The sequence below is a fragment of the Taudactylus pleione genome, unplaced genomic scaffold, assembly GCF_031769625.1.
Source record: "Taudactylus pleione unplaced genomic scaffold, aTauple2 ptg000051l, whole genome shotgun sequence".
NCBI classification, from domain to species: Eukaryota; Metazoa; Chordata; class Amphibia; order Anura; family Myobatrachidae; genus Taudactylus; species Taudactylus pleione.
In genome coordinates this window covers 6,952,724-7,024,812 of record NW_028284453.1, presented here as the reverse complement: position 1 = coordinate 7,024,812, position 72,089 = coordinate 6,952,724, and the positions used below count along the sequence as shown (strand labels likewise).

General features: G+C 45.1%; 2 protein-coding genes across 6 annotated transcripts; one reads left to right on the top strand and one right to left on the bottom strand.

The window, feature by feature from the left end:
- The first annotated feature begins 34,662 nt into the window (after positions 1-34,662).
- LOC148535500 (reticulocalbin-1-like) lies at positions 34,663-46,148 on the top strand. 5 transcript variants are annotated; one of them, XM_088462600.1, is made up of 7 exons: positions 34,663-34,780; positions 35,308-35,550; positions 38,924-39,117; positions 42,657-42,832; positions 43,606-43,666; positions 43,850-44,049; positions 45,187-46,148. In XM_088462600.1, the coding sequence occupies exons 2-7, from the start codon at positions 35,327-35,329 to the stop codon at positions 45,292-45,294; spliced, it is 963 nt and encodes a 320-aa protein (XP_088318726.1). In that variant the 5' UTR covers positions 34,663-34,780; positions 35,308-35,326; the 3' UTR covers positions 45,295-46,148. The 5 variants fall into 5 exon arrangements, with proteins under 5 accessions (XP_088318726.1, XP_088318725.1, XP_088318727.1 ...); XM_088462599.1 differs by having other exon boundaries at positions 34,663-34,784; XM_088462601.1 differs by lacking the exon at positions 34,663-34,780 and adding an exon at positions 34,795-35,226.
- An 8,869-nt stretch (positions 46,149-55,017) lies between these two features.
- Positions 55,018-71,359, bottom strand: LOC148535499 (uncharacterized). The gene is made up of 3 exons (XM_088462619.1): positions 71,334-71,359; positions 70,506-71,135; positions 55,018-55,228 (listed from the first exon to the last, which is right to left on the bottom strand). The coding sequence occupies exons 1-3, from the start codon at positions 71,357-71,359 to the stop codon at positions 55,018-55,020; spliced, it is 867 nt and encodes a 288-aa protein (XP_088318745.1).
- Positions 71,360-72,089: the final 730 nt, after the last annotated feature.

Genomic DNA, 72,089 nt, shown 5'->3' with positions numbered 1-72,089 from the left:
TTGGAGGAAGTGTGGGAGTATCTGCAGTTGGAGGATGTGTGGGAGTATCTGCAGTTGGAGGATGTGAAGGACATCTGCAGGAGTTGGAGGATGTGTGGAATATCTGCAGTTGGAGGAAGTGTGGGAATATCTGCAGTTGGAGGAAGTGTGGGAGCACCTGCATTTGGAGGATTTGTGGGATATCTGCAGCAGTTGAAGGATGTGTGGAATATCTGCAGTTGGAGGATGTGTGGGAACATCTGCAGTTGGAGGATGTGTGCGAGTATCTGCAGCTGGAGGAAGTGTGGGATATCTGCAGCAGTTGGAGGATGTGTGGGATATCTGCAGTTGGAGGAAGTGTGGGAATATCTGCAGTTGGAGAAAGTGTCAGAGTATCTGCAGATGGAGGATGTGTGGGAGCATCTGCAGTTGGAGGATGTGTGGGAGCATCTGCAGCTGGAGGAAGTGTGGGAGTATCTGCAGTTGGAGGATGTGGGAGTATCTGCAGTTGGAGGATATGTGGGAGTATCTGCAGTTGGAGGATGTGTAGGAATATCTGCAGTTGGAGGATGTGTGGAATATCTGCAGTTGGAGGAAGTGTGGGAATATCTGCAGTTGGAGGAAGTGTGGGAGCACCTGCATTTGGAGGATTTGTGGGATATCTGCAGCAGTTGAAGGATGTGTGGAATATCTGCAGTTGGAGGAAGTGTGGGAATATCTACAGTTGGAGGATGTGTGGGAGTATCTGCAGTTGGAGGATGTGTGGGAGTATCTGCAGTTGGAGGATGTGTAGGATATCTGCAGCAGTTGGAGAATGTGTGGGCTTATCTGCAGTTGGAGGAAGTGTGGGAGTATCTGCAGTTGGAGGATGTGTGCGAGTATCTGCAGTTGGAGGAAGTGTGGGATATCTTCCACAGTTGGAGGATGTGTGGGATATCTGCAGTTGGAGGAAGTGTGGGAATATCTGGATTTGGAGGAAGTGTGGGAGTATCTGCAGATGGAGGATGTGTGGGAGCATCTGCAGTTGGAGGATGTGTGGGAACATCTGCAGCTGGAGGAAGTGTGGGAATATCTGCAGTTGGAGGAAGTGTGGGATATCTGCAGCAGTTGGAGGATGTGTGGGATATCTGCAGTTGGAGGAAGTGTGGGAATATCTGGAGTTGGAGAAAGTGTCAGAGTATCTGCAGATGGAGGATGTGTGGGAGCATCTGCAGTTGGAGGATGTGTGGGAGCATCTGCAGCTGGAGGAAGTGTGGGAGTATCTGCAGTTGGAGGATATGTGGGAGTATCTGCAGTTGGAGGATGTGTAGGAATATCTGCAGTTGGAGGATGTGTAGGACATCTGCAGCAGTTGGAGGATGTGTGGAATATCTGCAGTTGGAGGATGTGTGGGAGTATCTGCAGTTGGAGGATGTGTAGGATATCTGCAGTTGGAGGATGTGTGGGAATATCTGCAGTTGGAGGAAGTGTGGGAATATCTGCAGTTGGAGGAAGTGTGGGAGCATCTGCAGTTGGAAGATGTGTGGGATATCTGCAGCAATTGGAGGATGTGTGGGATATCTGCAGTTGGAGGAAGTGTGGGAGTATCTGCAGTTGGAGGATGTGTGGGAGTATCTGCAGTTGGAGGATGTGTAGGAGTATCTGCAGTTGGAGGATGTGTAGGACATCTGCAGCAGTTGGAGGATGTGTGGAATATCTGCAGTTGGAGGAAGTGTGGGAATATCTGCAGTTGGAGGAAGTGTGGGAGCACCTGCATTTGGAGGATTTGTGGGATATCTGCAGCAGTTGAAGGATGTGTGGAATATCTGCAGTTGGAGGAAGTGTGGGAATATCTACAGTTGGAGGATGTGTGGGAGTATCTGCAGTTGGAGGATGTGTGGGAGTATCTGCAGTTGGAGGATGTGTAGGATATCTACAGCAGTTGGAGAATGTGTGGGCTTATCTGCAGTTGGAGGAAGTGTGGGAGTATCTGCAGTTGGAGGATGTGTGCGAGTATCTGCAGTTGGAGGAAGTGTGGGATATCTGCAGCAGTTGGATGATGTGTGGGATATCTGCAGTTGGAGGAAGTGTGGGAATATCTGGATTTGGAGGAAGTGTGGGAGTATCTGCAGTTGGAGGTTGTGTGGGAGTATCTGCAGTTGGAGGTTGTGTGGGAGTATCTGCAGTTGGAGGATGTGTGGGAGCATCTCCAGCTGGAGGAAGTGTGGGAGTATCTGCAGTTGGAGGATGTGTGGGAGTATCTGCAGTTGGAGGATGTGTGGGAGTATCTGCAGTTGGAGGATGTGTAGGAGGATGTGTGGGAATATCTGCAGTTGGAGGAAGTGTGGGAATATCTGCAGTTGGAGGAAGTGTGGGAGCATCTGCAGTTGGAGGAAGTGTGGGAGCATCTGCAGTTGGAGGAAGTGTGGGATATCTGAAGCAGTTGGAGGATGTGTGGGATATCTGCAGTTGGAGGAAGTGTGGGAATATCTGCAGTTGGAGGAAGTGTGGGAGCATCTGCAGTTGGAGGAAGTGTGGGATATCTGAAGCAGTTGGAGGATGTGTGGGATATCTGCAGCAGTTGGAGGATGTGTGGGATATCTGCAGTTGGAGGAAGTGTGGGAGCATCTGCAGTTGGAGGATGTGTGGGAATATCTGCAGTTGGAGGATGTGTGGGAATATCTGCAGTTGGAGGAAGTGTGGGAGCATCTGCAGTTGGAGGAAGTGTGGGATATCTGCAGCAGTTGGAGGATGTGTGGGATATCTGCAGTTGGAGGAAGTGTGGGAGCATCTGCAGCTGGAGGATGTGTGGGAATATCTGCAGTTGGAGGATGTGTGGGAATATCTGCAGTTGGAGGAAGTGTGGGAGTGTCTGCAGCTGGAGGATGTGTGGGAGTATCTGCAGTTGTAGGAATTGTGGAATATCTGCAGTTGGAGGATGTGTGGGAATATCTGCAGTTGGAGGAAGTGTGGGAGCATCTGCAGTTGTAGGAAGTGTGGGATATCTGCAGCAGTTGGAGGATGTGTGGGATATCTGCAGTTGGAGGAAGTGTGGGAGCATCTGCAGTTGGAGGATTTGTGGGATATCTGCTGCAGTTGGAGGATGTGTGGGATATCTGCAGCAGTTGGAGGATGTGTGGGACATCTGCAGTTGGAGGAAGTGTGGGAGCATCTGCAGCTGGAGGATGTGTGGGAATATCTGCAGTTGGAGGAAGTGTGGGAGTGTCTGCAGCTGGAGGATGTGTGGGAGTATCTGCAGTTGGAGGAATTGTGGAATATCTGCAGTTGGAGGAAGTGTGGGAGCATCTGCAGTTGGAGGCTATGTGGGAGTATCTGCTGTTGGAGGATGTGTGGAATATCTGCAGTTGGAGGATGTGTGGGATATCTGCAGCAGTTGGAGGATGTGTGGAATATCTGTAGTTGGGGATTGTGTGGGATATCTGCAGGTGGAGAAAGTGTGGGAGTGTGTGCAGTTTGAGGATGTGTGGGATATCTGCAGCAGCTGGAGGAAGTGTGGGATATCTGCAGTTGGAGGATGTGTGGGATATCTGCAGAATCTACCATACCAATCATTCTTATCCCTATCTATCTATAGTCATTTACCTATTCTAAGGGCCTATTTATCATTAATTGTGAAAAGGCCCCAAATAATTCCATTCCGAAAACCAGCTGTCCCGGTCGAGAAGTACCCTACAGGGTACAAAGTAGGGGTGTGCACCGGCCACTTTTCGTGTTTTGTGTTTTGGATCTGGATCTTTCTTCGTGTTTTGGATCTGGATTGGTTTTGCCAAAACCACCCTTCCATGTTTTGGGTTCTGGGTTTTGTGTTTTGGATCTGTATTTTTTTGAAAAAAAGCATAAAAACAGCTAAAATCACAGAATTTGTAGGTTTTTCTGCTCCTATGCTATTATTAAACTCAATAACCTTAATTTCCACTCATTTCCAGTCTATTCTGAACACCTCACAATAGTGTTTTTATGTCCAAAAGGTTGCACCGAGGTAGCTGGATGACTATGCTAAGCGACACGAGTGGGCGGCACAAACACGTGACCCATCTAGGCGTGATACTGCAGTGGCAGACAGGATGGCAGTTTGAAAAACGAGGCCCCAAACGGTACATAATGCAAAGAAAAAATAAAGGTGCGAGATGGAATTGTCCATGGGCCCTCCCACCCACCCTTATGTTGTATAAACAGGACATGCACACTTTAACAAACCAATCATTTCAGCGCCAGGGTCGGCCACACAACTGTGGCTGAAATGATTGGTTCGTTTGGGCCCCCACAAAACAAGCTGGCAATTAATGTGTCCCTGCACAAACTGGCTCTACGGAGGCAAGATGTCATCCTCATCCTCCTCATCCACCGATTCCTCACCCTCTTCAGTGTGTACATCCTCATCCTCACAAAGTATTAACTCGTCCCCACTTGAATCCACCACCACAGGTCCCTCTGTACGTTCTGGAGGCTGGTCTCCCTTGAAGAGCTGATAATTCATTTTGATGAACATCATCTTCTCCACATTCTGTGGAAGCAACCTCCTACGCCTTTCGCTGACAAGGTTCCCGGCTGCACTAAACACTCTTTCGGAGTACACACTGGAGGGGGGGCAACTCAGGTAAAATAGAGCCAGTTTGTACAGGGGCCTCCAAATTGCCTCTTTTTCCTGCCAGTACAGGTATGGACTGTCTGACATGCCTACTTGGATGCTGTCACCGATGTAATCCTCCACCATTCTGTCAATGGTGACAGTATCAAATGCATTGACAGTAGACATGTCAGAAATTGTTGCCAGGTCCTTCAGTCCGGACCAGATGTCCAAACTTGGTCCTGCCTGCCCTGCATCACCGCCAGCGGGTTGCTTAGGATACCTAAGTTTTTTCCTGGCAGCCCCAGTTGCGGGAGAAAATGAAGAAGGAGCTGTTGACGTGTCACATTCCGCTTCAGCTGACAGTGTATTCACCAGCAGGTCTTTGCACCTCTGCAGGCTTGTGTCGGCCGGAAAGAGAGACACCACATAGGCTTTAAACCTAGGATCGAGCACGGTGGCCAAAATGTAGTGGTCTGATTTCAACAGATTGACCACCCTGGAATCCTGGCAAAGCGAATGAAGGGCTTCATCCACAAGTCCCACATGCCGAGCGGAATCGCTCCATCTTATCTCCTCCTTCACTTTCTCCAGCTGCTTCTGCAAAAGCCTGATGAGGGGAATGACCTGACTCAAGCTGGCAGTGTCTGAACTGACTTCACGTGTGGCAAGTTCGAAGGGCTTGAGAACCTTGCACAACACGGAAATCATTCTCCACTGCGCTTGAGTCAGGTGCATACCCCCTCCTTTGCCTATGTCATAGGTGGATGTATAGGCTTGAATGGCCTTTTGCTGCTCCTCCATCCTCTGAAGCATATAGAGGGTTGAGTTCCACCGCGTCACAACCTCTTGCTTCAGGTGATGGCGGGGCAGGTTCAAGAGTGTTTGCTGGCGCTCCAGTCTTCAGCACGCAGTCGCTGAATGGCGAAAGTGGCCCGAAATTTTTCGGGCCACCCAAAGCGTCTCCTGCACGCCCCTGTCGCTTTTCAGAAAATTCTGCACCACCAAGTTTATTGTGTGAGCAATACATGGGATGTGCTGGAATTTGCCCAGATGTAATGCCCGCACAATATTGGTGGCGTTGTCAGATATCACAAATCCCCAGCAGGTCTTTGCACCTCTGCAGGCTTGTGTCGGCCGGAAAGAGAGACACCACATAGGCTTTAAACCTAGGATCGAGCACGGTGGCCACTTAAGTGGGGTAAGCCACTGGGCGATGATTTCCCTCAGTTTCTCTAAGAGGTTGTCGGCGGTGTGCCTCTTACTGAAACCGGTGATACACAGCGTAGCCTGCCTTGGAACGAGCTGGCATTTCTGAGATGCTGCGACTGGTGACGCTGCTGCTGTTGCTGCGTAAGGTGATACATCTACCCAGTGGGCTGTCACAGTCATATAGTCCTTAGTCTGCCCTGTTCCACTTGTCCACATGTCCGTGGTTAAGTGGACATTGGGTACAACCGCATTTTTCAGGACACTGAGGACACTTTTTCTGACGTTTCTGTACAGTCTCGGTATCGCCTGCCTAGTGAAGTGGAATCTAGACAGGATTTGGAACCGGGGACACACTACCTCCAGCAATTGTCTAAATCCCACTGCACTAATGGCGGATACCGGACGCACGTCTAACACCAACATAGCAGTCAAGGCCTCAGTTATACGTTTTGCTTCAGGATGACTGCTGTCGTACTTCATCCTCCTCGCTAAGGACTGTTGGAGGGTCAATTGTTTAGTAAAAGTAGTGGTGTTCCTACTTCCACTCTGGGATGATGAACGACTCCCAGCAGCAGCAACAGCAGCAGCGGCAGCAGGAGGCATAGCAATGCAGGATCCTCCGGAGGAATCCGGGATAGGAGAGTCAGTCATGCCAGTGACATGGCCTGCAGGACTACTTCCGATCCTGACTAAGGAGGAAATTGACGAGGAGGGAGTTGACGGTGTGGTTTGCAGGCGCTTGGATACAACAGGACAACGGGATTTAGGTGTCCCTGGACTGCTTACGGTCTTAGCCAAAGTTTCTGAACTTGACAGTAACTTATTATGAACGCGCTGCAGGTGCCGTATAAGGGAGGATGTTCCTAGGTGGTTAACGTCCCTACCCCTACTTATTCCACCTTTACATAAGGTACATATGGCAAGACAGTTGTTGTCCAGATTTGGATAGAAATATTGCCAGACCAAAGAGGTGGAATGTTTGGTCTTCTGCCCAGGCATGACCGTGATGGGCTTTTTCATCCCACGGACAACAACTGTCTCCCCCGGAGCCTGATTTAAACAAACCACATCACCATCAGAATCCTCCTCGCCAACTTCCTCCTCAGCGCCAGCTACACCAGTATCCTCATCCTGTTGTACTTCAACAGTGACATCTTCAATTTGCATATCAGCAAGTGGACTGTGTGTGCTCCTTTCAGCACTTGCAGGGGGCGTGCAAATGGTGGAAAGAGCCACCTCTTCCCATCCAGTGTTGGGAAGGTCAGGCATCGCAACCACCACCACACTTGGACTCTCCTTGGGGATTTGTGATATCTTCTTAGAAAGCACAGTTCTTCGCTGTGCTTTTGCCAGCTTAAATCTTTTGATTTTTTTAGTGGGAGGAGGGCTTCCATCGTCATGTGAAGCTGAACCACTAGTCATGAACATACTAGGGATCGACCTTAGCCGTTCCTTGCCACTCCGTGTCGTAAATGGCATATTGGCAAGTTTACGTTTCTCTTCAGCTGATTTAAATGTTTTTTTCAAGGTCATTTTCCTGAACTTTGTCATTTGGGATTGTATGTGCCCTCTATTATGACATTGGGCATCGCCCTTGGCAGACGACGTTGATGGCATGTTATCGTCTATGTCATGACTAGTGGCAGCAGCTTCAGCACTAGGAGGAAGTGGTTCTTGATCTTTCTCTATTTTATTTTTATCGGAGAAAGTTTGGTCCTCCATTTATGTTATATCGATTTGATATATATGTGCGGCTAAACACAGAAAATATTTTTTTATTTTTGCTGGAGAGTAGTGCACTTTGTGGGTTACACCAGCCTTTAAGAAATGAGCCAGCCGGCTCTTTACTTATGGGACACAGGCGCACGCTTGGCGCTGCTCCTTTGCTGATGCACGTGCGGCTACTGCGCACACAATTCACAAACACAGAAAATATATATTTTTTTGGATTGGAGTGTACTTTGGGGGTTACAGCACCCTTTAACGGTCAAGCCAGCCGGCCCTTTACTTATGACACAGACGCACGCTTGGCACTACTTTGTTGATGCACGTGCGGCTACTGCGCACACAATTCACAAACACAGAAAATAATTTTTTTTTTGGTTTGGACTGGAGTGTACTTTGGGGGTTACAGCACCCTATAAACGGTCAAGCCAGCCGGCCCTTTACTTATGACACAGGCGCACGCTTGGCACTACTTTGTTGATGCACGTGCGGCTACTGCGCACACAATTCACAAACACAGAAAATAATTATTTTTTTGGTTTGGACTGGAGTGTACTTTGGGGGTTACAGTACCCTTTAACGGTCAAGCCAGCCGGCCCTTTACTTATGACACAGGCGCACGCTTGGCACTACTTTGTTGATGCATGTGCGGCTACTGCGCACACAATTCACAAACACAGAAAATATTTTTTTTTTGGTTTGGACTGGAGTGTACTTTGGGCTTTACAGCACCCTTTAACGGTCAAGCCAGCCGGCCCTTTACTTATGACACAGGCGCACGCTTGGCACTACTTTATTGATGCACGTGCGGCTACTGAGCACACAATTCACAAACACAGAAAATAATTTTTTTTTTGGTTTGGACTGGAGTGTACTTTGGGGGTTACAGCACCCTTTAACGGTCAAGCCAGCCGGCCCTTTACTTATGACACAGGCGCACGCTTGGCACTACTTTGTTGATGCACGTGCGGCTACTGCGCACACAATTCACAAACACAGAAAATATTTTTTTTTTGGTTTGGACTGGAGTGTACTTTGGGCTTTACAGCACCCTTTAACGGTCAAGCCAGCCGGCCCTTTACTTATGACACAGGCGCACGCTTGGCACTACTTTGTTGATGCACGTGCGGCTACTGCGCACACAATTCACAAACACAGAAAATAATTTTTTTTTTGGTTTGGACTGGAGTGTACTTTGGGGGTTACAGCACCCTTTAATGGTCAAGCCAGCCGGCCCTTTACTTATGACACAGGCGCACGCTTGGCACTACTTTGTTGATGCACGTGCAGCTACTGCGCACACAATTCACAAACACAGAAAATTATTTTTTTTTTGGTTTGGACTGAAGTGTACTTTGGGGGTTACAGCACCCTTTAACGGTCAAGCCAGCCGGCCCTTTACTTATGACACAGGCGCACGCTTGGCACTACTTTGTTGATGCACGTGCGGCTACTGCGAACACAATTCACAAACACAGAAAATAATTTTTTTTTTGGTTTGGACTGGAGTGTACTTTGGGGGTTACAGAACCCTTTAACGGTCAAGCCAGCTGGCCCTTTACTTATGACACAGGCGCACGCTTGGCACTACTTTGTTGATGCACGTGCGGCTACTGCGCACACAATTCACAAACACAGAAAATAATTTTTTTTTTGGTTTGGACTGGAGTGTACTTTGGGGGTTACAGCACCCTTTAACGGTCAAGCCAGCCGGCCCTTTACTTATGACACAGGCGCACGCTTGGCACTACTTTGTTGATGCACGTGCGGCTACTGCGCACACAATTCACAAACACAGAAAATAATTTTTTTTTTGGTTTGGACTGGAGTGTACTTTGGGGGTTACAGCACCCTTTAATGGTCAAGCCAGCCGGCCCTTTACTTATGACACAGGCGCACGCTTGGCACTACTTTGTTGATGCACGTGCGGCTACTGCGCACACAAATCACAAACACAGAAAATAATTTTTTTTTTGGTTTGGACTGGAGTGTACTTTGGGGGTTACAGCACCCTTTAACGGTCAAGCCAGCCGGCCCTTTACTTATGACACAGGCGCACGCTTGGCACTACTTTGTTGATGCACGTGCGGCTACTGCGCACACAATTCACAAACACAGAAAATATTTTTTTTTTTGGTTTGGACTGGAGTGTACTTTGGGGGTTACAGCACCCTTTAACGGTCAAGCCAGCCGGCCCTTTACTTATGACACAGGCGCATGCTTGGCACTACTTTGTTGATGCACGTGCGGCTACTGCGCACACAATTCACAAACACAGAAAATAATTTTTTTTTTGGTTTGGACTGGAGTGTACTTTGGGGGTTACAGCACCCTTTAACGGTCAAGCCAGCCGGCCCTTTACTTATGACACAGGCACACACTTGGCACTACTTTGTTGATGCACGTGCGGCTACTGCGCACACAATTCACAAACACAGAAAATATATTATTTTTTTAGCACTTGGGGGGAGCACCCCTGATGGACAGAGCACCCCCTGGACAACACTACAGCACCCCTTTAGGACTGGGACACTGCACAGGACTTTGGAGTGGACACAGCCCTTATGGAGAACTGACTGCACAACACAGTCCAGCCAGCCCCTATGGATTTTGAAGTAGTGGACACAGCCCCTATTAACAACAGCAGCACAGCACAACACAGCCAGCCCCTATGGACTTTGAAGTACTGGACAACAGCAGCACTACACTACACTACACTACACAGCCCAGCCAGCCCTAACTCCCACCCTCCCTCTTCACTGTCCACAGCCGAGTGAGAAAATGGCGCCGACGCGGGTACCTTATATAGGATCCAAAACCCGCGAGACTCGGAAGGCGGGATGATGACGTTTTGCCTCGATTTCAGATCCGAGTCAGGCGGGAAAAGTCGAGCCTGACTCGGATCGGGGGGGCTCGGGGGGGTTCGGATTTCAGAAATCCGAACCCGCTCACCCCTAGTACAAAGTGTACTGCATCATTCATTTACAAATACAAGAATTCCCCGTTTTACCCTGAATGTGAGCATGTACCAATTCAAGTTCGATCATGTTTATCAGTGTAATGTAAAGTAATAGGGGATCCTTCTAGTGGGGAGTGTAGTGGGAACAGTAGGAAGCAGGGAAGCAAGAGAGGTGTTCATTCATAATCGAGGGGGGGCGACGATCTCACATTCTATGAAAAAGAACATTGTATAAAATAATGAATAAATTAACTCATACAGAGTAAAATAAAGAATATTTGACTTATAGAGTACTTAATTTACTATGTATGGAATTTGGAATGTTTTTACCATTGTTTTTCTACATCTGATTACAATGTTTGCCTGCATGGAGCAAAGTTTTATGCTATACACCAGTGGTTCTCAAACTCGGTCCTCAGGACCCCACACAGTTCACGTTTTCCAGGTCACCCAGCAGGTGTGCAGGTGTAATCATTACTCACTGACACATTTTAAAAGATCCACAGATGGAGCTAATTATGTCATTTGTGATTCTGAGGAGATATGATTGAAAACATGCACTTGTTTGGGGTCCTGAGTACAGAGTTTGAGAACCTGTGCTATACACAATAAAAAAGATGGTGATTGTCATGAAGTGGCCTGACAATTACCTCCATGCCGACGTCCTTGGGCTTAGGTGTTCAGTTGCTGGGAGTGGAGGTGAGTGGTGTCTGAGCATTCTCCCCGGGGTCTGCTAGTGCTTCTGTGTGTGCATCCTGGTTTCCGGGGTGCCGGGCATGGGTGCAGCCATGTTGGCCTATATCACCTGACTAGTCTCTCCCAATGGTAGTCCTGTGGTCACTCAGCTGATCCTCTGATCCAATTACCAGCTACCCAGGGGTATTTAAGTCTGACTCCAGGAACAGGAAACTGCTGTTCAACCTCGCTGTTCCAGTGATTGTTATGCGCTCCATTGTTTTCCACGAAGTATCTACAGCAGTGGTTCTCAAACTCAGTCCTCAGGACCCCACACAGGTCACCCAGCAGGTGCACAGGTGTACTTTATTACTCACAGACACATTTTAAAAGATCCACAGATGGAGCTTATATCTCACTTCTGATTCTGTGAGGAGACCTGGAAAACATGCACTGTTTGGGGTCCTGAGGACCGAGTTTGAGAACCTGTGATCTACAGTGTGTTGTTTCAGCCCTCACGCTGACCACCAGTGTTTCTTGTATTAGCTCCCATGCTAATTCCCAGTGTGTTACTTCAGCTCTCACAGAACTCCAGACTTTCTTGTAAATACCTGTGTTGTCTTTTAGTGTGCTGTTCAGCTTTCCTGTGGTGTCAGCTTTTATGCTAATTACCAGTTAGCTCTCAGCTGGTTCTCTAGTAATTCCCAATAAATGCCTCTGTCCACATTTCTCTGTTTCTCTGTGCAAGTCAGCACCTGGATCTCCTGTGCTCAAGTATTCAGTTAATTGCTGGTCTCCGGTATTCAAGTATTTAGTTCATTGCTGATCTCCTGTATTCAAGTATTCAGTTCATACCTTGATCTCCTGTGCTCAAGTATTTAGTTTTCACTTTGGCCTCTAGTGTTATTACATTCTTAGGGTTCCCAGTGCTAATCCATTCTAATATAGTTCCAGTCTTCCTGCCACTCCCAGGTACCTATCCAGAGGGCCGCGACCTGCTCACTTGGTGCAGCGAAAACCATATCCCAACTGGAGGGGTCACTGGTGAAGACCACCAAGTGAGTTAGACTCCGTGCCTCTGGGCAGGTCTAGCCAAACCTGGGTTTGGCTGCAATAGGGAGACCTAGCACTGTCAGTCACCCTAACCCCCTGGCTTTTTCTGATAATGTTACCGACAGTGATATTGTGAAAAAAATCTATAATCTAACTAGAATAGAAGAATATTTACATACATATGTTTATTTTTTGTCATTTTGCTTAACTTTATAATTATAAAAGTCATAATCCCTCCCCCCATATTTTTGTAGTGTAGTTTTCCCAGATGCACACAAAAATACAAATGTCACATATCAAATTAATCAGTACAGTCTCCTAGTTTGTTCTAGTTGCATCATATTGCAACTAAGACGCATTCTCAACAAAAAAAGACACAAAAAGATGCCTGGCGCTAGCAGAGTCTCACGGAACTTGGTGTGCCAAGAGTTTGGCGTGACTGCAGCAATGATGTATGAGGACACATCTGTGGTATTTTACTCACACATAACTAGTAAGGAGGAGAGGAGGCTGCACAGACTGAGATGAGGAGGCAGGGAGGAGGAGGGGCCAGCCAATCAGTGAATGTTTTTTTCAGGACACTACGGTGGTAACTCCAGTGCTGCTGGAGGCTGATCGGTCCCAGCAGACACACTGCATCCCGCCATGGAATGGCACCCTCATATGACCACTCTGCTCGAATGGTCCTTGAGCCAGCCTATGGAAAGTATATAAAGCATATTGCAAGTACTATGTAACCCTAACTGGTGTCCGGATTGTAGGTCTACATTAAGAAGTTAGACAGTCAATAGGTTAACAGTCAATAGGTTAAAAGGTTGACATTGACTTAGGTATGTAGCCCTTCCAGTCAATTAAATACTGAAGACGTCTATAGCGGCAACGTGGATCCACAATTCTTTTGACTTCAAATTCAATGCCACATTGAGACATGATCTTCGGAGATTTAGGAAGGACTGCTCAAAAGCAGTTTAGGATAAGGGGCTTCAGCAGAGAGGAGTTTGTTATCCGGAGAGAAGGAGGAAGCTCTAATTTATATGCTACTGGATTGATTATCCCTTCAATAGCAAAAGGACCAATGAAACGTGGTGCCCACTTCATGGATGGCACCCGAAGTTTGAGATTCTGAGTGGACAGCCCTACCTGATCTATGACTTTAAGCTTAAGGACAACTTGTCTCTTCCGGTCGGCGAACTTCTTGTAGCAAACTGAGGCTTTTTCCCATGCTGTATGTAAATTTTTTAGATACTAGCAAAGTATTGTACCGATGAATCTATAGCTGGCACATCAAAAACAGGCAGATTACGGAACTCTGGAATTCGGGGATGCAATCTGTAAATACTAAAAAATTTAGTTGTTCCAGTAGAAGAGTGATAAAGGTTGTTGTGTGCAAACCCTGCCCAAGGAAGAAGTTCCAACCAGTTGCCTGGAGATGAGGAAAGGTAGAGGTGCAAAATGGTCTCCAGATCTTAAATTTACCCTATCTGTCTGCCCATTTGTTTGCGGATGGTAAGCGGTGGAGAATTTCAAATCCACTTGAAGTGCTGAACATAATGCTCTACAAAAGTTTGCCGCTAACTGTAGATCAGAAATAATTCTTGGGGAACTCCATGGAGCCTGAAGATTTGTGAAATGAACACTTGGGCAAGTAAAGAGGGCAATTCCTTGAGCGGAATGAAATGAGCAATCTTTGAAAAACGGTCAACGACAACATAGACAATATTGTGACCACTGGAGGATGGAATTTCAGTAATAAAATCCATAGAAATATGGGTCCAGGGTTGCTTAGGAATGGCCAATAGTTGAAGAAATCAGACAGGAGTCCGTTGAGGAGTTTTGTGCTGAGCACACTTAAGACAAGAAATAGCAAATTCAAGAACGTCTGCTTTCATGGAAGGCCACCAGTGCAGCCTCTGTAGAAATTCCAGGGTTTTCTGTGAACCAGCATGACCCGGGAATCGCAAGGCATGGGCCCAATGGAGTAGTTTCTTCTGAAATTTAGGAGACACAAAAGTTTTCCCCACTGAAGGTAGCTGCAAACACTACAGGACTGCGCATTGGATGTTTCACAGATTCTTCGGGTTCAGAATAAAAGGATCTAGATAGAGCATTAGCTCTGCCATTCTGTGAACCAGGTCGAAAAACCAATTTGAAGTTAAATCAGGTGAAGATCATGGCCCAACGAGACTGCCTTGGGTTGAGGCATTGGGCATTTTTCAGGTAGAGCAAATTCTTGTGGTCAGTGTATATGGTTATAGGATGATTTTCTCTCTCAAGAAGGTAACACCACTCCTCTAGCACTAGCTTGATTGTCAGCAATTCCTGTTCTCCAATGGCGTAGTAATTATCTGCCGGTCGGAATTTCCTAGAGAAGTAACCGCAAGAATATATCTTGTTGTCCTCTAATCTTTGTAGGAGTACAGCTCCTACACCCTTGGAAGAGGCATCTACTTCAAGATAAAAAGGTTGAGAGATGTCAGGTTGTCTAAAGGCTGGAACAAAAGTAAAGGCTTGTTTCAGGGACTGAACGGCTGACCAGAACTCCAGGGACTAGTGAGATGGCATCCTTTCTAGTAAGAGCAGTGATAGGGGCGACTAGTGTGGAGAAGCCCTTAATAAACTTTCGATAATAATTGGCGAAGCCAAGAAAGCATTGACCTGCCCTTAATGTAGTTGGTTGGGTCCAATTGGTGATTGCTTGAACTTTCTCTGGATCCATCTGAAGTCCGGTTCCCGAAAGGATGTATCCCAAGAAGGCTATAGAGGGTACCTCAAAAATGCCTCAGTACCTCAGTCTGCAAAAGAGTTGATTCTCCCTCAGTCTCCATAACACCTCCTTCACCTGTTGACAGTGATCATCCAGGTTTTGAGAAAAAAAATACAAATTTCGTCAAGATAGACCACTACAGATCAATACAGCAGATCCCGGAAAATGTAATTTACGAAATGATGGAACACAACTGGAGCATTACTCAGGCTGAATGGAATAGCTACAGTAAATATTCATATTGGCCATCCCTGGTGTTGAATGCTGTTTTCCATTAGTCGCTGGACCGGATACAGATTAGATTGTAGGCACCTCTTAAATCAAGTGAAGTGAACACTGAAGCTCCCTTTACCTTATCGAATACTTCAGAGATTAAAGGCAATGGATACCTATTCTTAATGATGATGTCATTGAGACCTCTATAATCTATGCAGGGTCGAAGGCCTCCATTCTTTTTCTTGATGGAAAAAAAAACGGCGCCTGCCAGTAAGGTGGAATGCCAAATGAAGCCTTTCTCTAGGTTCTCTTTGATGTACTCTGACATCGCCTCAGTTTTAGGAACTGACAGAGGATAAGTCTTGCCATGGGAAGGATTCTTTACCAGGACCAGATCTATGGGACAGTCCCATTCGCGATGAAGCGGAAGTGTGTCGGCTCCTTGTTTACTGAACACACCAGAAAACTGATAGTAGTTTGGAGGTATCTTCAAGGAGTCATGGGTTCCAGAGGCATGCAGTGGAAATACCTGTTTTTAAACAGGGTTTGAGACAAGAAGAGGCCCAGTAAGTGACTTCTATAAAATTCCAATTGAACTGTGGATTGTGCTTACGCAACCATGGAAAACCTAGGACTATGGTGTGTGTGTTCTGAGGAATGACCAAGAACTTGATTTCTTCAGGATGAAGAACCCCCACTCCAAGCTTGTGAGTTGCGGTCTGGTGAGAGATGGAGGCATTGGGGATACGACTTCCATCAACCGCAGAAAGCGAAACAGCATGTGGCAGAGGTATTACAGAAATCTGGTACTTCTGAACAAAACTGGAATTGATAAAATTTCCTGCAGCTCCGATTCCAGAATCCGAAGTCAGATACTTATCAGACATTTCTAGATGAACAGACATAACTGGATCAGGACATGATGGAGAATGAGACCACTCCTAATCTAGCTTCTCCAGGACCGATTAGGAGTTTCACGGAAAACAGGACCGAGCAGCCATGAGATGAACTGCCTCTCCGCAGTACAAACAAAAATTCCCCCTGCATCTTCTTAAACATTCCTCAGGGGTCAACTTTGATCGATTGATTTGCATGAGCTCATCCACAGGGGTAGTGGGTGAAGAACCCAAACAAGATACAGGACTGAACCACATTTGCTCTTCCTTATTCTTCTCTGCTTCTTGCTCTCGGCAACGAAGATCCACCTTGTTACAGAGGAAGATTAGGTCTCCCAACCTGGGCGGAAGATCCCTGGTAACCATGTCATCCTTTAACTGATCTGAGTGGCCACACCAGAATGCAGTATTGCACCAGAGCTCAGATACTAGAATCTGGAACTGGATCAAATACAGTGCAACTAACCAGTTACCTTGGCAGAGACGAATTAGCTCTAAGGCCGCAGATTAAGTTCTTCCCAGCTCATTGAAGATCTTTCTAAAGGTGGAAATTAACTCGGAATAATTTGAGAGCAGTGGGTCAGATCTCTTCCATAAGGGTGACATCCAGTCAAGGGCTGAAACGGAGAGAAGGGAGACAATATATGCCACTTGGGTCTTGTCACTCGGAAAGCTGGTAGGTTGGATTGCGAAGTGGACATCACAAATTGATTCAGAAAACCCCTACATAACTTCGGAGTACCATCAAATTTATTAGGAGAAGAGAGTTGAACCCGGGCAGCTGGCATAAATGTAGGAGGAGACATTGAAGCAGGATTTACTTGTTCCTGACAAGGAAGTGAAGCTTAAAGCATATCCTGAAAGCATTGAGCCAGCTGTCTCTGTGAGGTTTCCAAATTTTCCAAGCGATTAGCAATACCCTGCAGGAGATCCGCACTGATGACTTGACCCATTGCCGAATCCATCATACCAGTGCCAACTGTCATGGATTGGGTGAAGGCGAAGGACCTGGATGTATGATCTCTGCATCCACAAGTCTTGGTCGTTGGCTAGACCTAGTCAATGGTGCGGAGTCTAACCCACAAGGAGGTGTTCGCCAGTGACCCCTCCAAGCGGGATATGGGCTTGTGCGGCTCCCTGTAAGCAGGTCGCGGTCCTTTGACTTGGTGACCAAGGCCTGCATGGAAAAGAGAATCAAAACACCCGTGGCCCAAGAGTGATGCCTGGAATAGGCACGTGGGGAGTGGGATAGAACTCCTGGCTGGAGAAAGGCACTTGAGGTGCTGGCTAGAGAGGTGTGGAGATTTATTGGTAGAAGCTTCTGGAAAAAACACACTGGAAGCACGGGAACCTGGAACGAGACTCCTCTAGTTACACTAGCGGCGACAATGATTGTTCAGGCAACTACCTGGAGCACAGAAGCCGGATATATACTCCAGGAAGCCTGCTGATAGGCCCACAGCGTCAGCTGACCAGCCGGGCCACTCAGGGAAGGAAGTACTGACATAGGAAAAGTGTAATGGCAGCACCCATGACAGAAACTGTGATCCCCGCTCACCGGGTCGCCTGACACCACAGCTACAGGGTGAATGCTCAGCTCCTCCCACATCACCGCGCCAGCCGCCCGACTGCCCGGGAAGTCAGAGGAAGCCGGCGGGACGGTAAGGGACGGACGATCCCCGGCTGAACTCTGACAGTACCCCCCCCTTTCAGAGTGGACACCGGACACCCACCAGGCTTGCCAGGAAATTTGATGTGGAAGGCTCGAATTAATTGGGGTGCATGAACATCTGTGGCTCTGATCCAGGCCCTCTCCTCAGGACCATAACCCTTCCAATCAATGAGGTATTGGAGAATGTTGGATCTAAACCGAGAATCCAGAATCTTTCCAACTTCGAATTCTGTACCTTGAGAAGTTTGTACTTGAGGTAATTTAGGAGGGGTGGTTTGGAACCGATTTAACACCAAAGGTCGCAATAGAGAAATATGAAAGGTATTAGATATCTTCAATTGAGGTGGGAGTTCCAATTTATACGCAACAGGGTTGTTCACTTTGTGAATGCGGTACGGACCAATGAAGCGTGGGCCAGCTTCATACTGGGAACTTTCAGTCGGATGTTCCTAGTAGATACCCAGACTTTATCTCCAACTCTCAGCAGAGGAAGCGCGACCCGTCGTCTGTCAGCGAATCTTTTATAATTCTTGGATGATTGTTTCAACGAGGCATGGATCTTCTTCCAAATGGTTGAAAAAGATTCTACAACGTCAGTAACTGCAGGGACCGACACCGAAGGTAAATGTTGGAAATCTGGAATCCGGGGATGTTTACCAAATACAGTATAAAAAGGTGTGGAATTGGAGGAAGTGTGGTACTTGAAGTTATGTGAAAACTCGGCCCAAGGTAGCAAGTCCACCCAATCATCCTGTGAAGAGGACACAAAAAGTCTTATAAAGGACTCCAGTTCCTGATTAACCCTCTTGGTTTGCCCGTTAGTTTGTGGGTGATAAGCTGATGAAAATTTTAATTTGGTTCCACAAGCGCTGCATAAGGCTCTCCAAAACTTGGCTATGAATTGGACTCCACGGTCGGAAACAATCTCTCTTGGAAGACCATGTAATCTAAAAATCTCTTTAACAAAAATTTTTGCCAAATGGGGAGCAGATGGCAGACCTACTAATGGTATAAAATGCGCCATTTTTGAAAAACGATCCACCACTACCCATATGGTGTTATGTCCTTTGGAGCGTGGAAGCTCAGAGATATATGGGTCCAAGGAATAGTAGGAACGGGTAATGGGCGTAGAAGACCTGCACTTTTTTTGCGAGAAACTTTATGCTGTGAGCATTTTACACATGACAAAATAAATTCTTGAACATCTTTTCTCATCGAGGGCCACCAATAAGAACGCTGAAGAAACTTGTATGTTTTGAAAATACCAGAATGCCCAGCAAATAGAGAACTATGAGCCCAGATTAACAACTTTTTCCGTAATTTGGGAGTCACAAAAATTTTCCCCGGAGGTGGAGTTAATATCTGAGTTGAAGCGAAGACCATAGGATCCAGGATTGGGTGAGATCTCAGATGATCTTCTTCCTGTGTGTCGAGTAGAAAAGACCGGGAGAGAGCATCTGCTTTTTTGTTCAAATTACTGGGGCAAAATTGAAGCTTAATGTTAAACCTTGAGAAAAACAAGGACCAGCGGGCCTGCCTGGCGTTTAAGCGATGAGCCGTCTGAAGGTAAATTTAGTTTTTATGGTCAGTAATAATGGTAACTGGAAACTTGGCCCCCTCCAAAAGATGACGCCACTCCATTAACGCCAGACGCATAGCTCGGAGTTCTTGATCTCCAATCGCATAGTTTTTCTCTGCAAAGGAAAATTTACGAGAGAAGTATCCACATGGATGTTTCTTCCCGTCACTGGAAATTTGGGATAATACCGCCCCTACACCTACCGAAGATGCATCCAATTCCACAAAAAATGGTTTATCCAGTTGGGGTTGGCAAAGGATAGGGGCAGTAGAGAATGCCTCTTTCAATCTCTGGAAGGCCTGTATGGCTGAGTCCAGCCACTGGGCTGGGTTAGCGCCCTTCCGTGTGAGACTAGTAATGGGAGACACCAGAGTGGAAAAATTCGGTATGAACCGCCTATAATAGTTTGAAAATCCCAAAAAACGTTGGGTAGCTTTTAAAGATTTTGGTAATGGCCATTCAGAGATCGCTTTCAGTTTCTCTGGATCCATCTGAATGGTTTTCCCAGAAATTATATGTCCTAGGAAAGGAACTGTGGTTTGTTCGAAGAGACACTTGGATAACTTTCCATAAAGGTGGTGTTTTCGAAGGTGAACTAGAACTTCTCGAACATGTTGGCAATGAGTTTGGAGATCCTTAGAAAAGATTAGAATATCATCTAAATAGACGATGAGAAAGCTGTAGAGAATGTACCGAAAGATTTCATTTACATAACCTTGGAATATAGCCGGCGCATTGCAGAGTCCAAAAGGCATTACCAGATATTTGAAATGACCATCTCTGGTATTGAAGGCGGTCTTCCACTCATCCCCAGCTTTGATTCGTATCAAATTTTATGCCCCACAAAGATCTAGTTTAGAGAACAATTTAGCTCCACGAACCTTGTCGAAAAGCTCAGGAATTAAAGGTAATGGATACCGATTTTTTACAGTAATTTGGTTGAGGCCACGGTAGTCTATACAGGGCCGGAGGCCTCCATCCTTCTTGCTCACAAAAAAGAACCCTGCCCCTGCAGGGGAGGAGGAAGGCCATATGAACCCTTTGGCTAGATATTCCTTAATGTAAGTTGCCATGGCGGCTGTTTCTGGAACCGACAAAGGATAGGTCCGGCCCCGAGGGGGAATCTTCCCCGGGAGAAGTTCTATTCCACAATCCCACGACCGATGAGGAGGGAGTTGATCAGCAGCCTGCTCGCAGAAGACATCGGCAAAATCTCGATATGCTTGTGGTAGACTGGAGACAGAAGGATCTTTTGGCTTGTCGGTTGGGGGGAACTTTGCACCTGTACTGGGGTGTACAGAGTGGGTACGTACAGGAAGTACCTGGGTTAGGCATCGATGGAAACAGTTTGGTCCCCATGATACAATTTGCATATTGGACCAATCAAAAGTAGGACTATGCTTCCTTAGCCACGGTAAACCCAGAACCAGCTCGTAAGCAGAGTTAGGAAGTATGAGGAATTCAATGGTCTCTTGGTGCAGGCAACCAACCCTGAGGGTCACGGGCTGGGATTTCAAGGATATGGATTCACCTAGCACGGTTTTACCATCTACACCAGAGAGCAGTCATTTGTCAGGTAAAGGTACCACCGAAATACCAAGGGACTGGATTAAAGATTTATAAATAAAATTTCCAGCAGCACCGGAATCTATAAGGGCTTTAACATCCCTTGTCCTGAACTGGTGGGAAAGAGATACAGGCAGTAAACTGTCAGTTAATTGGGAGTGCTTAAAAATGACCCCTAATTGAATGCTCCCGACATCAACTAGGGTCTCGCATTTCCCACAAGGGGACAATTCTTTAAGATGTGCTCAGGGGCAGCACAATAAAGACACAATTTATTTTGAAAGCGCCGATTGCGTTCGGCCGTGGTTAGCCTGGTTCTGTTGATCTGCATAGGTTCCTCACCCCTGGAGGTGGGGGAATGGGATTGACTTCCTGGGGCCGGACGATCTCGAGGGCGATCCCCATGACCTCTATTACCCCACTGCTCCCTATGGCATAAATCAATCTTTATGCAGAGGGAAATAGTCTCAGAAAAAGACGTAGGCAAATCCCTGGATGCTAATTCGTCTTTCATCCTTTCGGACAACCCATGGAGGAAGGCTGCTTTGAGTGCTTCTTCGTTCCATCTAAGTTCCGATGCAAGAGTCTGAAACTGCACCATGTACTGTCCCACCGAGCGAGAACCTTGGCGGACACGGAGTAAGTCGGAGGAAGCAGAAACCGATCTGCCGGGCTCATCAAAAATCCATTTGAAGGCTGTCACAAAGTCTTCGTATTTAGAAACTAACGGATCAGCCCATTCCCAAAGAGGGGAAACTCAGTCCAATGCAGCCCCAGTCAGTAATGAAATTACATAGGCGACCTTAGACCGGGAGGTAGGGAAATTCTGGGGGAGGCACTGAAACTGGATTTCACATTGGTTTATGAAACCACGACAACGTTGGGGAGTACCGTCAAACCTTTCAGGGGTGGCCAAGTGGAGACGAGACTTCTGTGGCGTAGCCCCTTGAGGTAACCCTGGAGAACCGGCATAAACGACACGTGGCGAGGCCGTGGACATAGATGCCAGTGTATTTTGTATGGTCATTAACTGTCCGGACAATTCTTGCAGGTACTGAGCCACATGTCGCTGTGCCGCCTCTTGGTTATCCATATGGCTTGTTAACTCTTGAAGAGTCCCAGTACCTTGGGCACCTGCGGCTTCCATTTGGCCTGAACAAACTGTCACGCTGGGCGGCGGGTTTTTGAAAGCCGAGGTCTGAGGCTGTGGGAGGAGGCGAAGGTGAGGGGCCTGGACGTATGATCTCCGCATCCACAAGTCTTGGTCGTTGGCTAGACCTAGTCAATGGTGCGGAGTCTAACCTACAAGGAGGTGTTCGCCAGTGACCCCTCCAAACGGGATATGGGCTTGTGCGGCTCCCTGTAAGCAGGTTGCGGTCCTTTGACTTGGTGACCAAGGCCTGCAGGGAAAAGAGAATCAAAACACCTGTGGTCCAAGGGTAATGCCTGGAATAGGCACATGGGGAGTGGGATAGAACTCCTGGCTGGAGAAAGGCACTTGAGGTGCTGGCTAGAGAGGTGTGGAGATTTATTGGTAGGCTGAGGTAACAGCTGGATATCCCACGAAGTATATACCGGATTGCCGGCCGGAGATCATGCACTAGGGTGCAATGAGACGAAGGGTTAACCTGCACACAGGCTGTGATGGTGAAAGCACTGCGATGAGATGAAGGGTTAACTTGCAAACAGGCTGTGATGGTAAAAGCACTGCGGTGAGATAAAGGGTTAACTTGCACACAGGCCGTGATGGTAAAAGCACTGTGATGAGATGAAGGGTTAACTTGCACACAGACTGTGATGGTAAAGCACTGCGATGAGATGAAGGGTTAACTTGCACACAGGCTGTGATGGTAAAGCACTGTGGTGAGATGGAGGGTTAACTTGCACACAGGCTGTTGCTTAGTAAAGGCACTGTGGAGAGATGGAGGTTAAACTTGCACACAGGCTGTAGATAGTAAAGGCACTGTGGTAAGATCGCTTAGAAGCTTCTGGAAAAAACACACTGGAAGCATGGGAACCTGGAGGTCGCCTGACACCACAGCTACAGGGTGAATGCTCAGCTCCTCCCACGTCGCCGCGCCAGCCGCCCGACTGCCCGGGAAGTCAGAGGAAGCCGGCAGGACGGCCGATCCCCGGCTGAACTCTGACATCATGTGTGTGACTGTAAAAGTAGTACTGAGTATTGGCGGAGACCCAGACCAGAGGCATGGAGTATAACCCGCCGGTGGTGTTTTCCGGGGACCCCCGCAAGGAAGTATGGACTTCGCTGCGTCTGACGGTCAGGTTGCGACCCTCTGGCTGGGTCACTCAGTACTAGCACTGGAACTAGGGAAATGGACAGGAGCTGTGGGTCTGTGTTTATCAGCTGAGACCGATGAGCTGCGGTTATCGGTAAGGGCCGATGAGCTGTGGTTATTGGCCGGAACTAATGCACTATAAATATCATCTGGAACCGATGGACTGCGGACATCAGCTGGAACTGATGGACTGTGGGTATCGGCAGCACCAAGAGAGTTACTGCTTTTTGCCTAATTGTCACCCTATTACAAATTACTGTTATATTTGCCATATCCCTTTTTTGTACTGCAATTTACAATCATATGTATGGTGATCATCAGTGACCCTCCCTGGACTCACGTCCTCTACCCCCCTACTTCATAATTCAATTTATAAAACCTGCCACGTTATGTAATTTCACTGTCTGTATGGGGCTAGCCTCTCTGCTACAGCCTGAGGTGGATAAGCTTCTAACATCGTTTCCAGAAAAGAAGGAGGATCCGCTAGAGCTGTCATATCAGCTGTAAGGTACCAGCTACACCTAACATATCTGTACCCACACCAACACCCGGGTACCAAATCTGCTTTAAACAGGTAAGTGTGTGCTCCTGCAGAAGACAGAATGATGGGGAGAACAAGTGGACTGCTGCATGTTATGCTTATATTATTATCTTAGGGCCTGATTCAGCAGAGGATGGAATTGCAAAGCTGTACACAAGTGGCTGTGCAATTCCGTCCTGCTAAAATGCAAATGGAGCAGGAGGTGGCTGACACCCTCTGGTGCATCTGCAATCCCAGCACTGCGACTGCCGCAGCCTGCGAGGCCAGAAAGTCTGCATCCATGGACACAGAACCTGGCCTCGCTACTCCCAGAAAATGGGGGAGACGCGCCCCTGTTTCCGGGAACCCAGGCTGTCCCTGCACCACCTCTACCAGTCAATCAGGAAAAGGCATAGCCGGAACTGCGTGCGATCTCGCAGACCCGTTCTGAACATGCGCAGAACGGGTACTGCGCATGTGCAGATTCCTGATGATCGGGAATCTGCGTTTGTAGAACCATTTGTGTCCTCACTTGAATCAGCCCCATAGTGTCATGCATGGCCCACAATATGGTCAGAAATATACACCTGACGCGGTGACGGGAGGTGGGTCTTCACACATGGAGATGGTCCATCTTATGGGCGTGTTATGGGAGTATTGTAGGCGTGACGCAGAAGTGGTTGCGAACTCAGGCGCTTAATCGCTCACACTAGAGGCCACACTGTGACGGAGAACCTGCTCCTAGCACGGGGCAGGTGCAAGTTCTGATGGTGAGACCGATGACAGCATTTAAAGACCCACCAAGCGAGATTGTTGCATCTGAACACACACTTGGTGGGCGACTCAGCCTTTGCACAGTCAAACTGGTCGCAGCAGACTTTGAAACAGCGCGTGTGTGTGTGTGGGGGGGGTGCCTATTTTACCACATCCGCCTCATGTCATAAGCTGTGAATGCCATTGCATATACTGCACATTGTAAGCTTGCAAGAGCTGCCCTCTTACCGCTCCGTCTGTTAACACCTAGGGGTAAATTTACTAAAGTGCGGGTTTTTAGAAGTGGAGATGTTGCCCATATCAATCAATCAATCAATCAGATTCTAGCTATTATTTGCTAAAAGGTGCTAGTTAAATGTTAAGTAGAATCTGATTGGTTGCTATGGGAAACATCTACACTTTTAAAAACTTTCACTTTAATAAATATACCCCCTAGTCTATTACTGTGTTTACAATTGTAAAGAGCAACGCAATATGCTGGACCTTTATAAATATATTATTAATAAATAAATATGGAATAAATTTAGTATAAAAAACTGTTTAAAAGTTTGAGCCACTAGATGTCACTGCAGCCTAAAATAAAGACAAAACAACCGTTCCCGTCCATCATCTGCTGAGTCAGATACATCATTTTATATCATTCTCACAACTTCCACCATGACCCATTAAACCAGAATGACATGGGTATGCTTCCTTTTTACACACTTATGTATTAATTGCATCAATGAAATAATTGATATTAAGCGCCTAATTCTGAGACGCAAGTAATTGCGAATGCAGCAGCGTGTATTGTCGGTGGACTGGCTGCGAGTTTATAAATAATGCTCCTCCTGTACTTCTGCAAGCTTTGTATTATATATACACAGCACTGCAGAATATGTAGGTGCTTTATAAGTACAAGGGAATAACGTATATACGATTCCTCCCAGCCTGCACTCGTTAATATCAAAGTATCGGTATGCAATCGGGAAGCCGACTGCCTAAATACCGGCAGCCGGCTTCCCGACTGTCATATCCCGGCAAGGGTGAAATGCCAGGCGTCTAGATGTAGACGCCCGGCATTTCCCTGACGCCGGGAGAGCGGCGCCCGGCATTCCGATCGTAGTGATGCCGGGCGCCGCGAACGGACAGCCGCGGGGGGGAGGGTTAGATTTAGGGCTCCCGGGGGGGACTTAGGGTTAGGCACCCCCCCCGGGAGGGTTAGGCTAGGGAGAGGGAGGGTTAGGCACCCTGGGGGGGAACTTAGGGTTAGGCACCCCCCGGGGGACTTAGGTTTAGGCAGCGGGGAAGGGGGTGGTTAGGGTTAGGCACTTAGAGGGGGATTAGGGTTAGACACTTGGGGGGGAGGTTAGGGTTAGGCACCCCTAAGGAGGGCTAGGGTTAGGGGGGTTAGGTTATACAATACTTACCTATCCACGATCGGGATTTCCAGCGCTGTCGGGCTTCCGCTGCCGGGATCTCTGCTGATGTCGGGCTGCCGGGAATCGGCCGGCGGTATTTCATATCAATTCCAAAGTATCACACTATCTCCTAGATTTCATTGAAGGTCACAAAGAAACTTTTTGGGTTATCATAAATTAAAGGAAAGAAGAAAAAAAAACTGAAACATGAGATAAGTGTAAAGGGGTCATTTAGCCTTTATTCTACATATTTAAAAAGTAATAAAACATAACACCTATAAAAAAAATTTTTTTTATATACTCTATATCAGAGTTTCCTAAACTCTGCCATTACAGTCCAGGTTTTAAGGATATCTATGCTTGAGCACAGGTAATTTAATTAGTACCTCAGTCAATTTGATTTAACTATGTGGACTTAAGCATGGATATCCTTGAAACCTGGACTGTAATGACGGCGCTTTGGAAAATCTGTACTAGATCCTAGCAGAGATCTGGTGGTGATAAAGCAGTCACTGTGGATTTATTGTTCTTTACATAGATGATCTTAAACTGGCCAAACAGGGCTATAACTAGGGGTGTGCGAGCGGTGCCGCCACACAGAGCTCTGTGGGTGGCCTTGTCGCTGCCCCACTGCCCTTGCTACTGTCTAGCGGGCAGCCACTATCGCTACATCAGTGCTGCCGGGAGAGTCTGTTGGGCACTCCTGGCACTAACAATGCCGTTTGTGCAGCCGATGGGAACGTCCTTAAGAAGCTCCCGGGCAGTGCTGCACTTCCTGGGGCTGGCACTGTTGCCATACACTGCACTACAATGCAGCCAACCAGCCGATAGGGAAGAAGGCTGGAGCCACTGCCCGATAATCGAATCGCATCCATATAACACACAATGGGTCTGATTCAGACGTCGACGCAATGCGGATGTTTGCGCAGTTGAGCGATTATTTGCTACTGCACATGCACAAGAAATAACGAAAACTCCTATGACACCTGCGTTCCACTGAGAGCACAGGAGCACTGGCATAAACATGGGCGTTCCTGAGTAGTGCCTGAGAAGTGGCCTGCAGGGAACGCAAAAAAGGAGGTCTCAGGGGCGTTATGGGAGTGTCGTGGGCGTGTCAGTTAATGCGGCTGTGTTTTCAGACGCAGAGCTGCAGAAGCCATGTTCCTAAGTATTTCAAAAGGAGACATTGCGCATGCCATAGGCTGCTGCAAGGGTCGACGGTGTGCCAATGGTGGAATGTTTAGAACCACCGGCGGAGTTGCACTACCCGCAAGTGGGCATCCGAAGGCTTGCACAGACCGGCACACAAGAGGGAGGGTGAAATTAGCATGTGCATATTATTGCCGCTGCAACTCGTCGCAATCAAGGTCGCAATAGCGGGCACCCCTAAATCAGGCTCAATGTATGGAGGTGATCTCTACTCACAGCCTGAAGTTGGCTGAATGACGGTCGGGTTCATTGGGCAGGTTTGCAAACCAAACCGATTGATCCAGACCATGTCTCAGACATTTCTAGATGGTGGACGATCATCATTCTGTACCATGCACTGACAATAATCATTCAAAGTAGTTGTTTGCAGTGTACGGCCCGATGTAATTTTAGAACATTCCCATGGTACCGAAGATTGTCTGTCAAACCTATAACACACAAGGCACATTAGAAGACACAAATTTGTTACACAGGTAATAATATTAAGCTTCACCTTCTTCAGTATTTCAGGGCAGGGGTGTGAATTACGTCACTGTGAACTCTCTGGTGTTAGGTGTGAATAACAAGGTGCGATGGAACACAGCCTCCTTATTTCTCGGCCTGGCAATGGGTGGAGCAAATCTGACTGGGGGTCCTTGAAAAAACGAGTGCTTAGCACATAAATTCAGAAGAGGATGATAATGCCACTGTGGTTTCAATTTTATGCGTAGTCACAATGGCGGTAATATGAAAATGCCAGTTTCTGACTTCCCTTTTGGCACTAGCATGCAACGGACAGTGCAAGCCCTGAGACGCCCACTTTCATTGCCCGTAGACAGTGCTAATCTGTAGGTGGTTCCTAAGCTCAACCATCAGTGCACCACCTCGTCCACCATCGACACATGCACCAGCCTATGTTGAGTGGCCATTTGATCAAACTTTTAAAATTTTTTATTTCAGTATGGCATCAATAGGGCGGGATACTTTTATGGAACCAAGGGCCTGATTCAGCAAGGAACGCACGCAAGCAGACACATGAGAATATGCTAATGAATGTATATGCACGGAGACCACAGCACAATATGCAGACGCCCAGCCCCATATTATGCCGCCCATCTCCCTTTACTCACAGCCTGATCAGCACGCAAGATAGCGTAATCATCGAGAACCATCGGACCCATTAGCATAATAGTGGTTGACCTGACCTGCTGCAGGAATTTGGCCGCTTCCTGTGTACAGCTTACGGTATGGCTGCGTATGCCGCCACCCTGCCTTAATTATGCACACCCCTATAACGGTGTTATAACGCCTGCGTTCACCTCACCACCCCCCATTACCACCCACAAATGGCACTGCCTGTCAATCAATTTTGGAAGGGTCTGCGTACACACTGCGTGTAGTCTGCGTACCATAATCTAATTGCACCGGCAAGTTCGCGCACGCGCTGTGCTATGCATACGCAATCGCAGAGCAAAAACAACGGCCACGTGCGTGCGTTCTCTCCTGTGCGTTCCTTGCTGAGTCAGACCCCAAGAGGCCAGCAGCCAGAAAGTTTATGAATCACTGATTTAAATCCATAGGGTGGCCAGCGCTCTGTATTAGGGAGTTATTAAAAGAAAAACACTAAGAGGTATATTTACTAAAGTGCAGGTTTTTAGAAGTGGAGATGTTGCCCATAGCGACCAATCAGATTCTAGCTATTATCTTCTAGAAGGTGCTATATAAATGTAGATGTTGCCCATAGCGACCAATCAGATTCTAGCTATTATCTTCTAGAAGGTAATATATAAATAATAAGTAGAATCTGATTGGTTTCTATGGGCAACAACTCCACTTCTATAAATCCGCACTTTAGTAAATATACCCCTAAGGGTAAATAGACAAGTATACAAACGGCAGATTTACTAAGTGTTGGTTTGCAAACCGATCAACAACCACTGGCCAACCCACCCAAGTAAGGATGGCGACTACCAATTATCGATGGTAAACCACTGATGGCCTATGATCCAATGGTTCTTCGCCATCGATGGCGCAGTTTTTTCCCTCTCCCTGGCAATGGGGCACGGATCATAGCTTTTCCCCCTGGCATGACCCATGAAGCCCTGCCCCCAGATCTAATTGGTCCACTGCACAACAGAGCACGGCTGACTAATAAAGCATAGCTGTCCATTGGTGGGCGAAACCATCGATGGTTTATGTCAATGGTTACACACCATCGAGGTTAACTACCAATGGTACCATCAATGGCAACCATCGAAGGTTAACCCACGGATGGCCATCCCTACTGACAAAACAGAAAAAAAAATGCACAGCAGACAATAAAATTAGGCAAAATTTTAACGAAAATAAGGCAACACACAAAAAGGCAAGACAACATTTTGAAATCGCTATATAACTCACCAAACTGCGATCTAATAAGGGGTTTGTGATGTAGAAATAACATATGGTATGTTTGGGCCAATACAAAAGCACCAGGAAGTTTTAGTCAGTTTTTCCTTTCTATTTGCTGTCGTTTTCCATCGGAAATGACAACAATCGACAGACTTCATTCCAGCAAAAGCCAACCAACATTGTCAATTGGCACTGGAAACCGATGCAAAACTAAGGGTTAGTAAATTTACCCCTAAGGGCCTGATGTAGAGCCGCAAGCAGGGCCTGATGGACAGTTGTGCGCTAATGCTGCAACTGCGTTCCTGAAAATATGCAAATTATAGTATAATCTGCGTAGGAGAGTGAGATGGACTCTGTGAAACATGAAACGCCAACTTTATTTATCTGTATAGATCTGTTGGTTGGTCCGGGCACTCTTCTACCACCCAAACATTCGACAAACATCAACCAAACAAGTCCTCAGTTGCGCAGATTGAACTGTGTGCCTGATTCAGCAAGCAACGCACAGGAGAGAATGCACGCACTTGGTCGATAGTTTTGTACTGCGTATGCATCGCACAGAGCGTGCGTGAACTAGCCAGTGCGGTCTGGTAAGCGTATGCAGACTACACGCAGCGTGCACGCAGACCCCTTCTGACATGGATTAACAGGAAGTGCCGTTTCTGGGTGGTGACATGGGGGTGAACGCAGGTGTGCCTGTGCGTTGGGACGCCATTTTAGGGGTGCGCATAACTTAGCGACTGCTGTGCCACATGCAGTGATGAGACCCCGTGCACACAGGAAGTTGCCAAGATCCTGCGCGAGGTCTGGTCAACCACTATTATGCAAATGTGGTTGATGGTTCTCGAGGTTTACGCTATCTTGTGTACTCATAAGGCTTTGAGTAAAGGGAGATGGGCGGCTTAATATAGGGCTGGGCATCTTATGCTGCTGTCTCCGTGCGTATGCATTGATTAGCATATCCTCGCAGCGGCCGGATACGTGGGTCTGCCTGCGTGTGTTCCTTGCTGAATCAGGCCCTGTGTCGCTTCCACAAAACATGGTCACTGTGGTACTGCGAGAGGGTAGTCAGCTGCATGCACATCCATGACGCTCCATTTACACACCCACAGCACAGCCTCTTTTTGCATTGAAATTTGGGTAATCCTAACCTCCACCCAGATTTGCGAGTCTTTCACAGTGATCTTCTCATAGGTTTGCGAATTAGTACGCAGTAAGGGTTTCCGAGGATATTCCTAATATACACAGAAGAAAAACATTGTCCATTTGCGAAAACATCGGCATAGCAAACAACTCTGAATCAGGCACACAATCCGCATGCAATTCTGATGTTCACAATCAATTTTTCTCCTACGGTGCATGCGCTGCACAGAGAGTACGCACTAAGGTGCTGTTGCGATCCAGTCAGACAGTAGGCTACTTCCGGTGACAGCCATCATTACCAGAAGCAACTATTGATGGGCCATTGGTGGTGGAGATCCGATGTTTTGCCACCATTGATGGCAGAGATCTGATGGTGAGCAGCAATGTTTTTTTCTTTTTCATCACACAGTGCTTAGACCATAGGTTCCCAAACGCGGTCCTCAAGGCTCCCCAACAGTTCAGGTTTTAGAGATATCCATGGTTGAGCACAGGTGGTTAAATCAAATTGACTGAGGTACTAATTAAGTCACCAGTGGTCAACCATGGATTTCTCTAAAACCTGAACTGTTGGAGAGCCTTGGGGACCGCGTTTGGGAACCTCTGGCTTAGACCAAACCCCACTTTGTGCCCTGCCCTCCGCTTCTGATTGACCGTCCGCGGTCATGAGTTCCACAGTAGTGATGCACTTCAATGGTTTTTTGACAGTGGTTTCCTGCCATCGATGTATGTACCAATGGCACCATCGATGATGAACCATTCGATGGCTATCCCTACCACTCAGGTGTACTGGAAATGCAGGGTTTATATTCAGTTCATATACAGATGATGTGGGTTTCTGGTCAATCTAACTACGGTTGATGTGCCGCCAAGCACTGCCGCGATTTTCAGCTGAGCACATACCAGATAGTTACAAGACTTCTGACATCCTGCATACCACTATGGATGGCATATCACCTAACATCTGGGAACAGGGACTCAGGGTCTCATTCAGACCCGCTCGCGAGCGCTGAGTGCTCGCAAGCGGGTCGATTTTTCCCAAATGCGCATGTCGGAGGCGCCTCCGTCGTGCGCATGTGCGAGACCCGAATAACGACGTGGTAGCCGTCGTTATGGGTCTCGCACCAAAGGGAGCGTGCTGTCGATGGTGATTGACAGCACGCCCCCTTTGGTGGGCGTGCCGGGGGCGTGGCTGCCCAGACGGAGGTGGTCCCATGGGAACGCCTACCGTCTGGGTCCGGCCCCACTGACATCACTAGTGATAGAGCCAAAATCACTCCAGGGCTTGCGGCAGACGAGACCCTACCGCAAGGGTCTCGTCACAAGCCCGATGGTCGCGATGGTCTTGACCATCATCATGGATGCTTGCATAAGCTGTGCGAGCGTCCACGAGGCCGCCTCGCAAAAAAAAAAAACACGCCCTGATTCAGAGCGGGCGCTCGTTCAGAGCGTCTGGCTCTGAATCAGGCCCTGATTCAGAGCTGGACGCTCTGACAGAGCGCACGCTCTGAATCAGGGCCGTCCCTCCTACTTTTTGGAGCGGCCTCCTGGCCGCTCGCATAGCTGTGGGTGACCACCCACAGCTATAGCGAGCGGCCAAAATGATGGTCAAGACCATCGGGCTTGCAACGAGAACCTTGCGGTAGGGTCTCGCTGCCACAAGCCCTGGAGTGCTTTTGGCTCTATCAGAGCCAAAAGCACTCTCACTGACATCACTAGTGATGTCAGTGGGGCCGGCCCCAGACGGTAGGCGTTGGGAACGCCTCCGTCTGGGCAGCCACGCCCCCGGCACACCCACCAAAGGGGGCGTGCTGTCACTCACCATCGACAGCACGCCCCCTTTGGCGCGAGACCCATAACGACGGCTTGGCCGTTGTTATTCGGGTCTCGCGCATGCGCACGACGGAGCTGCCTCCGTCGTGCGCATGCGCACTTGGGCAACATCGACCCGCTTGCGAGCGGGTCTGAATCAGGCCCTCAGAGCGAAAAGCAGGACTTTCCTTCCAAAATCTGGACGGTTGGGGTTTATGATGGAGTGCAAAGGAAAACTTGTGGATAGACTCAATGCACTGTTCTGGTAATTAAATTAAGGGCCTTATTCAGAGCCGGTCGCTATTTGCGGTCGTTCGCTCTGGAAAAAGGGGTGGCTATTCAAATGAACCGTTCGCTCTTTGCGGTCTGTTGACGCCTCTAAGTCTGAACGAGCAAGCAAAACTTGCGGTCGTAATTTTGAAAAAGACGCCCCCTGGCCGCTCGCATCATATGTCATGTCCGCTATTTATTAGATTAATCGAGTACATCGAACAGCGTATCAACTGCTCGCTATTCTTGTGGTTGGTTTTTCCTACCACTATATTGCGAGCAGTTCTGACTAAAAAAAACCCAAGTGACGTGGTCAATGACGCTGCTGTTTTAATTATGCACACCCTTAAAACGCCCGTTTTGACCTTTAAGCACGCCTGCGTTCTGAATTCCACTCCCCGTTTTCAAGCACCTTCCCCTGTTACCACCCACATACGCCTCCTCCTGTCACTCAGGCATTCGCTCAGGCAAACGATTTTCGGCCGCACTGACTGGTTCGCGCATGCGTATTACAATCCGTACGCATGTGCAGATGTGCGAACATCGGTCAGAACGAACGAGCGGCCGCTTACGAGCGGCTCTGAATCAGGCCCTAAGTGTACACCATACTTCAGCTAATGGAAGTGCCACTGCAGTCCACAGAAACTGCTGAGCTAAAAAAAAAAAAAGTCCCAATTAGGGAACCTCAAAAGGGGCTTGGCTTGCAAAAAAGAGTAGGGTTTACTTTGGTTTCATCCAAACAGGGAATTTGAGAGGAGGATGTGGATGGATTAGGGTCAGGGGGCCTGATTCATTACAGATCGCAACTGCGATTGTAATAGCGATTATGCACGCAGTCTCACTGCGATAGTATGCTAATCCATTGCCAACGCAGCACAATATAAGGACGCCCACTTTACCTTACACACATCCGTAATCTTTAGCAAGACTGCAATACCATCGGTAACATCGAGTACCATCGCAGCCTCACGCACAGTTGCACAAGCTCTGACCTCACTCCGGAATTGCTAACCTCGTCCCAAGCTATGAGGCCTCAAGCTGGAAAGGTATCGCAGTGGATGATTTATACTCGCCCTTGCAATGGCGTTCAAACGCCCTGGCACTCTGTGTAGTCACTGTGATCACAGTCCCAATCGCAGTGGCCAGTTCGCGCACTGCGATGCTAACACTTGCGCAGTACGCAAGAATTGGCCGATTGCGTGCGCATTAGCAGTTGCAATCCTTGCTGAATCAGGCACAGGGATGGGTGTCTCAGTCAGTGTAGTGTTAAGGTGCCCACATACTAGGCAATATTTTACACGATCAGCCTGAATCCAATGCATCGGGACGACAGATCGTGTAAAATATGTCCTAATCATGAGTCTCTACTCACGATTACGGTGCCGATGCGCATACCCGCTGGTCGTACATCGCATCTTCAACTCTTATCACGATGCACTGGAATAGTATAGGATGCACGATAGATCCTGGGTCAATTTGGATTGTTTTTAACACCAAATCGTGCCCACGACTGCAGGGAGAGAAATCGGACACGATATCGGATCGTAACCTGAACGCCTAGTGTGTGGGCACCTTTATACTACAATAACGTCAGTAATTAGAAGCATGTCCTTATGGAGTGTTCTCAGGACTCATTTTCAAGATGTGAGCAGATTTCATTTAAATAGTTAAAATCAGCCATAGTGGGACTACAAATCCCAGCATGTCCCGCCTCAGTCCATGCAATAATATATATATATATATATATATATATATATACACATAGGTGGAGTTGCTCTGCAACAATCACTGACACTGTTTAATGAGCTGCCCACTCAGCCCAGCACCATTTGCCATCACCCAGCCTGCTGCAGCTCCCGCGCAGCGCGCTCCCGTGGTCGCACGTGTCAACGTGGCGAGCGTCGACCAATCAGCAGCTGCAGGCCAGTCCAGAAACTTCTGTAGTCCCACAAACCGAATGCGAGAGAATGCCCTGATTGGTGGCGATACGCTTCTGATACGCCCATCCCAGGCAGGCATTCTAAAGAGGCGGGGCCGGCGTATAACAACTAGCAGCAGTGTGCCTGGTCTGTATCTGTAGTCTTGGAGGAGCTGGAGCATCATAATTGATATCACCAGAGGGCAGGCAGGTAGGGGAGGACAGTTATACTGCACCATTGCATGCTTAGGGTGAGGCTGTCATCTGTGGATTTAATGGCTTGTAATGCTTATTAGTCATCTCACAACTAGTTTGGACATTAGTGATTAAGGCATGGGTACCAAGGTTGCAATTGGATAAACTTGAATATTTCTGATATCTATCATATATACTAGCATGGTTGACTGTGCATTGTGGCATGATCTGAATGCTTTAAAGTGTAGGTGTGAAATGAGGCTTTGCAGCTTTGGGTACCACAAGTCCCAGCATGCTCCTACTAGGGCTTGTTGTTCTGCCATGGTTGGAGTATGTATAAGATTGCCTTTAAAAGATGGAGCTGTCAGCTGAATGTAACTAAAGTATGGTTCCAGCTGCAACTGATATACCCTTGGCAGTGATGCATCCTTAGCTCTATGGCTATAGAGATTGATTCAGTAAGTAAAGGTCAGGGGTCACATTGATTTGGTACCTGGTGTAGTCAGCGATCTGGTGATAATGAACTGCGGTCGTTTCAGGGTTGTAGCGAGCAGAAATATGAGGACGCTAACCGCCCTTCTAGTTGTGGCCGTTTGTACTCCATTGGTTGTGTGTAAACCGACTCAGGAGAAGAAGGGCCGTGTCCACCACAGCAAGGACCTGAGTGACCACCAGCATGATGACAACAAGGACTTCCAGTTTGACCATGAAGCATTTCTGGGCAAAGAGGAAGCAAAGACATTCGATCAGCTGACGCCAGAAGAGAGCAAGGAGAGGCTGGGGTAAGAGCATTGTGTGTAACCCTCAGGACATAAATAGTCTGGCTTATTCATATAACTTTACCACTGGTATTCAGTGTATATACAATGATTGTGTTTGTAGGACTAGTGCCCAGCTCACGAGTCCCTGGCATCACTGAAGGCTACTGTAACAGGATATACGCCTCACTAAAGGCTCACCTATTCTATTATACATTCATTATTGCACTGTTATGCTTTATGATTCCCTGTGTTGCTCTATGCTTCTGTATACAGATAGCATGTATATCATTAGATTCGGTGAAACAAGTTCATACGAGAACATCCAAAACTCTACTTACACCTCCAACTACCATGGATTGCTTGCATGACTTTCTCTTCGTGCTGCCATAGTAATGGCATATTGGTACAATAGGGATTTATGGATAGACAGGGACTGTTGTTGCTGAGCATTTCTTCACTGGGGCTTGAACTGACATGTTTGCTTCTTGGATAACTGACATGGATCAGTATGGATATATATATCGTATATATATATAGTATAGTATGGATCATACTATAGAAGAGATGATTACATGGTCAGAAAATCTTAATTCATTGATTTACTTATTCTTTAAAACAGGGATGGGGAACCTCAGGCCCGGGGGCCGTATAAGGCCCTCCAAATCATTTGGTCTGGCCCTCTGAGCTTTTTTTTGCTAGCCTCATCTGGCTAGCTGGGTGCCTACAATGGTACACTGCTGGAGCATCCTTAGGACGCTTCAGACGGTCACACCGCTGCCCTTACAGCTCCCAGGCATTGCTGTAGTTACCAGCGATTATGGCTCTGCGCCTGCGTGATGTCACGAGGAGGGGGTGTGGCCTGCATCGGGCCCGCAAATAATGTTCTATATATTAAAATGGCCCTCGGTAGAAAAAAGGTTCCCCACCCCTGCTTTAAAATGACAAAGTTAGAATCCATCACAATAGTGCATTAGAATGAATTGCAATAGTGGGAGATGCAAGTTGTTTGCAGCTCAGGTTTTTGCAGTCTATTCTGGCTCATGTTTATACCATGATAAAAGGATGCTTGCCACCTCACCATCTTTACTGCAGACACACGTGTGTGTGTGTGTGTGTGTGTGTGTGTGTGTGTGTGTGTCATTATCATTACTGCACAGACACTCTTTATGCATCACGCCGATATCCAATGCTGTAGATCGGAGGCATGCTGACTGGTGGGATTTGTAGTTCCACAACAGTGAAAGTGCCGCAAGTTACCAACAGCTTCTGCAGTTTCTACTATTTACTGATTAAATTGCCATACACAAAACCATTAGCCGCTTTGAAAAAGATACTGTAACTATGATTTCCTTTTTTATTTATTTATTTTTTTCTTTTAGCCCGATTTTAAATTTGGTTTTATATGATTAAATAAGAGCTCCTAAAATATTTGCAACATAGTATTGTGGACATGATGGGAATAGATGATACACGTGGCTTTGGAATTAGTGGCAGTAAAGTAAGTGACCTGTGTTTGTAACAGTGGTGTAGAATGAGGCTGAAGCTGGACTGTAGTGAGGCGCTCTCTGTAATATGTGGTACATGATTGCAGACTGTGGGTATTCTGTAACTCGCTCCATACAAGGGTGTGGAGAGCTGAACTATAACTGTGCAGCAGAGAAACGTGTAGCTCTGTCCCAAGGACTGCCTTCATGAAGGAGGGACAGTTATATACATTTCCCACCCTACAAAGAGCCTGGGGGTCGGGAACATTCCAGACTGTTATCGTGGCAGTATCCAGATTTTTTTTTTTTTGGTTTCCTTTTAAGTGTCAGATAAGAATAGGCTGGAATCTTGAGATTTACAATGAAAAGATCCCCCACCCTTTTAAGGATACAGGATACAAACTATTCTGCATATACAGTGTGAGACAGATGAGCCTGTTCTATGTTAACCTCTAGGCAGTGCTAACATTTTATGCAGTGCTTAATTTCTGTCACTAAGGGGACTATTTTATTTTTTTTTTAAAAGCCAAACCCATAGAGAAACATCGGTTTAAGTATCCTTCCAATGTAACATGCCTAAGGGCCTGATTCAGAGATGGACGCAAATGCCGTCACGAGTGCATTTTTGTATGCAGCACGTGTGCGAAAATATACAAATGTTGCACCTGCCGGGATTTGTATTGAGACACCCACCAGCGGCAACCCAGATTTGCCACTTGTGTGCAAGGACGCAGACATCGGACACACATTGGTCGATCATTGTGACTTCTGAGAAACCCTTTGGTCGCACAGAATGGCCAATGGTACTAAGACGCCAGAGCTAGTGTTCATCTTAGCACCTGGCACCTGTCACAACCTGTGCAGTTCCTCTTTCCTCTCTGGGGTGCCGCTCTCTGCTCTGGTGCTACTAGCACTCTCTGGTCTGTATCTCCGCAGTTTGTTGCATCAGCTGAGTGTGTTAGAAGCACCAGAGCAGAGAGCGACACCCCAGGCAGGAAAGAGGAACTGCACGGGTTGTGACAGGTGCAGGGAGCTAGAATGAACACTACAGAGCCTAAACAAATGCGTATGGGATCGTAGATGCAGGCTTAGAAACGGTCGCAACGCTCCTGCGTCCCTGCCCCCTAGTACCACCCACAAACAGTCCCTGACTGGCAATCACTTTGCGAATAAATCCTCGCTACGACTCCCTTTGCAAGACCATTGCAGTGTATGCGCAGTAAAGAAAACATCAGCATTTCGAAAAACATCTGCATTGTGTCTATCTCTGAATCGGGTTCTAAGGCATGGGATGACCATCAGATATATCTCCTGTGTTAGACAAACTAAGCTGCAGACTGCGGTCCCCATTATTCTCAATGTGGACTGCAATCTGGGCTATTTATCAAGCTCCTAAATATCTTGGGTTTTCTCGTAGATTGACCCTGTTAGCTGTCGCCTTCTTCAAACTGCCTTAGCTCCTCTAACCTTATAGTGAGAGTATTGCCGGAGCGCGATCAGAAGATTTATTTATTTTTTTGTACCCTTCATAATGATTTAAATAGTGCAATGTGAATTTCTATTAGAGATTTGTAGGCTGTTGACCTACGGTATATTGTTTTAAATGTTTCCTGGTCAGAACCTGGGAGGTCTCGAGCTGTAATCTGCAGTTTTGGTTCCTTGCAGGAAGATAGCCGATAAGATTGACAGTAATAACGACTCGTACGTCACGGAATCTGAGCTTTTGGGTTGGATCAAGTTTGTGCACGGACGATTTGTCGCAGAAGATGTTGATAAACAGTTGCTTCTGTTCGATAAGAACCACGATGGATCAGTAACTTGGGAGGAGTACTCAAAACAGACTTACTCCCATCTAATAGGTGAATTATTTTATTTTTGTCATTCTAATCTGTCTTTTCTCTCATCCCCAGGAAGATAGTTAATAAGATAGACAAGGATAACGATGGCTTTGTCACTGGCGAGGAGCTGAAAGATTGGATTATACACACCCAGAACCGATATGTCTATGAGAATGTTAACAGGCATTGGGCAGATTACGATAAAAACAAAGACGATAAAATATCTTGGGAGGAATACAAGAACGCTTCTTACGGGTATGCAGCAGGTAAGAGAATGAAAGCATCGCCTGCCTCCGTGCTGTAAAACCGCCCCCGCTTCTTAGCCGGCTGTGAAAACTAAAAGAAAAACTTACTATGATCCACTAGGCTAATCTGCATGTCTTGCATCGCTCTTTAGCCATTGGATGGACTTGCTTTGATTTAGGCTGTCTCATTTGCATGGCTGTTACATGTCGCTTTCAAAGCTGCCAGCAATATGTTAACGTTAGTCACTACAAACCAATGCTAAGTACTGAAATACTGTGATTCTATGATCGCTAGGTATTTGTGGCATACTATCCACCCTGTGTACTGTTACTGTCTCATGTATTTGTGCTCCCTATCCCTAATCTCTGTTCTAGGAGAATTTCACACTGGATGTTTAATCTCGGCAAATAACTGTTTGTTTTGACTGGTTATTTGATCTATGGTCCCCACCCTGTGGCCTACACCACATAGGATGCTATGAGGCCGGCCACTCATGTTCATCCCTTAGCTACAGTGAAGTTTTTGTGAAAGGTCTTGTTCACTGCAGGCTTATGCTTTCATTCTCTTGTCTGCAAACCATGGGGGGCTGTTTGGAGAGTGAAGCGGATGATTACTAAAGGGCTGATGTACTGTTGAGCATAAGTCTTGATAACGCGATGTGTTCTAGATTTATTTATAAACCTTACTTGTTATAAATGATTATGAAATAATTCACACCAATACAGATTCTAAAGTAAATGACAATGCTTTTACTTAAAGACAGCTTAATTATACATGTATTTTGCCAGCGCAGAGTTACAACAAAAACACTTATGGTGCGTAAACACTGGGCGATATTACTGAGCGATTGCACGATTACGACATCGTAATCGTGCAATCGCTCAGTAATCGTGCACTAAAATTTGGAAACGACCAGCGATGCGCCCGCCCGCTGGTCGTTTCCTACATTGTCCATCGCCTGAACATGCAGCCCAATCTGCCGATAACGACAGATTGGCCATGTTCAGGAATGATGGAGTGTGCCTGCACTGAACGACTGATCGTTCAGTGTAGGCACTGCAGGGGATCAGGAACGACTGTACAATTACAATGTCGTAATCGTACTGTCTTTCCTGATCGCACAGTGTGTACGCACCTTAAGGTTATATTAGCAGCAGTAGGGAATACTTGTAACATAAGTTTGTGACACCCAGTGCAGCATACCAGTCAGCCAATTTCATACATACGTACTGCAACTGCACCCAGCACCCTCTTTGTGTGCTCTATCCTCCTTCCTCTGAGTGTTCCCCGACTGCTCCCCCTTCCTCTCTCTCTCTGGGGCGTTTTTATACTATTCCTCTGTCTATTTCTCCAGTTAATCCAATGGGGAATATTAATCTATTTAATATTTGTACATGCTAAGCTTTAATTGTTTATGTCCTAACAAAAAAATATTGACACTATTCAGTGTTATATTTCTATTCTCATGTCATAATTGCTCATCTAGCCTTTACCTCTGACTATTGCAGACAAAGGCTATCTCAGTTAGATCATTTGTTTATAAAATCTGAGACTTGCTGCCTCCTAGTCTGTACACGCTATATACTGACATTTTAACGCTACAATTCTTATTGTTAAACCACTACACAAGATGGCTGCTGCATTAGACACAGGATTTGTTTACTTTAGAGAAGGAAGGGCACGCCTTATCCACTCTAGGCTGAAGCCATTCGACTAATACGGTTTTCTGCAACTCGCACAACTAATTTATATATTCTCGACTACTTCTATATACTCTTCATTGCAATAAAAGTAATAGTGTTATACATAAGCGTGCATATATTCGTGAATTGCTGACGAGACGTGTACATGTAATATGCGGATATTCCTGTGTTATCAGTCTGTTTGCGGAGCGTATAGTTTGCATTGCGCTGTAGACCATGTGTACGCAACTGCAGGCGATACAAAGTTGTACACCTCTCAGGTCCATCACCCCTTGTGACTGAAGGGTGTAACACAGCTGTAGTGGGTCATTCTCATGCAGGCACATATCAGAGAGGGCATGTTAGCGGAATCATTGTGCAGAAATATATACACTCCTATTTTCAACGGATCTTTTGCACCAACTAATGGACTCTATGGGCCTGATTCATTACCGATTGCAACTGCGATTACGCACGCAATCGTCTGATTGTTGCGTACTGTGCATGTGTATCCATCGCAGTGTGCGAGCCGGCCACTGCAATTGGGAAGGTGTTCGTTCAGACCCATTGCAGAGCGTTTGAACGCTATTGCAGGGCCTTGCATAAATTATCCACTGCGATGCCAGACGCTGCCTGAGGCCTCATAGCGTGCGATGAAGTTGGTAATTTCTGACCTTGTGCAAGTGTGCGTGAGGCTGCGATGGTACTCGATTGTTTCACAGTCTTACCTTACACACATCCGTTATGTTTAGTAAGGTGGGCGTCCTTATGTTGTGCTGCGGCGGCATAGCGATCTCAGTGGATTAGCGTACTATCGCAGTGAGATTGCATGCGTATTCGCAGTTGCAATTGGTAGTGAATCAGGCCCTACGTCCATACATTTCTGCTTTGCCTCAAAATCCAATTGAATGCCGTAGATGGCTGTAGGGACAGTGGAACACACAGACAGTGCACTGTACAGAGAGGTTCCTTCAATATGCTTTTGCAGCAATGAAAAACTGATCCAGCAACTGGCTCTCTCCAGCTACTACCAGTCCACTCCATTCCTGAACCTCTCATTAACTATATTTTCAATAAGATTGTGTGTGTTTGTGTTTCTATAGCTCCACCCACAGTTCCTGAATCCATTGTTCCAGAGAAATAGCCCTAGTTACTACTAATGCTTATGTCTAAAGAATGATCTTAAAGGACAATAAAACATACTGTACTATTTAATCTAATGTGCTAAATCTTCTAATATACACATACATCCCAACATTGGAGGTGTGCTGATGGTGTCAGGGGGCGTGGCTTCTCCCTCTCCAGTGGTTCTCCTACCACCCCGCACATCAGTGTCAAGTGCAGCAGTGAATGGAAATACCTCCCAACTGCCCGGCAATCAGGACAGAGCACTGAAATCAACCTTTTGGGTGATTGGTTTGTCGTTATGTGCTTAAGCATACAGTATGGTTTACATATCTCTTCATACCGTACCTTCAGTATCTATTGCAGGTTACACTTCCTCCCCAATTGCATTATGCAACAACTACAACATGACTCCTGATTGGTTCATGTAACATTCATATTTTTTATTCCCCAACCGGTAGCAAGTTAGAGATTAATAAAACAGGACTACCTTCTTTTACATTATCATTTGTGTAAAAAATATACAGTAGAATTATAAAAATGTACTTTAGAAATTTGCCACCTTAAGGTGTGTTACTCACCTCTACATAGTCATTTTGTGGACTGAAGCAATATTTAGCTTATCAATGCACTAGGAGCCAGAGTCAGTGTTTGCCCCCACAGTGTGTGGGTGGCTCGTACACCTTTAAAAGAAAAAATAGCTGACTGAAAACTAGCATAAAGTGTTGGGTGTTACGGTCTGTCTCATTCAGGAGAAGATGAGTTCTATGATATTCCTGATAAGGAGAAATATAGAAAGATGAAGAAACGCGATGAGCAACGATTTAAGGCAGCGAACAAAGATGGTGACATGATCGCCACCCGCGATGAGTTTACAGCCTTCCTGCACCCAGAGGAGTTTGACTACATGAGAGACATTGTGGTCACGGTGGGTATCTTCTACTGACCAACGCAATTACCTACACTGCAGAGTGAATATTTGGTTTGCAGTTCTGATTATGCAACGATGTCAATGAAGAGGTGTTGGATAGATTGGCAGGTGCCATGACGGGTACAGGGAACTATGGGAAGGATGACAGCTGCTATGATGGGCACAGGGAATTATAGGAAGGATGACAGGTGCAATGATGGGCACAGGGAATTATGGGAAGGATGACAGGTGCTATATGGACACGGAATTATAGGAAGGATAACAGGTGCTATATGGGCACGGAATTATGGGAAGGATGACGTGCTATAGGCACGGAATTATGGGAAGGATAACAGGTGCTATTATTGGTACAGGGAATTATGGGAAAGATGTATTTTATTGCTGTACGGATTAACTGCATATATGCCTACTTAAACTAGAGAAAAGTTGCGGGACAGGTTTCATCTTCCTAAAGTTAGAATTACCGAGCTTGTTATGCCATGCAATTGAATTTGAGTTAAAATTTGTATAATCTTTATAAAACGTGTGATACTATGTATCCTCTGGACTCCTGGTGGTATATTTGCTAAAGTGCAGGGTTTTTAGAAGTGGAGAGGTTGCCCATAGCAACCTATCAGATTCTAGCTATTATTTTCTAGAAGGTGCTAGATAAATGTAAAGTAGGAATCTGATTGGTTGCTATGGGCAACATCTCCACTTCTAAAAACATGCACTTTAGTAAATATACCCCCCAGATCTCTGTTTCAACAATCTGGTTTTTGTTCTCATAGGAAACCATTGAGGACATTGATAAGAATGGAGACGGGGCAGTGGATGTTGATGAATACATAGGTAAGTTATAATCTGATCCTGACCTACACACTTGTTAGTTGGAAGGAAAACTGTAACATAAATGTAAAGTAAACACAGTGTTATAGGATTATATATTGATGACAAAAATGTGGATATTTCCCTTAAAGCACCCTGTTGTTTACAAGTAATTAAGTATCCTGTTTCCACCTTCCCCCATTACAGCGGACATGTACACCCCTGATACTAATGAACCTGAGCCAGAATGGGTGAAAACTGAGCGCCAGCAGTTCAGGGATCACCGTGACCTAAATAAGGATGGAAAGATGGACCATACTGAGATCAGCCACTGGATCAACCCACAGGATTATGACCATGCTGATTTGGAGGCCAAGCACCTTATCTACGAATCTGACAAAGACAAGGTAAGACATTAACTGTGTGCTTCCAGTACCAAAAGCTGAAAGGAGAATTACTACACTGGCCAGTAAAACTGCATTTTCCGTGTACTTACTGAAAAATATGGCAAACTGCATAGTACTAAGCACTACCAATGGCACATCCAGTGATTGCCTCTTAGCAGGGGCAGGCTGCCATCTAATGCACACTGTATAGTAGTGTCTGGAAGCCAATAGACAGAGGATCCTGACCACCCGCTCTGATTGGTGGTTAAACCCTACGGAACGGCCATGCGGCACCCTCTGCTTGCTTCTAGGGCACAATTGTGCACCCACAGTATCACACTGATTGGTGAATATCACTGGTTACGCGCTGATTAGGGTGTAGGGTTGGCTGGGCTATGCTAAAGCTATAGATTTACAGCTGTTATAGCCAGATGGAATCGGTATGTAATGCCTTCGGATCCAATGCTGGCGGACTAAATACCGACAGTGGAAGGCCGAACAATGAAGATCCCGACTAGGAATGGTTTGTGTCCTGTATGGTTTACCCACAATCCCTAACGTATCACATTGTCCATTACTATTTCCAACAACAGGAAGTGCAATCTCATCCTCTGCCAGTAGGAAAATCTAGAAGGTTGCACTGGGTGCCAATGGTTAGAGTGATGCCTGATTCGCTGAATGAGTGATGTCATGTCTGAGATGATCTGGAAGCGTGGCGGTTTGGTATCATGTCGCAGCCTAGCGCTGCACCCCATCTGAGTAGCTGAGAACGCTGGCCCCACCTCCTGCCAATGTATGAAATGGCGGGGTGGGGTTCTTGGCTGAAAAGGGGCAATGCTGCACTTGCAATATAGTACCCCTACTTATTAAACTATATACACTATTCCTAATAGTACTTATACAAAAGCATGGACACAATCAAACAAAAATAAGAAACCTGTGTGTATGTGTGTATGTATGTATGTGTATATATATATATATATATATATATATATGTATGCGTGTGTGTGTGTGTGTGTGTGTGTGTATATATATATATATATATATATAGATATATAGATATATATATATATGTGTAAAATTATATTTTTAGTGTACAGATCAAATTAGATGTATACATGGAGGTTATCTGTATAATTTACTGTGTTTCTTCCTCAGGATGATAAACTTTCGAAGAGTGAAATCTTGGAGAACTGGAATATGTTTGTCGGCAGTCAGGCAACAAACTACGGTGAAGACTTGACGAGGCGGCATGATGAATTTTGATCCTTGTCTGTGTGCTCCTGGCCGAGCATGTATCGCCTCAGCACATTGTTGGTGCCTTAGAATTTGAATTCCAGTTGTGGACCTTGGGAGAGGAGGACTGAAGATGTATGTTTTTTTTTTTTTTTTTAACAAATGTCAAAAAGACTTACCTGGTGCTCGGGAAGCCTGCCAATGTCTGACAGCATTATGGATGTGACTGCATTGAAATGGCCGTGAAGGAGGGTTAAATAGCCCTTTATTCCTGTTTTTTTCCTTGTGGTCATCACCTATTTGTTTTTTTTTGTTTTTTTATTTCTATTTGTGCTGTTTAAACTACTACGCCAGACGCTGTCCCGCGCAGTTGTTGAATAATCTTTCATTAAAGTACATCCCACTGTTTGCCTGAGGCAACTTAAAGATGGCACGCTAGCCCAGGCACTATGGCACGCTAGCCCAGGCACTATGGAAGCTCCTTGCGCCCTGAGGGATTTGTATGACTTGCTGCAGAGCTTTGTTAAATCTTTGGAGACAATGACATAAAGAGATTTGTTGTCTTTTAAACTAAACCACTTTATATTTGAGAAATATGGTCTGATTACTTCATAGTGTGTGTAAAATATATAGAGCCATTTGACCAATGTTAAGGTGCAATTTTCTTGTGCTATAAATGTGCCTATAAATAAATATTAATATTGGGTCTGTTCCTTATAAGCAGTGGTGCTTTCGGGTATCTGAAGCTTGCCTATTACATACAGTCCGTATTGCTCAGTTCAGGCAGTACACCTACAGTAGGGTAATCTTTCGGTACACGATGGGGGAGATGTATCAAACCAGGACAGGTGGAGGAGTTGCCCATAGCAACCAATCAGATTGTAGCTACCATTTATCTAGTACAATGTTTCCCAAACTCATTCCTCAGGGAGCGCTAACAGTGCATGTTTTCTAGGTCTCCTTACAATCACAAGTGAAATAATTATCTCCACCTGTGGATCTTTTAAAATGTGTCAGCCAGTAATGACTACACCTGTGCTCCAACTAGGCAAAATGGAGACCATGCACTGTTAGCGCTCCCTGAAGAATGAGTTTGGGAAACGCTCTACTAGATCAATGACAGCTAGGAGCGGATTGGTTGCTATGGGCAGTTTCTTCATCTGTCCTCTTTAGATACGTTGATACATTTCCCCCATAACCAGGGGTGTTCTAACAAGGGGACCTGTGTGCAAATGACCCCCCCCCACCCCATGTTATCTGGCTGCTGCAAATCCCATAGTTCCCGCAATGTCTTCTCAAATATGGCGCCTGTGCAGAAGATAGCGAAGGCTCACAATGCCAGATTATTTGTTATCTCTGTGCTGTATATATGAAGACATTGCTGGATAAATAATGATGGCAGCAGGCGATAATATAGTAAGTGTCGATTCTGGGTGTGGGGCCACACTTCACTCAAGGCCCTGTGTACACCACACATCCTTAGAATGGTTTGACAGGTGTACCGCTCCAGTCAAACCCCCCACCTCTTATGCACAGACAGACAGACTAGCCCCCACTAGGTCTGGTGCCTGAACGTGTAACAGTTTGGAGTATATAAACATGAGCCTGACCAGCATCTGTTATTTCCTGGACAGAGCTGCTAGAAGGGTCATGTTATCACTCTCTTTGGATTTGGGTAAAGGTGACTCGTGCTGTAGACACATTTTCTGTGTTTATGTAAATTGACCTGCGGATGGAGTTTCTGTTTCAGGACAGTATCCCAAATGAGCGCAGAGCTGGGATTTCCACATGTTATGTCCTAATAAAACATTTCTGTAAAGTGCCTCAAATGTGTGTGAAAAAATTAAATAAAAAGAGAAAATCTGATTTGAAAAAACTTTGCGTCTGTACAAATGGGCAAGACAGTGATGGACAGAGAAGACTCCTAAGGGAGGGCTGGGGGGAGCATTGACTAGAGCTAATGAAGCACTTGAAAGCTGCAATTAGTTCTGAATAGAGTTTGAGGTGTGTACAGGGGGAATTCTGGCTGGTCCAGTATATATTTTCGACATTCACAATGAACGCATGAGAATGACGACATGGTTGTAATTTCGACATGAAACATGTTGACATGTTCAGAATGTTGACATGTCGACACATGTCAAGATTGTTGGAACGTCAAAATGGTATTTTTCTCTTTCATCCACTAGGGGACACTGGAGGCTTCAGACAGTGGGTTATACACCTGTGCTAGGTGGGAGCTGGCACTTTAAAATTTTAAGTGTGACTAGCTCCTCCCCCTCTATACCCTCCTACAAGCCCGGTCTTAGTTTGTGCCCGAAGGGAGCTGGTTGTGTTAGTCACATACTCCTCAGGGTATTTAAATAGAGCACTGCTGTGCTGAAGTAAAGGAATTTCTACATTGACAGGAACAGACAGGTAGCAACTGCACTGCCTGTCTGCATCGATGGATCTGCCAGGGGGACCCGCTCGCAACTGCACGCAGTTCACCTGGGGTCCCCTGACTACAGAGACACCTGTCTCCATATAGAGGATCCGCATGCCAACGTTTGCAGCGCGCATAGCGGTCCTCCACTAGTCAGCCGCCGCTGGCAGCAGAGCAGCATCGTAGGTATGCCCTGGCTCCCTGTCTAGCGGGGTAGCCAGGTTAACAGAGCAGCATATACAGCAGCAAGGCTGCTCCAATTAGCGGGGCAACCAAACAGTCACTAGCACAGCTAGTGCAGCAGACCTAGCGCGCTTATAACCAATTTAAGCGCCATAGTGGGGGATGAGCCTAGCTCCTTCCTCCCAGCAGCCATCAGCACTTCCCTCGAGGGTGCTGGCGGCCATTACAGTCTGCTACATAAAGAAAAACGCTGCTGCATGAAACTGAAAGCCTAACCTGGTCTGTAAGTATACAGTGGGGTTTAGGCTGGTCAGGAGAGCATTTAAGGCAATACTATTAGTGGTTACATCCTTTCTATGTCTAGCGTTTTCTGGCACTGCTAGGAGCGCTATTAGGGAATGTGTGGCTCTCTCCTGCCTCTGTTTCTTCTTTTGACCTTTTTCACTACACTTTACTGTTGTTTGTGTGGGGTCTGTATGTATCAGGACTGAAAAAGACGCTAAGGCCTCCTAAAAGTTATTTACCTGCAAAAAGTGTGCAGAAAAAATTTACCGGGGTAGTCCTCTAACTCCCTATTGTGTGACAATGCAATCCTGAATAACAATCTCCAGGATGTCAGATCCGCCGTCTTGAACGGCGCAGGTTACAATGTGCTCCACTTGCACCATAGTTCAGCTTGCGGTACTTATAAGACAGCATTTGGGAATATGGTTATCCCTTTTTTAAGCTGAATGGATGGCAACTCTGTGACCGCAACAGAGTATTGCAGTCATTTTCCTTCTGGTGGACAGAGGTATGTAAAAACATTCCTTATTTTTTGATCAGAACGTCGAGGAAATTGATCTGTGTGGCTAACTTTGGTAGTCAATTTTAACAGGACAATCACCTAGATTATGTGTTTCACCACCCACACTTGGGGAAGAAATATTCCATCCGCTTTCAATTTACCTGCAATAGCTCCTACGTCATTTATCAAATTATCTGTCCCTGTGGTCTTTCCTATATTGGAAAGACCAAACGTAAATTTAAAGAACGGATGGCGACTCATCGTTCTTCAATTAGAGCAGCCTTGTCTAATGGCACTAGTGACCAACCTGTCGCTCACCATTTCGTAGAAGCCAAACATAATTTAGCCTGTTTAAAGTATAGGATGATAGATCATGTCCCTTTACACTTACGGGGAGGTAATCGAGATGTCATGCTATTGTGCTGTGAGACCCGGTTAGATGTGATAGCCCCCAGAGGTTTAAATGAATCTATTTGCTTCTCTATGTTCGACTCTTAGATTATTGTTTTTTACTGTATCTATACCGACCAGCTTTTACATGTACCTGTTTGTTATTGTTTACAATTTCCTTGGCGATGGATGTACTGACACGTCGTCAGTACTGTGCGGGGGCACATCAGTACGTGATGACGTTATCAATCGCAGGCGGATGGGTGTGTGGTCCCGGTCCTGCCTCGATGTGTGCACTATGGTAATGTTAGTAGTTAAGGTAAGACATGTTTTACATTTCTGTATGCTGATGATAGTGTCTAGATCACTGAAACGTTGAAAGCAACTATATATATATATATATATATATATATATATATATATAAAAAAAATACATCAAAAATTCAATAGAGGGTGCCATTAGTAATTAAGACCTCCTTTTTATGTTCTCATATACTGTTCAATTCTTATCAGAGCAAAAAGAAATGTTCTTAGTCAGTGATTCAAACGTATCCCACAGGACTCAATTGGCTCTTTAAACCCTGAGCTCAGTATGAAATCTTTTACTTAAAGTAGGCTCTCCTTGTCTGAAAAATATTCTCCGTTGATATTATTGGAGACCTTTTGAAAGTGCTTAAAAGTACAGACCAATAGGATATTCCTTTCCGCAGAATAGTTCTCCTTTAGGGTTTCGGCTGTAAACAAACCGTCGCACCAAAAGACACCCAAAAAATAAATCAATATACCAATATTGATATTTGTATATTTATTAGAACTTAAAACATTCTTAAACTCTTTTTAAAACATTTTTCAGGCATATACCATAATATTCATTGTAGTGATTGTACAAAAAAGCTTAGTTTGTGGGTATAATATAAATGTATATTATACCCACCTTAAACTTTTGCAATTCACATCAGTGGGACCCAACAAACGCACCTGGAAAAAGAAAAAAAGTTTGTCTTACATTTGAAAAACAGGAGCCAAAGGTGGCAAACCATGATCATTAAGCCTGTCGTTTATTTAAATTTTGTGGTCACACTTGCTAGGGCACCCTGTTTTTCAAATGTAAGACAAACTTTTTTTCTTTATCCAGGTGCTTATTAACTGATAGCCCTGGGTGTGGTCCTGTCTCTTTAAGCCAGGACCCATATTCATGTTTAAAATGTATGCAAGCTTGAGCCAAAGGTGGCAGACCAAGATCATTTATTTGACAATCAGTGTAGGAACTGGCCAGATGGGAATGACCGTGAAGTGGTGGCCAGCTTAACAAATTATTGCAATATATTGGAACCAACATCCCCTGTATTCAAAGGAGTTGCAGTTTGAAAAGCAAGTGAGTGCAGAGTTTGTGTGATATGTTTTATGTAGATGGTGTGGTCACATACCAAGGGCACTCCAGATGGTTGAGTGCCGTGGATTAAGCCTGTCGTGTGTGTGTGTGTGTGTATATGTGTGTGTGTATATATATATATAAGTCAAGTAGTTTTATTAAGGACTAAGATGATGAATAGTATTAATGTCACCCAGGTGTTATTAGGGACTAAGATGACAGTATTAATGTCACCCATGTGTTATTAGGACTAAGATGACAAATAGTTTTAATGTCACCCAGGTGTTATTAGGGACTAAAGCTGGCCACACATCTAAAGATTATCTGTCCAACCAGCCAACTAGTGGATTGGTTGGAATGAAAATCTGGTAACGTATGGGAGTTAATGATGATCAGCAATTTGCTCCTAAATGCCAGAAAACAGATGAAAATGGCCGTTCAGACAAGTTTGTTAAATGTTTGATCTAAATAATTTGTTCAAACAACAGTTTTTATCCATTTTCCAGCGTTTGGGAGCAAATTGCTGATTGTCATTTGCTTTCATACCTTACCAGATTTTCATTCCAACCAATCAACTAGTTGGCTGGTTGGACAGATAATCTTCAGATGTGTGGCAAGCTTAAGATGAAAATATTGATGTCACCCAGGTGTTATTAAGGACTAAGATGACAAATAATATTAATGTAACCCAGGTGTTATTAAGGACTAAGATGACAAATAGTATTAATGTCACCTAGGTGTTATTAACGACTAAAATGACAAAAAGTACTAATGTCACTCATGTGTTACTAAAGACTAAGATGACAAATAGTATTATGTCACTGAGGAGTTATCAAAGGACTAAGATGACAAATAGTATTAATGTCACCCAGGTGTTATTAAGGACTAAGATGATGAATAGTATTACTGTCACCTAGGTGTTTTTAGGGACTAAAATGATAAACAGTTTTTCTCCTTCATCCACTAGGAGACACTGGAGAGCATAGACAGTGGGGTATAGACGGTCCTGAGAGGGAGCTGGCACTTTAAATATTAAGAAGTGTAACTAGCTCCTCCCCCTCCAAGCCTCAGTATTAGTTTGTGCCCGATGGGAGCTGATGTGTTTCACACTCCTCCTCAGGGGTTTGTAATATAGTTAGACAGCACTTTTGTGCTGAAGATAGAATCATTGAGGACAGACAGGCAGTAGCTACTCTGCCTGTCTGCGATGATGGAGCTGCCGGGGGACCCGCTCGCAAGTGCACGCACTTGGCCTGGGGTCCCCGACTGCTGAGACCACCGTCTCCTTAAGGGGTTACACATGCCGCTGCGTGCAGCACGCATACGGCCCCCATCAGTCACTACCGCAGCTACCTGTGAGTATACCCTGGCTCCCCGAGTAGCGGGTAGCAAGGTTATTATTATTATAACAGGCGGTACGTATAATACCTGCTCCATCTAACAGAGCAGCGGGCTGTAACTAAGATACCGCCCTGCCTCTCACTCTGCGCAAGGCTGCTCTGACTGACAGAGCAGCAGGCAGCAGTGGTGAGTATCCCTGAGTCCCCGAGTATCGGGGTGGCCAGGTTATTGAACTCGCTGCGCAAGGCTGCTCCGACGATCGGAGCAGTAGGCAGTGACTGTGTATCCCTGGCTCCCCGAGTAGCGGGGTAGCCAGGTTATTAGTATAAAAGGCGGTATAATACCGGGCCCTGCCAACCTCTGCACAAAACAGCAGCAGGCAGCTGCTGTAAGTATCCTGGCTCCCCGTGTAGCCAGGTAATTACTATGGTATAATACAGTTACTACTGCCCTGCCTCTCTCTCTGCGCAAGGCTGCTCTGACTGACAAAGCAGCAGGCAGCAGTGGTGAGTATCCCTGGCTCCCCGAGTAGCGGGGTAGCCAGGTCATATTGGTACACTCACAGCACAAGGCTGCTCCAGCTAATGGAGCAGCAGGGCAGATAGCTGTAGCTCACCACGTGGAGCACACAGCTTTCATGTAAGCAGCGGGGTGTAGCTGTAACATTCCCCGCTGCAGGAGCTTCATACAGACTCATTAGTAACAGAGGATGATTGCCACTTACTGCGTGGCAATACTAAATAGCGAGCTTACAGTACATTTGAGCGCCATAGCAGGGGGGCGGAGCTTAGCTCAGGAGTACTGGGGGCGGAGCTTAGCTCTGGGGGGCGGAGCTTGGCTTCGGAGCCCTGTTTCTTCCTCTGCAGCCCCAGCGCTTCTCTGGAAGATGCTGGTGGTGATTATAACTCTGCCAAATGTGTTTATACACCTATATCTATATATGCTGCTGTAGTGATCCTGATGGTCTAAACGGAACTGTAAGTACACAGTGTGATTTAGGCTGGGCAGGAGAGCATTTCAGTATCTGCCTAGCGTTTTTCTGGCACTGATAGGAGCGCTATTAGGGCAGGTGTGGCTCTCTTCTGTCTCTGTATACCAGTTTCTGCTGTTTGACCTTTTTCATTTCAATCTAATGTTTGTGTAAGGTCTGTATGTGTCATGAGACTAAGGCGTCTCTACATACCTACAAATATTGGGTAACACTAACTCCCTATTGTGTAGCGTACATGGTAATTGGCTGACACTCCCGTTAAGGAGCTTAGATATGTGTATATATACATATATCTATCACTGACGGAGATAGACAGGAGTGTTACCCTCATAAAAGGTTCCCATACCACTGATCAGGGTCAGATACTGTAAAAACTTTTCCATGTGCGGATAATGTTGTTTTTTGTTTTTCCTGGCAGTGAATCTAGAGTGTGTAAGAACTGTATAGCTCTGTGCACTAATACCCTGCTGCACTAGTGGTCATGTTAGTTGAGACCCTGGTTCGAAAACATGGATCCCTGGTGGTGCAGGTAATTACATTGCCTGTTATGTATATGCATATATATATATATAACTATCTCGTCTGATCTTGGATGCTAAGCACTGTCAGGCCTGGTTAGTACGGCGAGACCGCCTGGGGATACCAGGTGGTGTAGGCTTAAATCTGACAGGTATGGCAAAAAGGGGAAACTAGTCCTGTCCCACAGTATTCTTTCCAAAAGGAAATAACAGACTTGCTATTGCACTTTCAGTTGCATAAAACTAATTTATGTCCTGTTGTCGGCTAGGGAACATACGGATAAACAAATTTCAGATGTCCCAGCGTTTATATATATTTTTCTCTTTTCATGCATAGCAGTATATAAGGTGATACAATTCCATTTGTACAGCTGCAGGTATGATACTGCGTCCTGTCATGGTAATTTACAGGGGGTAGATCCTCTCATATCCTGTCTGCAGTTTCCTCCCCTAGAAGTCCTTATACAGGACCCTCGTTTCTGCCTTTTCGGGTTCCGGATTGTGCATGGGACTACGATCTTCCTGTGGTTCCGTAATTCAGGGTACAGTCGCTATAACATCTACTCTATATAAAGTTAAGTCCACTACTGAGTCTAGGGCAGGATGGTTTTCCTCTTACCTGGGGGTTCCCACAGTGGAAGCGAGTCTTTAGAACTTCAGTGTCGTAGGGACGGTGTCTTGTACGAACGATTGGGTCTGGGTTTTCATCACTCGCGGATACAAGCTTGACTTATTAGTCTCTCTCTACCTTCTTTTTTTTTTTTACCAAGTCTCCAACAATAGGAGTATTGTTGTACAGAAGAGTATACACTAGCTTCTATCCACACGTGTGAAGATTCAGGTTCCCAGCCATCAGACCAGTCTTTGCGTGATTCTGAGACATTACGACTCGGTCAGACCTCACTTTCTCTGTCAAGCACCAACTGTCTAATGCGTCACATTCACACTGCCAAGGGTTGTGCGCTGTTACCTTTTATTACAATATTGCATCCATAGAGAGCACACCCATTGCAGACCCCCCTCCGGTGCGCAACCTACATAATATCTGTATTCTCTACTAGAATCTCACTGTATTCCTACAGATTTTCAAAGTTTTACATAGTCCCTTCAGTTGATGCGGGACTAGAGGAGGGAGAAAATCTCGATATCTCTGGATATCAGAGACTATTTCTTCACATCCCTTTTAAGGCCGCCTCCTCAGGTGCTTCTGAGATTAGTTTTCTGGATCTCTCCTTTCCACAGAGGTCATGGTTGTCATGACGGTTCTCCTTCAGATACAGGAGTTCATTATTATGCTTCACCTAGATGATCCTCTGCTGAAGGCCCATTACGGGGTCTAATTATTGCAAAAGATCAGTGATTCACAACAACCTCCTTGTCAGGGGTGGTCTCTGTGTTTTCCCTAGTCTATTCTGCTACGGAAAAAGGAAGAAAAAAAAAAATTACAATATGTTTGATAGCGTGGCTCTTAAAAAGGCCATTTTCAGAATTACAGGAAACCAATATAGGGCAAGCCTTGCTATGCTTAAAGCTAGGAAGGAGGGTAATCTTAATCATTACCACCGTTAGGGTCAATCTTCTGTTGCGTGGTGTGAATGTGGAGGGGCTCTTCATACTGAATTCAACCTAGCCACATTCTGCAAACAGGTTCTCGCCTGGTACAGTATGTGATTGGGTTTGCTGAAAGTTAAATTTTCAGCTTTGACCATTTTATTCCAGAACTAGTGCGTCTTGCATTCTGGAGATTCAGACTTTTTCTACAGGGTGTGATTCGGTTGCTACCACCCTGTGTTGCTCCTGCGGCTCATGGCAAATGGATCTCGTATTTTCTTTCTTGCAGTCTCCTCTGTTCGACCTTTGGTGGCTGGAGGAGTTCAGATACCTTTCATGGAAGGTAACAATGGCATCAGCCAGGAGGGTGTTGGCTCTGGGAGCTCTATCCTGTTGTCCTCCATTCCTGATATTTTACAAGGATAGAGCGGACCTCCGTACTAAAATGGATTTTCTTTCAAAAGGGGTTTCGGCTTTCTACATCAACCTACCTATTGTGGTACCAGTTTTTCCTCGACAGTCTCCTTCGTCAGGATCCTTGGATGATGTTAGGCCTCTTCGTTTTTATGTGGTAGGGACTGCAGCCATATGCAAATCAAGCTTTATTTGTTTTGTATGATGCAGTTAGTCTTGGTTGGCCAGCTTCAACAGAGTCTCTGGCCCTCTGGTTTTGTATGATTATCAATCAGGCATATATGACTTAATCTTAGGAGTCTCTGTGTTTCTCCTACGCCATTTGCTCTGTAGGCTCTTCGTGGGCGTTTGCTCACAGGGTTTTTTCCATGTAGTTCTTTACAGAGAGGATATTTGGTCTGGCCGACATTCCTTTCTTTTTCTAGATTTGACATGTTTGCGGCCTCTGCAGCGCAGTATGACCGGTCTGTTTTGCAGGGTTTTCAGCGCTTTCCCGCCCGTACTGGGAGCTCTGGGACGTCCCCACTGTCTATGCTCTCCAGTGTCCCCTAGTGGAAGTAGGAGAAAACAGGATTTTGGTACTTACCGGTAAAATCCCTTTCTCCGATTCCATAGGGGACACTGGACGCCCACCCTGCGCTGTTCCTTCCTGCCAGGGTTGGGGTCTTTTTATGTTATGTCTGTTGGACAATGATTTGATGTCTCTGGTTGTGTTACGTTTTTTGTTTTGTTCAACCTTTTCATATGTTCTGTGTACTGGCTTTGCCTCCTCCTCTTCTGTTTGTTTTTCTCAACTCCCCTCGGGCACAGTTTTCTAAAACTGAGGCTTGGAGGGGGTATAGAGGGGGAGGAGCTAGTTACACGTCTTAATATTTAAAGTGCCAGCTCCCTCTCAGCACCGTCTATACCCCACTGTCTATGCTCTCCAGTGTCCCCTATGGAATCGGAGAAAGGGATTTATCGGTAAGTACCAAAATCCTGTTTAATGTCATCCAGGTTTTATTAGGGGACTAAGATGAGAAATAGTATTAATGTCACCCAGGTGTGTTTAGTGACTAAGATGACAAATAGTATTAATGTCACCCAGGTGTTATTAGGGACTAAGATGACAGTATTAATGTCACCCACAAGTTTTTAGGGACTAAAATGACAAAAAGTATTAATGTCACCCAAGTGTTCATAGGGGCTATTATGACAAATAGTTTGAATGTCACCCAGGTGTGTTTAGGGGACTAAGATGATAAATAGTATAAATGTCACCCAGGTGTTAAGGACTAAGATGACAAATATTAATGTTACCCAGGTGTTATTAGTGACTAAGATGATAAATAGTATTAATGTCACCCAGGTGTTATTAAGAACTAAGATAACAAATAGTATTAATGTCACCCAGGTTTTATTAGGGGACTAAGATGACAAATAGTATTAATGACACCCAGGTGTTATTAAGGACTAAGATGAAATATAGTACTAATGTCAACGATGTGTTATTAAGGACTAAGATGACAAGTAGTACTAATGTCAGCCAGGTGTTATTAAGGACTAAGATGACAAATAGAATTAATGTCACCCAGTTGTTATTAATACTATTTGTCATCTTAGTACTTAATGTCACCTTGTTGTTATTAAGTACTAAAATGATGAATCGTACTAATGTCACATGGGTGTTTTTAGGGACTAAGATGACAAATAATTTTAATGTCACCCAGGTGTTATTAGGACTAAGGTGACAGTATTAATGTCACCCACGGGTTTTTAGGGACTAAGATGATAAAAAGCATTACTGTCACCCAGGTGTTATCAGGGACTACGATGACAAATAGTATTACTGTCACCCGGGTGTTATTAAGGACTAAGATGATAAATAGTATTAATGTCACCCAAATGTTATTACGGACTAAGATGACAAATAGTATTAATATCACCCAGGTGTTATTAAGGACTAAGATGATAAATAGTATTAATGTCACCCAAATGTTATTACGGACTAAGATGACAAATAGTATTAATATCACCCAGGTGTTATTAAGGACTAAGATGACAATTAGTATTAATGTCACCTAGTTGTTATTAAAGACTAAGATGATGAATAGTATTAATGTCACCCAGGTGTTTTTTGGACTAAGATGACAGTATTAGTGTTGCCCAGGCGTTATTAAGGACTAAGATGACAAATAGTACTAATGTCATCGATGTGTTATTATGGTCTAAGATGACAAATAGTATTAATGTCACCCAGGTGTTATTAAGGAATAAGATGACAAATAATATAAATGTCACCTAGTTGTTATTAAGGACTAAGATGATGAATAGTATTAATGTCATAGATCTTTTTTGGGACTAAGATGACAAAATGTATTAATGTCACCCAGGTGTTATTAGGGACTATGATAACAAATAATCTTAATGTCACCCAGGTACTTTTAGGGACTAACATGAAAAATAGTATTAATGTCACCCAGGTGTTATTAGGGGGCTAAGATGACAATAGTATTATTGTCACCCAGGCATTTTTAGGGAACTAAGATGACAAATTGCATTAATGTCACCCAGGTGTTATTAGGGACTAAGATGACGAATAGTATTAATGTCACCCAGATGTTATTAAGGACTAAGATGACAAACAGTATTAATGTCACCCAGATGTTTTTAGGGACTAAATGAAAAATAGTTTTAATGTCTCCCAGGTGTTATTAGTGGACAAAGATGACAGTATTAATGTCACCCAGGTGTTAACGACTAAGACGACAAAAAGTACTAATGTCACCCATGTATTATTAACCACTTGCCTGGCATGGTCGTATCAGATACGACCACACCAGGCTGGGCTTTCCCTGACATGGTCGTATCTGATACGACCAGTCAGGAATGGCACTAGGCGGCTACGGGAAGTTAATTTTCCCACTGCCGCCTATATCAGAGGGACCTTCTGGTCCCTCTACACCCGCGGCTCCCCTTCCTTTGTGTCCCCATCACTGCTGGCCACAGTGATCGGGCATCTGGCGGCACCCCCCTCCCGGCGCGGCTGCAGGCTCCAGTATATCCCGATCACTGTGGCCAGCAGTGATCGGGCAGCCCAGCCGACCCCACCCCCTTCAGTGAGAAGCAGCAGCGGCGGCTCTGGTAGCCGCCGCTGCTGCCATGTATCGGAGCCGCCAGCGGAACACCCTTCCGCTGCGGCTCCGGGAACACACAGTGATCAGCGTGATCACTGTGTAGAAGCAGCAGCAGCGCGGCTCTAGTAGCCGCCGCCGCTGCTGCTGAGTAGCCGGGCCGCCAGCGGGACACCCTCACGCTGTGGCTCCGGCACAGCAGTTATCACATAGTGATCACTGGCTGAGCAGAAGCAGCAGCGGCGGCTCTGGTAGCCGCCGCTGTGCTATGGGTCCGGGCCACCAGCGGGACACCCTCCCGCTGCGGCTCCGGCAGTGATCACACAATGATCACTGGCTTTGTATAGAGAGCAGCGGCGGCTCTGGTAGCCGCCGCTGTTCTAAGTATCCGGACCACTCCCTCCAGCCTCAACTGCTCCTCCTCCCCCATAATGCCCACTTTTATAAGGGGCCTGGCCATAATAAAATATATGTGTATATATATATATATATATATATATATATATGTGTGTGTATATATATATATATATATATATAGAACATATATGTGTGCTATATATATATATATATATATATATATATATATATGCACACACATATATATATTTATTAGGGATGTGCAGGCTCGGATAGGTTCGAGTTTGCACGCCAAGTTCGGATTTTTCCCTCCAAAAAAACGGAACTCAGAAAGAGGTCCTGGGTCCAGGAATGATGATGTTTGTCCATGCAAGATGACGTTTTGCCTCTTTCTGAGTTCCGTTTTTTTGGAGGGAAAAATCCGAACTTGGCGTGCAAACTCGAACCTATCCGAGCCTGCACATCCCTAATATATATATGTTCGATAGATATCGCAGAGCCTCTGTTTAGGGATGTCAACCAACCATCGATGGTTTGCAAACATCGATGGTCTGACTGAAAAAAAAGTGGTTTGCCATTGCTGGTGGCCATAAATGTTGCACCATCGATGGTAGCCATCAATCGATGTTTAGGAAACATCGACAATTGTGATCTACACAGATCTTGCCCAATCGCTAAACAATTGATGGCTTCTAACGATGGTTGAACCATCAATGGTACAGCTGTCGATGGCCATCACTACAGTATAACATGAAAATTGCTATTTTTATGGTATACTGGGTTTTAAAAAATTTTTTTTCAAATAAAATAGTGATGGATAAGTTTAAAATTATGTTCTTGACCTAATTCAATCATAAAAGAAACCGACAATTTTGGAGCGGTTTTTGGAAAAAGAATTAGTCAGTTAAGTCGTTAAGGACTAAGATGACAAATAGTATTATGTTACCGAGGTGTCATCAAAGGACTAATATGACAAGTAGTATTAATGTCACCCAGGTGTTATTAAGGACTGAGATGACAAAAAGTAGTAATGTCACCCAGGTGTTGTCAGGGACTACGGTGACAAATAGTATTAATGTCACCTAGGTGTCATTAAAGACTAAGATGATAAACAGTATTAATATCACCCAGATGTTATTACGGACTAAGATGACAAATAGTATTAATATCACCCAGGTGTTATTAAGGAATAAGATGATGAATAGTATTAATGTCACCCAGGAGTTTTTAGGGGCTAAGACAACAAATATTTCTAATGTCACCCAGGTGTTTTTAGGGAACTAAAATAATGAATATTATTCATTTCACCCATGTGTTTTTTGGACTAAGATTACAGTATTAATATCACCCAGGTGTTATTAATGACTAAGATGACACATAGTTTAAAATTCACCCAGGTGTTATTAAGGACTTACATGAAAGTATTGATGTCACCCAGGTGTTATTAAGTACTAAGATGACAAACAGTCAAGTAGTTTCATTAAGGACTAAGATGATGAATAGTATTAATGTCACCCAGGTGTTTTTAGGGACTTAGATGACAAATAGTACTAATGTCAACCAGGTGTTATTAGGGGACTAAGATGACAGTATTAATGTCACCCAGGTGTTATTAAGGACTAAGATGACAAATAGTACTAATGTCACCCATGAGTTATTAAGGACTAAGATGACAAATAGTATTAGTGTCACCCCGGTGTTATTAAGGACTAAGATGACAAATAGTTTTAATGTCACCCAGGAGTTATTAAGGACTAAGACGACAAACAGCATTAATGTCACCTAGTTGTTTTAAGGACTAAGATGACAAATAGTATTAGTGTCACCCCGGTGTTATTAAGGACTAAGATGACAAATAGTTTTAATGTCACCCAGGAGTTATTAAGGACTAAGACGACAAACAGCATTAATGTCACCTAGTTGTTTTAAGGACTAAGATGATGAATAGTAATGTCACCCAAGTGTTTTTAGGGACTTAGATGACGAATAGTATTAATGTCACCCAGGTGTTATTAAAGACTAAGATGACAAATAGTACTAATGTCACCATATGTGTTATTAAGGAGTAAGATGATAAATAGTATTACTGTCACCCAGGTGTTATTAAGGACTAAGATGACAAATAGTATTAATGTCACCCAGGTGTTATTAATGAGTAAGATGACAAATATATTAATGCCACCCAGGTGTTCTAGGGTTCAAGTTGACAAATAGATTTAATGTCACCCATGTGTTATTAGGGACTAAGATGAAAGAATTGATGTCACCCAGGTGTTATTAATGACTAAGATGACAAATAGTGCTAATGCTGCCCATGTGTTATTAGGACTAAGATGACAAATAGTATTAATGTCACCCAGATGTTAATGTCACTAAGATGACAAATAGTATTAATTTCACCCAGGTGTTATTAACGACTAAAATGACAAAAAGTACTAATGTCACTCATGTGTTACTAAGGACTAAGATGACAAATAGTATTATGTCACCCAGGTGTTATTAAGGACTAAGATGACAAATAGTATTATGTCACCCAGGTGTTATTAAGGACTAAGATGACAAATAGTAGTAATGTCACCCAGGTGTTATTAATGACTAAGATGACAAATTGTATTAATGTCATATAATTGTTATTAAGGACTAAGATGATGAATAGCATTAATGTCACCCAGGTGTTTTTAGGGGACTGAAATGATGAATAGTATTAATGTCACCCAGGTGTTTTAAGGACTAAGATGAGAATTAGTTTTAATGTCACCCAGGTGTTATTAGGGACTAAGCTGAAGTATTAATGTCACCCGGTTGTTATTAAAGACTAAGATGACAAATAGTACTAATGTCACCCAGGTGTTATTAAGGGCTAAGATGACAAATAGCTTTAATGTCACCCATGTGTTATTAAGGACTAAGATGACAAAGAGTATTAATGTCACCCAGGTGTTATTAAGGACTAAGATGACAGTATTAATGTCACCCAGGTGTTATTCATTTCTAAGATGACAAATAGTATTAATGTCACCCAGGTGTTATTAAGGACTAAGATGACAGTATTAATGTCACCCAGGTGTTATTCATTTCAAAGATGACAAATAGTATTAATGTCACCCAGGTGTTATTAACGACTACAATGACAAAGTACTAATGTCACTCGTGTTACTAAGGACTAAGATGACAAATAGTATTATGTCACTGAGGAGTTATCAAAGGACTAAGATGACAAATAGTATTAATGTCACCCAGGTGTTATTAATGTCTAAGATGACAAATAGTATTAATGTCACCCAGGTGTTATTAATGACTAAGATGACAAATTGTATTAATGTCATATAATTGTTATTAAGGACTAAGATGATGAATACCATTAATGTCACCCAGGTGTTATTAGGGGACTAAGATGACGAATAGTATTAATGTCACCCAGGTGTTTTAAGGGCTAAGATGAGAATTAGTTTTAATATCACCCAGGTGTTATTAGGGACTAAGCTGACAGTATTAATGTCACCCAGTTGTTTTTAAAGACTAAGATGACAAATAGTACTAATGTCACCCATGTGTTATTAAGGACTAAGGTGACAAATAGTATTAATGTCACCCAGGTGTTTTAAAGGCTCAAGATGACAAATAGTTTTTATGTCACCCAGGTGTTATTAAGGACTAAGATGACAAATAGTACTAATTTCAACCATGTGTTATTAAGTTCTGTGATACCCCCTTAGTAATGGGGTCACCCCTTATCTAATTAGGGAGACACCAAGGCTGTTCTGTAGCCCCTGTCATTTTTTTTAAAATAGGATCATACAGCACCATTGGCCTCATAGGATAATGCAGTGAATTTTTGCTGACCCTGCTCCCTCGGACCATACTGGGCATGTGCAAGCAAGGAGGTAGAAGGTGCCCCTTGGTCAGCGACCCAGTTTCGGAGGGAAAATCTTGCCCTTTTGATTGGTAGCCTGGGTGTCCAGGCAGAGATCCCTGTAGGCGGCCTGTTGCTGGGTCCCCCCTGTCCACTCATAGATGCCGGACCTACAGGGAGGAGAGTGAGGGAGAACTTATAAAATACCCTCCTCAGGACTGTCAGTGCTGAGTCTGGGAGGAGTTTCTGAAAAATGGATTGTCTGTGAGGTGTTTCTGTGGAGTGTCCCTGGATCTGTACAAATATAGGGGTGCAGTAACCCCTCTCATTTATCCTGGATTACAAATACTGCACCTGCTGCTGTCTGTAAGGAGTTGCTGTGGAATGCCCTTGGAGCTGTAAAAATAAAGATGCTATAACTTTTATGTTTGCCCTGGATTACAATTACCAGACTTCACATTAGCCCGGAAGGCTACCTATCTATCCTGCCAGGAGTGGTGCTCTGATGCTGGATGTGAGTCCCTGGAGGAAGCTTGCCTGGGGATTTGCATAGAGCAGCCTGCTTTGGAAGAAGCCCCCTCTGAATAAGGACTGCCTTCCTAAGTGCCTGTTATCAGGAGGTGCCGCATGTGGAAGCCTGCATATACTGGGAGAGAAGAGGAGCTGCCTGGGAAGGAGGTCTCATTGCTCCATCATAGCAGATTAAGTCCCAGCTGAGGAAAAGGTCCTGCCAGTGACGAAAACCCTGCTGGCACCCGCACGGCAGAAGAAAAGACAGCCCCAGAGAAAGAGTGCTTCAGGACCCCTCCTGCTGCTGTGTTTGTTTGCCGTACAGAGCTCATGTGGAAAGGGATTTTGCACCTGTTGCCCCTTGTAAAATACCTGTCGGAGGTCTGCAGCTGGAAGCTCCGGGGCGGTGCTGTGCATCCCAGAGTTGCCCTGGACATCGGAGGAGGCTGAACAGCCACTGCCAGGGGTGAGATCATTCCAGAACCTCCCTATACTCTGTCCCTCCACAGGTCCTATCTTCCCTCCATTAAGGCCCTACCCCTCTGTACACCTATCCTATCTGGGTCCCCTGGGTCTATTGCATTTATCCTTTACCTTGTGGCTAAACATGATTAGGCTGGGAGACTAGGTTTTGTGTAAAAGCTGGGACCGGGGGTTAGTCTCCCACACAACTGGGTGTAGAAAGGGGTCATAGTGTCTTGAATTAGGTAAAGTGTGTGTGTAGTGATAAGATAGGGGGGATGTAAAAGATAGGTCACCCCCTCTTTTCCCCAAGAATTGTATTGGTGGTCATTTTCTTTCCTGTGAACCTCTGGCTCATGTCCAGGAGGGGACGTGATCTATGGGTGTTGGCTCATGTCCGATACTACCGTGGGTTATCCTAATGTTTATTTTTAAACTAAATGCAATGCTATTGATGTGTGTTTGCCTCTGTTTAGTGTTGACCATTTGTGTCAATTAAGTTGTTGATAGTGGCCCTCCGTGGCCCTTTATCTGTTATAACACTCTGTAAAGCTATTCACTGCTCGCTGTGTTATTATTGTCAATGCTGATTAATATTTTGCTTGCATGAAATGTTTGAATATTTACTGGTATTGGTGTTAATGTAAATTGTCTCTTATACACTGTTTATCCCGGTAACCATTTCAAAGTCCATTCATGCTGATGTAATGTACATTACTTGTTTATTTAGCCCTGTGTAACCCTGGCTGGCAATTCTGGTGGTAGTAATTTGTGTCATAGGCGTTTAGGAAAATTGTGTTACATTATTGCTGCCGGTGAACTACTGCTATCAGCATAGTCTCAGTGTTGTCCTTATTTTTCTCAAGGCTCAAAGACTGTGTTACATTATTGCTGCTGGGGAACTACTGCTATCAGCATAGCCTCAGTGTTATCCTTATTTTTCTCAAGACTCAGAGACTGTCACATTATTGCTGCTGGTGAACTACTACTATCAGCATAACTTCAGTGTTGTCCTTATTTTTCTCAAGGCTCAGAGACTGTCACATTATTGCTGCCGGTGAACTACTGCTATCAGCATAGCCTCAGTGTTGCCCTTATTTTTATCAAGGCTCAAAGACTGTGTTATATTATTGCTGCCGGTGAACTACTGCTATCAGCATAGCCTCAGTGTTATCCTTATTTTTCTCAAGGCTAACCGGCGTGTGTTTTTCCCACGTTATCCTCAGCAAAAAGAAGCGTAGCACAGACTGTATTTTAAAGATGTAAGTTGCCGGTGCATTATTGATACAAGCTCGACCAGCAGGTTTCATGTTTAGGTCTCTCATTTGTTTTAGATAAATTAAAAGTTCTGTAGGAATTGTGGTTCTTGTTGGTGTCACTTGCTTGCCAGCTGGGGTCACCGGTAGAGGACGGGGAGGTAATAAATAAATACCTTGACATTGAAAAGTGTAATTTATTTCATTCAATCTGTGAATGGTAAGCATTTCCTGTATTAATTGTTAATCTTTGATTGGTTACAATAAAATTGGATTGCACCTTTCCCTCCTGACTGGTCATTGTGTCTGCAAAAGGGGAATACAGGCTTGCCTCTCTGTCATGCTGTGTACTGTCTTAGCGAAGGGGAAATCGGCCACCGAAGCAATCCGAACACACCTGAACCTGGTGCTAGTGGTGCAGCACTGTACAAACTTTCAGAGCATCACAGGACTAAGATGACAAATAGTATTAATGTCACCCAGGTGTTATTAATGACTAAGATGACAAATAGTATTAATGTCACCCAGGTGTTATTAATGACTAAGATGACAAATAGTATTAATGTCACCCAGGAGTAATTAAGGACTAAGATGACAAATTGTATGATTGTCACCCAGGTGTTATTAGGGACTAAGATGAAAGGTTTGATGTCATCCAGGTGTTATTAAGGATTTAGATGACAAATAGTACAAATTTCTCCTATGTGTTATTAAGGACTAAGATGACAAAGAGTATTAATTTCAACCAGGTGTTATTAAGGACTAAGATGACAAATAGTATTAATGTCACCCAGTTGTTATTAGGGACTAAGATAAAAGTATTGATGGCATCCAGGTGTTATGAAGGACTAAGATGATAAATAGTAAGAATGTCACATAGATGTTATTAAGGACTAAGATGACAAATAGTTTTAATGTCACCCAGTTGTTATTAGGGACTAAGGACAGTATTAATGTCACCCAGGTGTTATTAAGGACTAAGATGATAAATAGTATTAATGTCACCCAGATGTTATTAAGGACTAAGATGACAAATAGTATTAATGTCACCTGGATGTTATTTAGGACTAAGATAACAAATAGTATTAATGTCACCCATGTGTTATTAAGGACTTTTATGACAAATAGTATTAATATCACCCAGGTGTTATTAAGGACTAAGATGACAAATATTTCTAATGTCACCCAGGTGTTATTAGGGGACTAAGATGATGAATAGTATTTATGTCACCCAGGTGTTTTTGGACTGAGATGACAGTATTAGTATCACCCAGGTCTTATAAAGGACTAAAATGACAAATAGTATTAATGTCACCTTGTTGTTATTAAGGACTAAGATAATGAATAGTATTAATGTCATAGATCTTTTTTGGGGCTAAGATGACAAATAGTTTTAATGTCACCCAGGTATTATTAGGGAGTAAGATGACAGCATTAATGTCACCCAGGGGATTTTAGGGACTAAAATGACAAAACGTATTAATGTCACCCAGGTGTTATTAGGGACTACGATAACAAATATTCTTAATGCCACCCAAGTGTTTTTCGGGACTAACATGAAAAATAGTTTTAATGTCACTCAGGTGCTATTAGGGGGCTAAGATGACAAATAGTATTATTGTCAAACAGGCATTCTGAGGGGACTAAGATGACAAATAGAATTAATGTCACCCAGGTGTGTTTAGAGGACTTAGATGATATATAGTATTAATGTTACCCATGTGTTATAATGGACTAAGATGACTATTAGTGTAAATGTCACCCAGGTATCATTACGGATTAGTATGACAAATACTATAATGTCACCCAGGTGTGTTTAGGGGACTAATATGACAAGTGTTATTAATGTCCCCCATGTGTTATTAGGGGTTTAAGATGACAAATAGTTTTAATTTCACCCAGGTGTTATTAGGGACTAAGATGACAAATAGTATAAAAGTCTCCCATGTGTTTTTAAGGACTAAGATGACAAATAGTTTTAATGTCACCCAGTTGTTATTAAGGACTTACATGAAAGTATTGATGTCACTCAGGTGATATTAAGGACTAAGATGACAAATAGTACTAATGTCACCCAGGTGTTATTAAGGTCTAAGATGACAAATTGTATTAATGTCACCCAGGTGTTATTTAAGTACTGTAGAGAAACAGCAGCTACGCTGGGATGGGATCGGCCAGGGACAAAGCGCGGCTGCTGCTTCTCTATAGTACTTGTATGCCACGCTGGGATGTAAGGGGTGGGAGCACCGGGAACATAGCGCAGCAGCCGCTCTGGCATGTAAGGGGTGGGAGCGGCCGGGGACTTAGAGCAGCAGCCGCTCCACGTTGGAAGTGGTGAGAGAGCGGCCATGGACACTTGTTCCCCTGCGTGGTTGCCAGTGGTCTGTCCCCGGCCCCTCCTTCCAGCTACAACTCCACCCCTGCCCGTTCCCCATGTCCTGATCACAGTGATCGGACATTGTATTTTGTATAGAAAAAAGAAAATCACTATATATATATACACAGTCAGGTGCATAAATATTGGGACATTGACAGAATTTTCATAGTGGGAGGCACATATAGAATCCATTGTAATTCCTACACCGTTCACCTGATTTGGATGTAATTACCCTCAAATTAAATCTGAAAGTCTGCAGTTAAAGCACATCTTGTTTGTTTCATTTCAAAGCCATTGTGGTGGTGAATAGAGGCCAAAATATGAAAATTCTGTCAATGTCCCAATATTTATGCACCTGACTATATATATATTATATAATGTATAGTTCTGCACTCACATCTGCAATTAACTCAGAAGGTGAAGAATCAGGGGTGCTTCTTTTAAGGTCCAAGACCAGAACATGCATAAAGTCCTATACCACACACAATAAAGGATGGAGTAAGGGCACTCACCACATATAAGATGGTCAACTTATTTAATTCAGCCAATGACTCATTATACAGGGTTGCTTGATAGAGAAGGGTTACCAACGTTTTGGTCTACACAGAGACCATTATCAAGGTACAGCAATCCAAGACAAAAGTACAGCATAAGTCCAAATAGGTCACCAGGAATAGAAGCAACTTCAGCACATCACAAAAATACATCCTGCAGTCTCACAGGCCCCAATTATATACTAATCCCAGGTGTCAATGATGATCAATTAATCCAAATGATTGGCAAGCCACTTACCAGGAGAGGAGAGTCAGCGATAGCATGGAACATCGGGTGTAGGCGCCGCGGCGGGCGCGACGAACCGGCAAAACACCGTCCATCCAGACCACATGGCGCACATCAGGCGTCGTGCCACGCCGACAACCCATCACTGGGTCGCGCAGCGTGACGCATACGCTGCATCACACAGTAGCACGCCCACAGCTGTGCGAGTCACACAAGGCTGCGCGCGCACCACAGACGCGTCACCATAGCAACGCAGCCGATCACCTCTATCCATAGTAGGTGAATGGCAACAGATGATCAAAGTAGATAACGGGAAGACGTATATAGAGGGACCATGTGGTTCAACCCAGGGAACATAGTGGATGACATATTGTTTTAATGTTACCCAGGTGTTATTAGGGGACTAAGATGACGAGTAGTATTTATGTCACCCATGTGTTTTAAGTACTAAGATGAGAAATAGTTTTAATGTCACCGAGGAGTTATTAGGGACTAAGATGACAGTATTAATGTCACCCAGGTGTTTCTAAGGACTAAGATGACAGTATTAATTTCACCCATGCTTTATTAAGGACTAAGATGACAGTATTAATTTCACCCAGGTGTTATTAGTGACTAAGATGACAAATAGTTTTAATGTCACCCAGGTGTTTTAAGGACTAAGATGACAATTAGTTTTAATGTCACCCAAGTGTTATTAATGAGTAAGATGACAAATAGTATTAATGTCACCCAGATGTGTTAGGGCTAAAGATGACACAGTTTTAATGTCACCCAGGTGTTATTATGAACTAAGATGAAAGTATAGATGTCACCCAGGTGTTATTAAGGACTAAGATGACAAATTTTATTAATGTCACCCAGGTGTTGGTAAGGATTTAGATGACAAATAGTTTTAATGTCACCCAGGTGTTATTAAGGACTAAGATGACAAAATAGAATTTTGGTACTTACCGATAAATACCTTTCTCCGATTCCACAGGGGACACTGGAGCAGTACAATGGGTATAGGAGTGTGTTAACCGAGAGCTGGCACCTTTAAATAAAAAACTACTGGTAGCTAGCTCCTCCCCCTCTATACCTCCCCAGGTCAGTCTAAAAACAACTGTGCCCGAGGGGAGCTGGAAAGTAAGGAGGAGACAGAAAAGCTACATTAATCACATATGCATAAGAAAACAACAAATACTTGAAAAAACAAGAACAGGTCAGTCAGACAACATTAAACGCAAACCAGCGTCTGAACCTGTAAATCAGTAACAATGCAGGTAGAACAGCGTAGGGAGGGTGTCCAGTGTCCCCTGTGGAATCGGAGAAAGGGATTTATCGGTAAGTACCAAAATCCTATTTGCTCCTTCATCCACCAGGGGACACTGGAGCCTCAGTACAATGGGGACGCCCCAGAGCTTACATCCCGGGTGGGAGAGCGCTGAGAGCCCTGCAACACCGCACGGCCAAACTCCGAAGCGGAGGCCGCAAAAGTATCAAAACGATAGAATCGTAGGAAGGTATGCGTGCCTGACCAAGTGGCTGCTCTACAAAGCTGGTTTAAGGAAACCCCGTGAGCAGCCGCCCATGAAGGAACTACCGAGCGCATAGAATGCGCTGTAATAGGACCCGGTGGTTGTTTGGAGGCCACCACGTATGCTTGCCTGATAGTGAAGTGAATCCATCTAGAAATGGTCTGTTTTGAGGCCGGCCAACCTGGACGGGCCACATCAAACCGAATAAACAAAGTATCTGATTTACAGAGGGAGGCAGTCCTGTCAACGTAAATCCGGAGTGCTCTGACTGCATCCAAGGATCTTGAATTGGAAGAGTCATCCTTAAACACCGGCACCACGATAGGCTGGTTTATATGAAAAGCTGTCACCACTTTGGGAAGAAAAGCCCTTTGAGTACGCAGCTCCGCCCTATCTTCATGGAAAATAAGATAAGGAGGGCGGCAGGATAAAGCACTGAGTTCTGACACACGCCTTGCCGAAGCGAGTGCCAAAAGCAGAACCACCTTCCAGGTTAAGTACTTTATCTCCACTCTCTGTAATGGCTCAAAAGTATCAGACTGGAGGAAGGCCAACACCAAATCCAAATCCCATGGTGCCGTGGGAGGCTCAAAAGGAGGTTGAATCCTCACAACTCCTTGGAGAAAAGTCTGTATATCCGGCAGCAAAGCCAAATATTCTCTGAAAGAAAATGGAAAACGCGGATACCTGTACCTTTAATGAACCAAGACGAAGGCCTGCTGAGAGACCAGCCTGAAGAAAAAGAAGGAGACGTGATACCTTAAAGACTGACGGAGGAGAATGACGTCTCTCACACCAAGCCACATATGTCTTTCATATGCGGTAGTAATGTTGAGAAGTGACTTCCTTCTTAGCCCGAATCATTGTGGGAATCACACTAGACGGAATACCCTTTTTTCTCAGGACGGCCCTTTCAGTAGCCAGGCCGTCAAACGAAGCCGCCTTAAGTCGCAATAAACAAATGGGCCCTGAAGAATGAGGTCATCCTGAAGAAGCAGTGACCACGGTTCGTCTATTAACAGATTCTGTATCTGGGAATACCACGCTCGTCTGGGCCAATCTGGTGCTATCAGAAGCACCTTGATCCCTTCTCGCTTGATTCTTTGAAGCAGTCGCGGAATGAGCGGAAACGGAAGGAATAGGTAGACGTAATGAAACTTCCACGGAGCCGTCAGTGCGTCCACTGCAGCTGCTCGTGGGTCCCTTGTTCTGGAGTAGTAAACCGGTAGTTGGTGGTTTAACCTTGACGCCATAAGTTCGGCTTGAGGACAGCCCCACCTCAGAGTTAGTTGCTGGAACACCTGAGGATTGAGTGACCATTCCCCTGGATGAACATCCTGCCGACTGAGATAGTCAGCCTCCCAGTTTTCTACTCCTGGGATGAAGATCGCAGAAATCGCTACTGCAAATTCCTCTGCCCAAAGTAGAATCCTTGTTACCTCCCTCATGGCGGCTCTGCTTTTTGTGCCGCCCTGCCTATTTATATACGCCACTGCAGTGGCGTTGTCCGACTGGACTCTGATTGCCTGCCCCTCCAGCAGCGGATGCGCTAGCTGGAGAGCATAAAATACTGCTCTCAATTCTAGAATATTTATGGGCAATCTGGCTTCTTGCTGCGTCCGGTGCCCCTGAAAATGCTTTCCCAGAGTCACTGCTCCCCAGCCCCTCAGGCTTGCGTCCGTGGTGAGGAGAGTCCAATCCCACACCGCAAACCTTTTCCCCGCCAGCAGGTGGGAAAGGTTCAGCCACCAAATGAGAGATGTTCGAGTCTGAGGCGTCAGGAGAACTCTCTGATGGAGAAAGAGGTGGGATCCTGACCACTGGGAGAGGAGATCCAGTTGAAAAGGACAGGCATGAAATCTGGCATACTGAATCGCTTCGAAAGCCGCTACCATCTTCCCAATAAGGCGGATACAGAGATGTACAGACACTCGGCGATATTTTAAGACCAGACGCACCATATGCTGAATGGAGGCAGCTTTGTCTTGAGGCAGGAAAACTCTTTGCTGGACTGTGTCCAGTATCATTCCCAGGAATAGTAAACGCTGTGTAGGGATCAGGGAGGACTATTTGAAATTTAGTATCCAACCGTGTTGCAGGAGGATGCTCTGAGTTAAGCGAATGTCCCTTAACAACCGAGCTTCTGAAGAGGCCTTTATCAATAGATCGTCTAAGTATGGAACAATGACGACCCCCTGACCATGCAGTAGGGCCATCATTGCCGCCATAACTTTTGTGAATACTCTTGGGGCCGACGAAAGTCCGAAAGGTAGGGCCTGGAATTGAAAATACGACTCTTAGACCGCAAAACGAAGAAAAGCCTGATGGGGGGCCAGATTGGGATGTGGAGATAAGCGTCCTTTATGTCTAAGGACACCAGAAACTCGTTCCTGTCGAGACCCGCTATAACAGATTGGAGAGATTCCATCTTGAATTTGAAAACTCGAAGATCAGTGTTTAAATCCTTGAGGTTGAGTATGGGTCTCATGGAGCCATCCGGCTTGGGCACCACAAACAGGCTGGAATAAAACCCTAGACCTCTCTGGTGGTTCAGAACATTCACTATTACCTGAGACAATAACAGTTTTTGTATTGTCTCCTGAATTTCTCCTCGTTTTTCTGCAA

What these genes read in the sequence shown, in the direction of transcription:
- LOC148535499 (XM_088462619.1), bottom strand. Translation starts at nt 71,359, where the DNA reads ATGGTAGCGGCTTTCGAAGCGATTCA. An exon ending in GCGGCTTTCGAAGCGATTCA is followed by an intron (nt 71,136 to 71,333) that starts GTATGCCAGATT and finishes CACGGACGCAAG; the next exon opens with CCTGAGGGGCTGGGGAGCAG. An exon ending in GATTGGCCCAGACGAGCGTG is followed by an intron (nt 55,229 to 70,505) that starts GTATTCCCAGAT and finishes GTAAAATATCAG; the next exon opens with GAATGGAGGACAACAGGATA.
- LOC148535500 (XM_088462597.1), top strand. Translation starts at nt 35,288, where the DNA reads ATGAACTGCGGTCGTTTCAGGGTTGTAGCGAGCAGAAATATGAGGACG. An exon ending in GGATGTTGATGAATACATAG is followed by an intron (nt 43,667 to 43,849) that starts GTAAGTTATAAT and finishes CCCCCATTACAG; the next exon opens with CGGACATGTACACCCCTGAT. An exon ending in ACGAATCTGACAAAGACAAG is followed by an intron (nt 44,050 to 45,186) that starts GTAAGACATTAA and finishes TTTCTTCCTCAG; the next exon opens with GATGATAAACTTTCGAAGAG.